Genomic DNA, 72,089 nt, shown 5'->3' with positions numbered 1-72,089 from the left:
GGAACTTTGGTGTGGCCAGGCTGTGGATCCTTGATTTGGCCAGGCTGAGGAACTTTGGTGTGGCCAGGCTGTGGATCCTTGGTTTCGCATGGATCTTTGGTAATGGGAACAAATGATTCTTGAGGTGGAGGCTGTTGGGGCTGTTTCACCTGCTGCTGCTGAAGCTGGGGAGGTGGGATGTTGTGTTGCTTCTGCTGGTAGGAACTCATGCTTCAAAGGAGGCTGGACCTAGAGACAGAAAAGTTTACTGTCTTGTTTCCTTGGTGAAACAAGGGATAAGACAAACTTAACGATAAATATATCTCATTTCATGTCCCTACAGATGTGACCAACTGTCTTCTTTTCCTCTCTGTTTCCCTGAATTTGAGGTTAATGGAAACTTCTTTGATTCCTGTGCACATTCAAGAAAAGAAACTTAAGGGTGCTTTATTCTGCTCCACATAGAGTGGAGTGCTGATCTATCCTTCTTTTCTTTTTGGAGGTTCTGAAAACCTACATCAGCAACACAACACAATGCCCATCCCAGGATTCATTGAATCTCAAGGTTTTTAATAACTTGGAAAGATGATAAAGTCCGAAGTCTCAAGTCTGTCCTCTCCAGTCCACCACATAGCTGTCATAGGAAAGCTGCTTGGGAGCTTGCCCTGAGCCCACATGAGTCCACCTCTGATGCTCTGTTCACATCATCCTCTGTGTGCATGCTTTCTGGAAGGCTTTCCATCCTTTTGCTGCTTCCATCCAGGCTGACCCATCATGGCTCTCCTCCCAGACACTCTCTGCCAGATTCAAGTCACCTTCCCCTTTGCCACAGCACAGTACCTGCCTTGTCCTCTCTCTTAATCATTTTCCATGAATTATGCTTGCAAATTACTCCCACACTTAAAGATCTCTGATGGACGGTATCACGAAGCAAAGAAAAACCTATGTTTTGAACACACAAATTGCCAGTGCAGTGCCTCAATATTTCAAATTCTGAGTAATGACTAGAGAAAGTAATGAAAGTCGCTAAATGTACTCTGGACTTTGTAGTCCCTATGCTGTAGCTGAGCAAATCATCATTACAGAAACCATTCTCCATAGTTACAATCTGAGAGGGAAGTCAAAAAGATCCATAATGTCACCTTAACCACAAATTACCATTGCATTTAATGTAAATATATTTTTAGCATGACAAAGAGACTCCAGCAAGTAAAATAGAATGAGACAAATATTAAGAAATCACAAGTACAGAGACTCACCTGGTGCAGAGAGAAGTTCGAGCTGTCTGGCCGTCAGGTCTTGTGCAGAGTCTCTGGCAAGCTAGCTTTTTATACAGAATATGAGCCTTGCCTTAAGGAAGTGCAATTGTTTGGGGGGCCACTCTATCTTTATTCTAGCTTTTGTAATGAAAAATCTCTGGCTTAACATTTTTGGGCACTTACTCTTTGACAAAAAATGTCACTCGGGCTTGGCCCCACTGTCCATCCTTTGTGGGGCCAAGCCCAGGTGATCCTTAGTTTGCTATGGACTACAGGATTCCTGGGTGGTGATGAGTAAATCAGGAGGAAGTTCTGGGCTCTGAAACCAGAAACAGTATGTTTCCTGGACAGAACCCTAATCTTTAGCTCGGATTAATTCCTTTGAGCATTTTAATTTTCTAAGTGGTTGTGGAGATGAATAATAGGCACTACTGGTTCTTCTGGGATACCCTGAAGAACAGTAAGTGAATCACCTACCTTCACTTAAGTGACTATTCAGTAAGTGACAATAAGTGAATCATGTGATATTCCAGTTCTTACATATCCAGGCCTGGGAGAGGAAAGGAGAGGCTTAAGTGCCTGCTTTGGAAATGAATTGTTTTCAGTCTGGTGAGAGCCTTAAGTTGTCATGGAGACCACGGATAGTATATAGATGTCACTATGTCACTGGCGAATAAGAGCCAGGATTCACTGGATCTTTTCAACATGGTGCAGAGTCCTGAAGTCTTTGCCTCTCATGGATTCTCTTTTTTTTTTTCCCTACACCAGCCATATCTTCTGATCATGTTAAGAGAAACAGAAGTTGTTAACGAAGAGTTGACTTTTACACACAATCTCTTACTAAGCATTACCCTTGGGAAATTAAAACATCCTTAAAACTCAAATATGTGGATTATTCCTCCCCATCCACTACTTTACCCCTGTGTTAACTTCCAGGAACCTGAGCCCTCAGGCACAGCTACTGCTGTGAGCTGGTTCCACCAGTTTCCAAAACCCGAGTTGTACTTTATCTCCCCAACTGTCTGGTAGGTGCTCAGTTAATGGGCAATTGAAAAAAAAGGAGGGGATTCAGATTGTATCTCACAATGCCTATATCAACACCTATGTCCCCTAAAGCAAAGTTCCCCAAACTCCATGCCATGGACCAGTACCAGTCTGCATCTGTTAGGAATGGGGTCGCAAAGCAGGAGGTGAGATTGAATATAATATTCTTGAATCATCCCAAAGCCATCCTCCGCATTCTGGTCTGTTGAAAAATTGTCTGAAATAGAACTGGTCCCTGGTGCCTAAAAGGTTGAAGACCACTAACTTAAAGCCTGTCTCTGTCTTGTGGGCAAACATTGTCCATTATTATTGCCATTGGGTATTAACAACCTGAGTGAAGTTAGGATACATGTTTTGTACCCCCAAATGTTGGGGTCTTTATACTAGGATTAGATGAGTGGTAATCACACCTACTTGTAATTTAGTCTGAGTATACCATACAGACTTCCGTAGCCTCTTCCATTTCAAGGTGGGGTAATTCTCTAGGTTAGTTTGAATCCACCATAATATGTCTACTTCTTTAAATCCCATTAAAAACCCAAGGTCTTTTTCTGTTCTGCTTAATAGCTTTCCATTCATGAAAAGGAGGTGATATTTTTACTACTGTATTTTGTCCATTATAACCAGGGACTTTTCTAAGCCTTAGACCATCCAGGTTTATAGTCCCACAATGATCATTCTGCGGGGAGTTGTATACCACATTTTTAGACAGCCCTGCAGACAGTAGTTCCCAGAAATTCCATCTGAAACAATATCTTTTGTAGTAGATGTATCCTGAAAAAGACATAGTCAAATATTCTGACGTATTTCTAGAGTTCCATTTACTCATTAACAATTGGTGCAGTTCATCATTGTGTTGTATGAATAAATGTCTTTTCAGAATAATGCTACTTAGGTTTTAAAAATTATACTTAACTTTAAAAGTTTACAAAAGCAGATGTGGTTTCAACAAACAAATAGCTTCACTCTTTTGGACAGCTGGTGTAATTGTGCTAAGAGACAGTATCATTCTTTTTTTCTGATTATCTTTCAAGGAACTAATGCAATGTTGGATTTCCTTCTTTGCATATACCATTTGTTAATTTTTGCCCCCAGCCACTATTTCTTCTTTTCTCCATTTGTCAGTGATTTAACCCCAAAATTTAAACCTTTGGAAGGGTTAAGTTCACCTACTGTGGTAATCTAGATTGCCAAGAACGTTACTGGTCTGTCAAGTTCCTTCTCCTCAATTCATTCCCATTCATCCAGAGTAGGGTTATATAGGTAGAGAATTAGTGGATTAGTTCAATCACTAGGTAATATAAACCAACCCTGATTTTAACAGGTGGGGCAAAAGCACAGTCCATCCAAGAGAGTGAATCAAATGTCTGTCTTAGGACAAATGACCCAAAATGGAGTTTTATATAAGGCTGGTGAAATGACCCAGCAAATAAGGAGGGATACCACAGTCAGCACCCAAACCGATGGTTTGGAAATGTCACAAAGGAGAAAGACACACAAAGGAGAGAGTTTGGACAACCTTGTATCCTTTGGAATGTATATGTGTATGGAGAGTATGGGGCAAAAGCCTTGACTCAGTGCATGAGACTAGAAGAATCACTTCAAGAAACCAAAGCTCCTCTAATGAGTATTATTTATAGTTAGAAGTGGGCAGATTAGGAATGACTAGAGTAGAAATGTTAATTATATGAGGCCTATGTGTCAAATCATCCAGGCGGTCCCCGAATTGATCAGTCTGCTTCAGGTTTTATTTCTTTCTTTGTGAACAGGGGGTTGGGAAGGTGGAAGGTGATCTCTGAAAAAGAAAAGGATGTCTTTCAAGTGCCATTTCTGTAAATGTTACAGGCTCAGAACAAAGGTCCTATCCAGGCTCAGGGGCGAGAGGGCAGTAAACAGTTCCCTATGTCTGCTATGGGTTCAAGAAGGAGGAGTGGTCAGGGTTAATGATTTGTAAACAGTGTGTGGTTCTCCCTTTCCTCTGTAACCCCTCTGTAAAGTCAGATTTTTGTATAAAAACTCACATGTAGACTTCCAGCCAAGATGGAGGCATAGGTAGATACACTGTGCCTCCTCGCACAACCAAAATATGGACAGCAATAGTTTAGAAACAAAAAACAACCAGTACTGACAAAAAATTGAACTGTATGGAAGTCTGACAACCAAGAAGTTAAAGTAGACACACTTATCCAGACCAGTAGGAGGGGCAAAGTCAGGTGGCTGGGCAGAGAGGGGTTGCGGCAAAAAGAGTGGTGGCTGGTGGACCCCAGGCATGAGGGGTGGCAGTGGGCAGACCCAGTGGGGTAATGGATTGTGGAGCAGCATGGCTCACAAGGCGACTGGCAGATTGGGCGGTCCCACATTCACGTGCAGATAAACCAGGCAACACTGGGGAGCAAGACAGACCACACAACCCAGGGTCGCAGCATGGGGAAATAAAGCCTCAAAACACCAATTGAAAACACCTGTGGGGGTTGAGGTTCTAGGAGGAACTCCCAGCCTCACAGGAGAGTTCACTGGAGAGACCCACAGGGTCCTAGAATGTACACAAACTCACCCACATGGGAATCAGCACCAGAAGGGCCCAATGTGCTTGGGGGAAGTGGGGAAAGTGACTAAAATCTGGCAGAGAGTGGAGCAAGTGCCATTGTTTCCTCTCGGACCCCTGCCCCACATATCGAGTCACAACACAGTGATGTGGGTTGCCCCGCCAGGGTGAACTCCTAAGGCTCCAGTCCTTACTACGTAACAGATGCATCAAGACAAAAAATGGCTCAAATGAAAGAACAGATCAAAGCTCCTGAAAAAATATAACTAAGCAAAGAAGAGATAGCCAGCATATCAGATGCACATTTCAAAACACTGGTAATCAGGATGCTCACAGAATTGCTTGAATTTGGTCACAAATTAGATGAAAAAATGAAGGTTATGCTAAGTGAAATAAAGGGAAATGTACAAGGAACCAGCAGTGATGGGAAGGAAACCAAGACTCAAATCAATGTAGTAGACCAGAAGGAAGAAAGAAACATCTAAACCATAAAAGAATGAAGGAACAAGAATTCAAAAAAAATGAGGAGAGGCTTAGGAACCTCCAGGACATCTTTAAGTGTCCCAACATCTGAATTATAAGGGTACCAGAAGGGGAAGACGAAGAGCAACAAGTGGAAAAGTTATTTGAACAAATAATAAAGGAGAACTTCTCCAATCTGGCAAAGGAAATAGACTTCCAGGAACTCCAGGAAGCTCAGAGAGTCCCAAAGAAGTTGGACCCAGGGAGGAACACACCAAGGCACATCATAATTACATTACCTAAGACTAAAAGTAAGGAGAGAATCCTAGAAACAGCAAGAGAAAAGGAGGCAGTTACCTACAAAGGAGTTCCCATAAGACTGCCAGCTGATTTCTCAAAAGAGATCTTACAGGCAAGAAGGGGCTAGAAAGAAGAATTCCAAGTCATGAAAGGCAAGGACCTACATCCAAGATTACTCTATCCAGCAAAGCTTTCATTTAGAATGGAAGGGCAGATCAAGTGCTTCTCAGATAAGGTCAAGTTAAAGGAGTTCATCATCACCAAGCCCTTATTATATGAAATGTTAAAGGGACTTATCTAAGAAAAAGAAGACAAAAAACATATACAGTAAAATGACAGCAGACTCACAATTATTAACAACCACACCTAAAACAAAAACAAAAACAAACTAAGCAAACAACTAGAACAGGAACAGAACCACAGAAGCAGAGATCACATGGAGGGTTAGCAATAGGGGAGTGGAGCAAGAGAGAGGAGGAAAAGGTACAGAGAATAAGTAGCATAGATGGTAGGCAGAAAATAGACAGGGGATGGGTAAGAATAGTATGGAAAATGTAGAAGCTAAAGAACTTATAAGTATGACACATGGACATGAACTAAAGGGAGGAATGTGGGTGGGAGGAGGTGTGCAGGGTGGAGAGGAATGAAGGGGGAAATGGGACAAGTGTAATAGCATAATCAATAAAATATATTTAAAAAACTTACATGTAAGCAGACAAGTAATAAATTATGTGATCCTTATACATAAAAGTGTGTGCTAACTTAGATTTTCTCTTATTATATACTAATATTGGTCTTATTCTACAAAATCTCAGTATACCTCTTAGACCTCCTTCCAAATAGTTTCTGTAGAGAAGCAGAGATGGATGGAGGGACAAGCAGAGAGGAGGCAGGAGCAGAATTCTGTCCTCTACTTGTCCTCTAGTGCCTGAGAGTTCCTTGGTATTAACCTTCCACAAGGTCCGTTGAACCATTTATCCCCATGGACACTATTTGGGCGTCTCACTCTGCAAGAGCAATTTCCTCAGAGTAAACTGTATTAAGGGATGCCTCTTTGAGTGCCCAGAAATTACCACTGTAGTCCTCAGGTCTTCCTGCTTTTGAGATATTCTATCCTATGGGGAAAGATGACCACTTAAGTGAGTATTAAAGTCATGTGTGTAAGCATTCTTTGTAGACATTAAAACAATTTACTCAGGATATACTTTAATAGCAGACATCATTTCTAATATGGTAAGAGTTTTATTAATGGATAAATATTGACATAACTTTATTATACACTTATTTTAATCAATATTTATTACAATAACTTAAAATTATGTCAAAGATATCATTTCATAGAATTTTTTACCTGAGACTGATCAAAATTTTTTAGTAAGTTGTTATAAAACAACTCAGGAAAACTTCAATAAAAATTTCCAAGCTTTTGTGGAAGGACTTCTTATTCATAGCTTGTCTTAAGACATCCTAAGCATTCACAAATGCAGCCATGGAGGTTAATGAGCAAAGAAGAGCCATAGGCATAGGACACAGAGACCAACCAGTAGGCAAGGGGTTGCTTTCCAGAGAGCAGAATCATGGGAAGGTTAGGCCTTATAATGCCTTGAGGTGGAATTCCAGATTTGCTGTGAACCAGTGACTTCCATTTTGCCCACATAGAAGTTTTTATTGAAGTTTTTCTGCCCTGTTCCATGTTGACACATTGCGTTGGTGATGGGGGTGGATGCAACTGATTTTTTTTATGTCATTATTTTGTGGTCTCAGAAGACCTGATCTATGAGTACCTGATGCATAAGAGTAAACATCACTCCAAACAGATTCCAAAGACTGAGGAGTAGGATGATAAGAAGAATTTAGTCCCTTGTGCTGATTTCTTCCGGAGGAGGTGCGTTATAGGCATGAGAAAAAGAGAAGCAATCCCTGGCTGGTGTGGCTCAGTGGTTGAATGCCATCCTGAGAATCAGAGGGCTGCTGGTTTGATTCCCAGTCTAGGGCACATGCCTGGGTTGCTGGCCAGGTCCCCAGTAGGGACTTGGGAGAGGCAACCACACACTGATGTTTCTTGTTCTCTCTTTCTCCCTCCCTTCTCCTCTTTAATAAATAAATAAATAAAATCTTTAAAAAAAATCTCAAGAGAATTTAAAAAAAGAAGAAAGAAGCAAGTATATACCAAATATACACTTGATGATCAAAAGTGTGTGTTATGGAAGGATTTGAAGTATCAGCGATATCTGTGTTCTCACTTTCCTGGGTGTAAGCATGACATAGTTTTCAAAGCTCAGTGCATTTATTTCTATTTTTGTTTTTTAATGGCAGCATTATTTATTTATTTTCCTCCAGTGTATTGAGGTACAATTGATGAATAAAAATTGTATATATTTAATGTATACAATATAATGGGTTCATATACATACACATTGTGAAATGATTATCACATACACTTTCACAACCTCACATAGTTAGCTTTGTGTGTGTGTGTGTGTGTGTGTGTGTGTGTGTACTGAGAACACTTATGATTTATTCTCTTAGAAAATTTCAAGTATACATTGCAGTGTTATTAACTAAATGGGGTCAATGTAATTTGTACTTGCCTAGTAGAATATGGGAAGAAGCAATAAAGATCACCTCTGGGCCTAATTGATTAGAAACAAGATTTTCTTCTCTTTACCCAGACTGTCCAGGTCCACATGGCATTGCTGTACAGAGACTCTGGAAGACTGATGCAGACACCAGCCACAGTGTCTGTATCATTATGGATGAAATGAAACCTTCACATGGACTACCGAGTCCGGTGGAAGAAAAGGGACAGCATGGCTTCTTTCTCAAGGGGAGCAAAAGCCTCAGCTCTTGCTCCAAAGAGCTTTTATTGTCTTACTGGGCACATTACAAGAAGGTCCTCATTAACTATGCACAGACTTGCTCTAGGTGGTTACCTTTTACAGAAAACAAAGGAGCCAATGCTGCTAATCACATCACAGAAGAGGGATATTTGCAAATGAAAAGGCAAACATAGTTGAACCAGTTCCACTCATCCTTGGAAGGTATAGCATGGGTTTTAGGAAGTTGCTTTGCAGTAAATGTCCTCAATTCAGGGTGAGGGAGTTTTAGCAAAAAGCAAGACTCATAGTGGCCTAGGTACATTGCAGGCCTGATTCCCCACAGGAGAACCTATCCGTGGGCATGGGTCCTGTGCATCTCTGAGTGGGAGCTGGACCCATGCTATGCAGAATGGTCTACTACAGAAGACAATGGAAATACAGAAGGCAGAGATCCTGAGTCCCCAAGTGACTGGGTGGAAAAGAAAGCCTTCACAATTTAAATTCAATATGATAGATGCATAAATTAAACTTCTGTTGTCCAAACCACTGAAATCTTGGACTTTTTATTGAATCATCTATCTTACTATAAGTAATGTATAAAACATTATTACATACTATTTTTATTATTTTATCTTTTTTTTAGATTTTATTTATTTATTTTTAGAGAGGGAAGGGGGAGGGGAGAGAGAGAGAGAGAGAGAGAGAGAGAGAGAGAGAGAGAGAGAGAGGGAGAGAGAGAGAGAAACATCAATGTGCGGTTTCTGGGGGTTCTGGCCTGCAACCCAGGAATGTACCCTGGCTGGGAATCGAACCTGGGACACTTTGGTTCCCAGCTCACGCTCAATCCACTGAGCTATGCCAGCCAGGGCTATTTTATCTTTTTTAACAGGCAATGATTACTTATAATTGGGACAAGGACTTAAATAAGAGGGCCTAATAAGACCCAAAGGTCAGGCAGGCCACTGGGCTCCAGGAAAGTGGGGGTAGCAGGTATAGATAGGATGGGATGTAGAATATAGAACATGATAAACAACAGACAGAAGAGAGGGGAGAGAGTTGAGAAAATGATATTAGCAATTGGCAAAGAATATTGGATGGAAGTGGTTGATTTAAACATCCAATAATGACAATTTTCTAAGTCAGAAATATGAAGGTACAGGGATGTCCCTGAATCAATTTCCATCTGAACTAAAAATTTTTTTCAGGAATTATGGAAGTCATATTTCTGGTAGGTCTTAGGAAAATGAAGGTGAGGAAAACAAGAAAGAACCATACAGAGAAGCCAACTTATCAGCGCAAGTTGACATGAACATTCAGGCTGTGGATTGAAGTTTGCCAAACTATGCATAAAAGTTCTTCACACAGAAATAGTACCAACTTTCTAAATGGCTATCCCAGTGTGGGGAGCATTTTGCTAAGTCACAGAAGAGGAGAGAAACTGAGGCAAGAGAAAGAACCAAGACAAGAATGGGACACAACTCCTCATTTACCCCTTACTTAATTGGCTTCAACTAGTCAGTAGACAGAATTTGAGGCCCTTGGGCTATGAATGTGTGTGGTCAGTTGGAATATCCGATGTCCCTACCAGAATTTTGAAAATTAGAATTGGGATATGTGGAGAGAAGAGAAACATGGGACAGAGCTATTAAAAAGTGAACACTGGCATATAAGCAGCAAGAAATAGTCATAGTTACAGTTTGCTTTCTTTAGTGTGAGGATATTTTTTCTATAAACCCCTCACATACATACACTATTAAAAAGATGATTTTGCTTGTATTCTTTAGTGTCTCCTTTTGTAATAATACAATTGTCAGGATGGGCAGGGTAGGACAAGTGGGAATCTAGTTACAATTAGCATTTTGGACCACAAATATGGCCACTGTTTGGACTACAAGTAATATGGCAACTGAACTCTGACCCAGAAGAGGTGACTGACATCAGACCAGGAGCCACCAATGCTAAGTTGCTTCTTTGTTCACCAAGAACCAATCCTTGGCTCCCGAGCAAAGTCCAGCAATATAAAAGTCCCAGCCTTTCCCTTCTCCCACGTGGTCTTTTCTTAGCCCCTTCTGGGGCGTGGGGGGGGGGGGCGGGGGGGGACGTCGCCCAGGAGCACAAACTTCCAAAATAAAGCTCATCTGCCTGTTTCCGTGGCTAATTGGCTGTTTACTTCCTCAGCGGGGTCTAAGGAAACCTTACAATAATCTCAACATTTCCCAATAAGACATCATTCTCCTAAAACAATCTTTTAAATGGCTGCAGTATTATCCTAACACATAGATATCTGATCAGTTATTGAACCCATTATCTATTGATATGCACTTAAGTGTTATCAACTTTTTGATATTGGATACAATGCTAAACAAATATCCTTGTGTATAAAATATTTGTATGCATACAACTTAGGTGCCCATCAGTAAATGGGTGGATCAAAAAACTATGGTATATTTACACAATGGAATACTACACAGAAGAAAGAAAGAAGGAGCTCCTACCCTTCACAACAGTCTAGATGGAACTGGAGAGCATTATGCTATGTGAAGTAAGCCAGGCAGTGAAAGACACATACCATATGATCTCACCTATAAATGGAAACTGATCAACAAAACAACAAGCAAGAAAAATATAACCATAGACATTGAAATAAAGAACAAATTGACAGTAACCAAAAGGGAAGGGGGAGGGGGAAAATGGGGAAAAGAAGCGAAAGAGTCGTCAAGGAACTTACATAAAGGACCCATGGAGAAAGTGAAAGCGGGGAAGGATTGAGGGTGGGAGGTGGGGGTGGGTGGGGTGGGGGAAGTGGTGATGGAAAAATGGAGACAATGGTACTTGAACAATAATAAAAAAATAAAAATAAATTAAAAAGTAAAAAAATAAAAAATCTTTAAACATGTATGAATATTTCCTAAAAATAAATTTATACAATAAAATGATGGTTCAAGAGTAAGACAGAACTTTTTACCTTTTGATTCTTTCCTGCCAAACTCTTCTTTAAGATGTTTAAAGTATATCCATAAAGTCTGTGCCTTAAAGGGCCCATTTCCTCATTAAAGGTAAGTCTATTTAATTGTGAATGGCTTGGAGTTAACCTTTAGACACTTTTACAATGGAAACATGCAGTAATATGAAGCCACTTCAACTGTGCATACCGCACAGACCCAAGGCAAGTCATTCCTTTCTACCTGTTTGACAACTACTCATCACCTTGTAATGACCTGTTGGACAGTTCCTGTCTTATAGTGTCCAAATATTTCTGAGTTTTTGCCAACTCTATTCGGAGTGCTTGTGCATCTCTCAGATACTACCTGTCTCTTGCCTCACACCTGCCTGGTGTTATGGACCATGAACCTTTCCAAGAAAGGGGGTTCACTTCACAGTAATCACTGTAGCCGTTCTGAAATTTTATATTGTCTTCACTGATTTTGAAAACAGCTCCCTAATATCCAAGGCCCACTCAAGCAAAGATGTGCAAACCTGCTGGTCATTCTTGAAATCAAAAGTGAGTTGTGGTCTGGCCTGTGTGACTCAGTAAGTTGGACATTATCTCACAAACCAAAAGGTCATGGGTTTGATTCCTACTTAGGGCACATGCCTTAGTTGAGGGTTTGGTCCCTAATTGGAGCATGTAGGAGAGGAAAACAATTGATGTTTGTATCTCACATCAATGCGTCTTTTAACCATCCTCTCTAAGCACTCTCTCCCTTTGTCTCTCTCCAAAAGCAATGAAAAAATGTCCTTGGGTGAGGATTAAAAAATTCAAGCTTCAGGAGAAAATGATGATCTAGAAATCTGGAGACTTGGGCTCTGGGTGTCATTCAAAAACAATTTCTGATTGATCTCAATTCATGTTCTTCTCCTTTCTGAATATCAGTTTTTTATCTGGAAATACGGGGACTATGCTAGGTGCTATTTCACTCTCATAACACCTCATAACACTCTCATAAAATGTCTCTGACATTTTATAGCTCAACAACTGGCTCGCTGCCAGTTACTGGCTGGTTACCCACCTCACTTGGATCACACACTCCTCCTTATAATCTTTTCTTCAAACTCACCTCATTTTTCTAATCACTGGATAAGCAGACTTCTGCATTTGATTTTGGGAGAGACATTATTTGGAGTGTTTGTATGTGGCTGTATGTGTGCATGTTTGTGTGAGGATGTGAATACTGTATCTCCCAGAGAAGACTACTGATTCTTCAAGGAAAGGCACTGTGTATCCTCCTCATCCTCTTCCTGGTAGAGATAGTTTCTGACCTCCTTGTACATGATAGGTGGAGGCAAAAACAACATTGTCTGAGCTATTGAGAGCAAAGCTCATGTGGATAATTAGGAGAATGTGTGTCTATTTAAATGAATGTGCTTTTGTGAGTGCGTGTCTGTATGTATTCATTTTCTGGAAGGTGAAATGAGTGAAGAAAACCAGAATAATTAGGTTCAAGTGTGTAGCAGTGATGTTTTAATGGGAATAAGCAGGAGCCTTGGGGGACAGGCCTTAGGATCAGAGGCAGCTTGGAGCAGGCACCATGGAACTGAGGCATGACTCAGCTCAGTGTCAGAGGAGCACCCTGCTCCAGGTGTGGCTGCCCAGAGTGACAGGCTCTGGGTTCCATTACACTATAGCCATGGCCATTTTCAGGATGCCCTTGCATGCAATCACACACTCACACATTCATGGAAGCACGCAGTACCAGGACAGATTGATGATGTCTACACCAACTGCTTTCTGATTACAGGCCCTACTCATGATGGAGCAGGAAGGGACAGATTTAGCAAATGACACAAGTAGTCAAAAGTGGTGTTAAATTCATTTAATGGTGGCAGAGCAGGAACAGAAATTCTTCTCGATCAGATCAACTCTTCAGATGAGACCTGAGCAACTTAGGACCAGCAAAGCCACTTAAGCCCTCAGCATAATTCAAAGGCTCAGAGAGCCTTCAGAGTGTTCGAGAAAAGCCTCATAGAATATATTTTTTAGGATGCAGATAAGAGAGAGATTCTAACTGATTGTGAGAACATCCTGATTACAAGATAATTAAGACACAGAAGCAGAAGGGAAGAAGGTGTTCAGCATTTGGTGGCTCTTCAAGGCATGGCTGTTATCACATTACTTCTGCTTGGTCTTCTGCTGGGATGGGCCTGGAATAACCATTGGAATAAATGGCGCAGGGATCTCAGGCTGGTCAGGCTGAGGGACCTGAGGGTGAACTGGCTCTGGAAGCGTTGTGTGGCCAGGTTGTGGATCCTTGGTGTAGCCAGGTTGTGGATCCTTGATTTGGCCAGGCTGAGGGACTTTGGTGTGGCCAGGCTGTGGATCCTTGGTTTCGCATGGATCTTTGGTAATGGGAACAAATGATTCTTGAGGTGGAGGCTGTTGGGGGCTGTTTCACCTGCTGCTGCTGAAGCTGGGGAGGTGGGATGTTGTGTTGCTTCTGCTGGTAGGAACTCATGCTTCAAAGGAGGCTGGACCTAGAGACAGAAAAGTTTACTGTCTTGTTTCCTTGGTGAAACAAGGGATAAGACAAACTTAATGATAAATATATCTCATTTCATGTCCCTACAGATGTGACCAACTGTCTTCTTTTCCTCTCTGTTTCCCTGAATTTGAGGTTAATGGAAACTTCTTTGATTCCTGTGCACATTCAAGAAAAGAAACTTAAGGGTGCTTTATTCTGCTCCACATAGAGTGGAGTGCTGATCTATCCTTCTTTTTCTTTTTTGGAGGTTCTGAAAACCTACATCAGCAACACAACACAATGCCCATCCCAGGATTCATTGAATCTCAAGGTTTTTAATAACTTGGAAAGACGATAAAGTCCGAAGTCTCAAGTCTGTCCTCTCCAGTCCACCACATAGCTGTCATAGGAAAGCTGCTTGGGAACTTGCCCTGAGCCCACATGAGTCCACCTCTGATGCTCTGTTCACATCATCCTCTGTGTGCATGCTTTCTGGAAGGCTTTCCATCCTTTTGCTGCTTCCATCCAGGCTGACCCATCATGGCTCTCCTCCCAGACACTCTCTGCCAGATTCAAGTCACCTTCCCCTTTGCCACAGCACAGTACCTGCCTTGTCCTCTCTCTTAATCATTTTCCATGAATTATGCTTGCAAATTACTCCCACACTTAAAGATCTCTGATGGACGGTATCACGAAAGCAAAGAAAAACCTATGTTTTGAACACACAAATTGCCAGTGCAGTGCCTCAATATTTCAAATTCTGAGTAATGACTAGAGAAAGTAATGAAAGTCGCTAAATGTACTCTGGACTTTGTAGTCCCTATGCTGTAGCTGAGCAAATCATCATTACAGAAACCATTCTCCATAGTTACAATCTGAGAGGGAAGTCAAAAAGATCCATAATGTCACCTTAACCACAAATTACCATTGCATTTAATGTAAATATATTTTTTAGCATGACAAAGAGACTCCAGCAAGTAAAATAGAATGAGACAAATATTAAGAAATCACAAGTACAGAGACTCACCTGGTGCAGAGAGAAGTTCGAGCTGTCTGGCCTTCAGGTCTTGTGCAGAGTCTCTGGCAAGCTAGCTTTTTATACAGAATATGAGCCTTGCCTTAAGGAAGTGCAATTGTTTGGGGGCCACTCTATCTTTATTCTAGCTTTTGTAATGAAAATCTCTGGCTTAACATTTTTGGGCACTTACTCTTTGACAAAAATGTCACCCGGGCTTGGCCCCACTGTCCATCCTTTGTGGGGCCAAGCCCAGGTGATCCTTAGTTTGCTATGGACTACAGGATTCCTGGGTGGTGATGAGTAAATCAGGAGGAAGTTCTGGGCTCTGAAACCAGAAACAGTATGTTTCCTGGACAGAACCCTAATCTTTAGCTCGGGATTAATTCCTTTGAGCATTTTAATTTTCTAAGTGGTTGTGGAGATGAATAATAGGCACTACTGGTTCTTCTGGGATACCCTGAAGAACAGTAAGTGAATCACCTACCTTCACTTAAGTGACTATTCAGTAAGTGACAATAAGTGAATCATGTGATACTCCAGTTCTTACATATCCAGGCCTGGGAGAGGAAAGGAGAGGCTTAAGTGCCTGCTGTGGAAATGAATTGCTTTCAGTCTGGTGAGAGCCTTAAGTTGTCATGGAGACCACGGATAGTATATAGATGTCACTATGTCACTGGTGAATAAGAGTCAGGATTCACTGGATCTGTTCAATATGATGCAGAATCCTGAAGATTTTACATATTGTATGCTCTCTCTCTCTTTTCATACACTAACCATGTCCTCCCATCAAAAGAACAGAAATCACTAACACAGAGTTGACTTCAACACATAACTTCTTACATGGTGTGGTCCTGGGAACATACAAACATCCTTAAAACTCAAGTATGTGGATTATTCCTCTCCATCCAGTACTTTACCCCTATGGTCCCATCCATCAACATAAGTCTCAGGCACAGCTACTGCTATGAGCTCATTCCATCATTTCCCAAAATTCTAGTTGCACCTTATCCCTCCACCTGTCTAGCAGGTGCTCAGTCAATGGGCAATTGTTATCCCTGGTGGATTTAGTTTCATGAAAGGAAGGAAGGATGGGAGGGAGGAAGGTATCCAGGGAGGGAAGAAGAAAGGAAGGGAAGAAGGAGAGAGATAGAGAAAAGCATTATTTTAGAGAGATGTCTATAAAATGCTTTGGTAATCATAAAGCAACTACTTGAAAATGATTCACTTTCTTATGACAGTTCTCATGATGTAATCTGAGAAGAGGGTGAGGGTTTGTCATCTTTTTCCTTTCCCACCCATCTTCTTCCTTCTCTGCTGGTGTTTGACTAGTCACCTCCCTCTCAAATGGTGCCAGTGCTACTATCATGCCTAAGCTCTATTTCCTGGTATCACAGTATTCTCCTCTCGGGTTGGGTCCGTGTCCCTCTCCTTTTGAAAATCTCCTCTCCTGACTGCCTGACCCAGGGAGTTTTGACCAGACTCTGTTATTCCACTTGGGATTCTTATCTTCAGAGGTACAGGCTCTTCTACACAAATCTGGGTGTTTCTTGTGTTCTAACTTGATTCTGGACTTTGGTTCTAGAAAAAATTCTTTCCTCATTTTACATCTTACTTTTGAGTGGCTTTCTCCTGCCCTGTTTTGATATCTTGTGCACTGCTATAGAAGCCTCTCCAGCACCAGCCTCTAGGACTTCTAATTTCACCCAACTCTGTTGTTCCTTTTTATTTGGACAAGCATACTCAGTGTCTGGGTATTAAGGCTCTTTCTGCCCTTCAGAGAAGCTTGGTTTGTTCACCAGTGTGCATGCACTAAGGAAACTAACCCCCAGTACAGAACATGAATCACATTGCTTCTGATAGAGAGTATCCCTTGCAGACGTTCCTTGATCTCTCCTGACCCATTTCCTGGTGTCAAGAGGCTGCTATTTTCCATCTCAATGGCCTGGGCCTTGCTTGATTCCTGAATGTGGATGATGCTGGCTACCTTGAAACATTCTCCAGATTTTCTGGGTCTTACTCTTTTGTCATGACTGTATGGACAATTCTCACATTTTTCCTTGCACTCTATTTTCTTGGCCCTAGGTTCCAGGATGATATATCTGGGTGAATTTTTAAGGCATTTGTGGAAGTGCAGGCTTGAATTGTTAATGCTGGGCAGCCACACTCCACCAATGGAGTACATGAGCTGATAGATAATGATTCCCTCTTTCATTCCCAGTGAAACCTTTCTGAGATGAAATTTTTTTCATATTTAATATGTATAATTAGATGAGTTTGGACATAAACAAACACCTATGATACCACTACCACAATCAAAGAAATAGACATATCAAAATCTCCCAGAATTTCCATGTATGTGTCTGTGGTGAGAACTTGTCATGAAATCCACTCCCTTAAATTTAAGTACACCCCGCCATATTTTTAAACTATGAACATTGTGCTGTAGAGCTGATCTCTAGAACTTGCTTATCTAATAAAACTGAAACTTTATGTCCACTGAATAACAACTTCCTACCTCTCCTCGCCCATTAAAACCACTACTGTATTCTCTGCTTTCATGAATTTGATTATTTTACATACCTTTAAAATTGAAATCATACAATATTTGTCCTTCTGTGATTAGCTTATTTTGCTCAGAATAATATTCTCTAGGTTCACCCACGTTGTTGCAAATGGCAGGATTTCTTTCTTTCTAAAGACTAAATAGTATTCTATTGTGTAATATCACATATTCTTTACTCATTCATCTGTTGATGGAAACTTGTGTTGTGTCCACATCATGGCCATTGTGAATAGTGCTACAATAAACATAGGTGTGCTGGTGTTTCTTAGAGATGCTAACCTCAGTTCTTTTGAATATATACCCAGAAGCTAGATATTTTCATAGTTCTATTTTAATTTTGAGGAATCTTCATACTTTTTTAATAGCTACTATACCATTTTATATTCTCATTGACAGTGTACAAGGGTTCAAATATCTCTATAACCTTATCAATACCTTTGTTACCTATCCTTTGTTTTTCTTTAAATAATTGCCATATAGAACCACAAAAGATTCAGATTAGTCAAAGTAATCTTGAGAAAGAAAAACAAACTAGAGGCATTATATCCTGACTTCAAATCGTATTACAAAGCTATAATGATTAAAACAGTGTGGTACTGCCCTGGCTGGCGTAGCTCAGTGGATTGAACGTGGGCTGCGAACCAGGCATCACAGGTTCGATTCCCAGTCAGGGCACATGCCTAGGTTGTAAGCCATGACCCCCAGCAACCACACATTCATGTCTCTGTCTCTCTCTCTCTTTCTCCCTCCCTTCCCTCTCTAAAAATAAATAAATAAAATCTTAAAAAAAAAAACCCAACAGTGTGGTACTGACATAAAGACAGACATATAGGCCTATGGAATGGAAGAAAAAGCCCATAAATAAACCCATACATATACAGTCAACTAATCTTTGACAAGGGTGATAAGAACACATAATGGGAAAAGAATAGTCTCTTCAGCAGATGGTGTTGATAAAACTGGATATCCACATGCAAAAAGAAAGAAAGAAAGAAAGAAAGAAAGAAAGAAAGAAAGAAAGAAAGAAAGAAAGAAAGAAATTGAAACTCTACCATCCATCATGTAAAAATAAGATAAAAATGGATTAAAGATGTAATACCTGAAAATGTAAAAATGCTTTAAAAATATAGAGGAAAATCTTTGTAGTATTGGTCTTGACAATGATTTCATATATATGAAACCAAAAGCACAGGCAACAAAAGCAAAAGTAGTCAAGTGAGACTACACCAAACTAAAATGCTTCTGCACAACAAAAGAAACAATCAGCAGATTGAAAAGGCAGCCTACAGAATGGTAGAAAATATTTGCACTTTTATGAAGGGTTAATTTTCAAAATAAGTAAGAAATCTTATAAAGGGTTAATTTCTAAAATATATAAGAAAGCCCTATAATTCACTGGGAATAAAAAGAAGGAAGTAAAAGGAATAACCTGATTGGAAAAAAGACCAAAGGGCTTTGATAGGCATTTCTCCAAGTAAGAATTACTAATGGCCACCAGGTATATAAAAAGATGCTTAACATGATTATCAGGAAAATGCAAAACAAAAAATTGCCTGGGAAATGCCCTTGGTAGTTGACTACTTCATAACATATTCTTTGTAACATACAGGGGTTTCCTTTTGCCTAGTTTCACTTCTCCTTTATCTCATATTTTCCTCTCTAAGATTATATTTCCAAAGAAATAAGTTGCACATAAGGCTCTGTTTTGGGAAAATCGAGGATAGCACATGCCATGAAACACATGCTCTGTATGAGGTACAGAGAGAGAAACACAATTGTCCACTGATGAAAATCTGCACAGGCCAAGGTCAGAAAAATCATAGGATGGAACAGCATAGGAATCTTGGAATTGACTAAAGACCCCCTTCGGAAGCTCTGGAACTAGGCTGTCCAATATAGTAGCCACTAGCCACATGTGCCTATTTAAATTTAAATGTAGGAGCCTCAGAATCCTAAACCCATGCAAACTATGAAATAATAAATAGATGTTGTTTTAAGACATTAAGTTTGTTTTGATTTATTACATAACAATAGAAAACTAAACAGTATTTATTTCTAATGATAAATTGTAAACTTTTAAGCAAAAGTTATAATTTTGTGTTCAAAGGGCAAGGTTTAGAATATTCCCCTCAAATCCAAGGCATTCTCTAATGAAGGTATAAACTACTCAACATCTCAGCAAATATCAAATAAGCTCTCATCACTTGGCAGGCATTTGGTTCTGCAGAGGTGTGGGGGTGGCAGGGGTGTGTGGGGGGTTGCTGAACACACAGCAGAAAAGGGACAGATGGCAAAGAGGGACAGGGGGAGCAACATAGTGGAGAAGTGAGTACATTACGTAGGGAGGTATGGGAAGTTGGCTGGGAAAGTGGTTGGCATAGAGCCCCCGCCCAAAGACTGTTCTGAGTCAGAAATAGGAGGAAACACCTACAGCCCAGTGGGAACTCCCTTATCAAACAGTTCTCATCTAAACTGGTTACTATCTTATTCTGTTCTCTTCAGAACACATGGAAACTCATGGCAGTGCAGGGACAGAGAAACCAGGTCTGTCTGCCCATAAAGAGACCCAAATATGCATTTCTTTATTGGCACAGTGAAATCTGTATCCAAGTTGGAAACATGCAGTTTACCAGCTGTGTGTAGTTTGTACCTCAAATTCCTCATACAAAGCAGTATCCTACCCTCTACTATTGGCTGGGTGAATGGCAATCTATGAATATTTATGGGAGAGGAAAGGAGCTGAGGGAAGAGGAGGACCTCAGACAGGACGCAGAACTCCACCTCTGCCAGGTAACCTTGTGGTCACATGTTCAAAGGCAGTGGGCAAGACTGGAGTCCTTTGTTGTGAGTGAGCTGGAGGGATTGGTATTCTGGGGGACTTTTGACAAAAAGTTTTAGAATTGAATTGAGGTTTATATGGGATATCATTCTTTTTTAAAAGACTATTGTGCCCATTTTTTCCCTTCGGGCTGCTGGCCCGGAAACTGCTGTAGGACCTTAGGAAGTTTCTGGAAAAAATGTTTTCTCTAGCTCTTCAACATCTTGGACTGCTTTAATTTTTTAAACATATAAAAGAAGTGTTATAAATAAAAGTATTTCCAATTTATGGTATAGAAAATGTTTAAAACATAAGGACGTTCAAAGAATAAAATAAATAATAGCTTTTACTCTACAGCCAAATATAGCCACTCTTCATGTTTTGCTGTATTTACTGTCAGATTTTAATAGATTTATGCATATATACATACATTTTAACAAAGAAATAATTATGTGACTATGTATTACATGGCATAATATTTTGCAAGATCTTGACATTGTCTGAACAGTTTCCCCATGACTAAACATTATTATTTTGTGATTTCAGTATATTCCATGACATAGCTACACAATAACTTGTTCAATCAATTTTCTCTTTGGGGGAATTTATTTTGTTTCCCTCTCATCATTTTTCTCCATATTATGTTGAAGTAATTCTCCTTAAAAATATTTGTATACATGAATGTATATTTCTCAGTGGAATAGAGAGTGCATGCAAATGTTTAAGGATTTCAATTCATTTTGCTTAACTCCCCCTAAGATAGTTCCTTGACTTTACACCCTTCCAGCTGTGTGTCACCAGTCAGTGTCCCCAATTATGGTCAGCCCCTTTAAAGGTGAATGCTCCTGTAGATACTGGTGACATTTTCCATCATGTCATTGTGTAGTAATTTGAAATCACCTGAATGTGTGCAAACCTCACAGGCTCAGGTGACATCATTCTCTCTTGACAGTCTGATAATGACTCATCAAATTGCAAAGCTTTGTTGAGCAATTTTTGTCTTATATTCTCCAAACATCTTGGAATTCTTTCCAAACCTATCTGAGCACTTGTGCATCATGCAGGTACCAACTGTTGACCTCTGGATATCAGTTTGTTGATTTGGAACATGAATGAGCTGTTTAAGCCTTTCATTCTAACATTTTATATCTTAATGACATGCTCTCTCTCAACTTTATGCTGGCCTTTTATCTTACCTGCATTTAACCTCTCTTCTTCTGAAACCTGTCTAAACTTTTTTTTCTATGATGCATTTGATTTTATGTTGTACTGTGAGAGGTACCTTGTGTGTGTGTGTGTGTGTGTGTGTGTGTGTGTGTGAGAGAGAGAGAGAGAGAGAGAGAGATGAAGGGGGAGAGATAGAGTGAGCATGTTATGTCCATGCTTTTTTTTTTTGTTAGTGTAAGTTTATATGAGAAAGGGGGTGATGATCACCCTTCTTAGGCTTCTACTGGGGCAGGCACTGTTGAGTCTGCTCCCCTGCAGCACTGAGGTCTTCTTCTTGGGCATTTGGTGAGAGAGAAATACTGATTAAAGTAATTAAATGTACATGTGTGTGTTGTGTGATTTTGGGGATGTGTCGGAGTCTACCTGTGTGCGTCTCTGTGGTGAGTGTGTGGGTGGGAATGTCTGTGGATTTGTCTGTGTGTGTCTGTGTGTGAGTGATTAAGTGCTTGGCTTCCATGTGTTGGGGCATTAGGATGGGAGGATAAGTGAAGAACAGATGATCATGTTGGAATATGTACAAGGACCATTTCTTTGAAAAAAGTAAATAAATAAACAAACTGAACAGAATAAATGTGATTTGGGGACAAGGACTCAGAGTCAGAGATAGCTTGAAGCAGGGACTATCTATATTTAGATATGACTTACTCAGGGGCAAGAAGAAAGTCCAGCTCTGGCTGAGGCTGCCCAAAGTAACAGGCTCTGGGTGATCTTGACTGCCTTCCCACTGGCAGCCCAGGAACACCCTGTGAGTACAACAGTCACACATACACATCTGCACATCTTTAGTGCCTAGGTCAGGCACTTTCTGTCAATAGCCCTCATCACCAGTCTTGCTGTGTGCAGTACCTACTTTGCATTGAGAGAACAGTGAAGAAAGATGAGTTGGACAATGACACACATAGCCAGCTATGGAGTTAAAAATGATTTAATGGGGGCAGAGCAGGGAAGAGTCACTTGATCCCCACCCCAATCACTCTTTAGATGCGCCCCGAGCAGCTAGAAAACTAGCTCAGCCAGTGAGACTTTCAGCCTTATTCAGGGGCTCAGAAGCCCTTCAGACTGAGAGTGAGGGACATCTTTTTAGAGGGTGCAAAGAGGAAGGGGTTATGACTCAGAGGGTTATCACAGCATGCTATTTATAAGTGGAACAGATAAGCAGAGTAGGGGAGGGGATTCAGCATTCAGTGGTTGGTTCCTCAAGGGCATGGCTGTGGGCCACATTACTTCTGCTTGGTTTGCTGAATTTGTGCTGGAATTACTGTTGAAGGACATGGCTCGGCAACCTTGGGATGGCAGGGCTCCAGAACCTTGGTCTGACATGGCTCAGGAACCACAGGATGGCAGGGATCTGGAACCTTGGTCTGACATGGCTCTGGCACCTTGGTGTGGCATGGCTCAGGAACCTTGGTGTGGCATGGCTCTGGCACCTTGGTGTGGCATGGCTCAGGAACCTTGGTGTGGCATGGCTCTGGCACCTTGGTGTGGCATGGCTCAGGAACCTTGGTGTGGCATGGCTCAGGAACCTTGGTGTGGCATGGCTCTGGCACCTTGGTGTGGCATGGCTCAGGAACCTTGGTGTGGCATGGCTCTGGCACCTTGGTGTGGCATGGCTCTGGCACCTTGGTGTGGCATGGCTCAGGAACCTTGGTGTGGCATGGCTCTGGCACCTTGGTGTGGCATGGCTCAGGAACCTTGGTGTGGCATGGCTCTGGCACCTTGGTGTGGCATGGCTCAGGAACCTTGGTGTGGCATGGCTCTGGCACCTTGGTGTGGCACGGCTCCTTGGTTTGGGGGACACATGGTTCCTGGGGTGGAGGTTGGCAGGGCTGTTTCACTTGCTGCTGCTGGAGCTGGGGGGGTGCGGTGCAAGGCTGCTTCTGCTGGTGGGAACTCATGCTTCAAAGGAGGCTGGACCTAGAGATCAGAACAGATGGTTTAAACAGGGATTAACTAGGAAAGAAGCCATGCTCAGTGCTAAATAAAATTAATTTCATGATCCTTTACAAGAGTGAGCCTCATCTCTACACAGGAGTGAGCTATGGCTGTCCTCCTACAGTTGAGAGTAAAACATGCTTTGACAATTTGTGGGCCCTTTTCAGAGGAGAAACTTAAAAGCAATTTGTTCATTCTATTTCAGTGGGATTTATTGCTCAGCTTCCTTTCTCTCTAAGAATGTCACAGTCCTCATTGACAAGTACCCATATTAGGTCTTTTGGAAGGCAATGTCTTAGAAATGACTGCAGTGTACTCACTCCTAGTACTACACAGTACACCTGTGACTTATGGGATGACTCTATGTGAATCCAAGCTCCTACAACCACACTCTAGCCTTTGCTTACACAGTCCCCTCTGAAATGCTTTCCTTCCCATCTCTGCTGTCCAAGTACTCCTCCATCGTAGCTCACATCATTGCCACAACTGAGAGCTCTTCGTGAGTGTGGCTCTCCAAAACTGCCACAGCCCTTCCCTGCCCCTTCTCCTCACACTAGTCACTATCCACTTTGTGCTTCATCTATGTATGTACATGCATTATCTTCCCTGCTAGGTTGTGAATTTCCTGAGTAAGTTCCTATGAATATGGGTATGATTTACCCAAAGTGCTTAGCATAGTGCCTTAAATATAATAAAAGGCTCAGTAGATCTATCATATGAGTTACAATTTTTATAATAAGTATCATAAACAGAGAGGACAGCAGTGTTTCTGAGAGTGCTCTGGGCCTGAGCTGTAGTTGTAAGCCTGTTTTTAACTTACTGTGGGGTCTTTCACAGGTCTGTGCCCTTCCCTGTCTCCCAGTTCCACAGCTGTCCACTGAGGTGGCTGACTTAACCACCTACCAAGTTCTCTTCAAACCTAAACTGTGCTTTAATTTAAGATAAAGATATCCCAATAGTCTCACTCTCTAATACCCCTCATCAGCCCTCTTACACATTTGCCTCTGTCTAGTTTCTAATAACAAAACAATAAACAAGAATTTCACATTGGTTCTAATCAGAGACTCACCTGGTTCACAGAGAAGATCAGGCTTTGTGGTCGCTCTGGTATGGTGTCAAGTCAATGGCCAGCTGGCTTTTTATAATGTGACTGAGCCCTGCCTTAAGAAAATAAAATCGCTCCAGGCCCCTCTGTTTTCTTTCCTCACCTGTTAACATGATTCACCCCACTCCCCTCAATTACTAGTTGGCTCAGCTTTTGTGATGAAAACCACCCACTTGGTATTCTTTGGCACTGGCTATCTGATGGTGATGTCACCTAGGCCTAATTCCCACTGCCACCCTCCCCCTTAGACCCAAATGTAGGGCTTATGTTGGGGGAGGGGTGAGTCACAGGCCTCCTGGAAGGTTTTATGAGTTAACCCTAGAGGGAAATCTGAGACCTTTTGTGATCTTGCCACCTTTCTGCTCTCTTCTTTCTTGTGATGTTTGTTCCTCATATTCTGTGGGATAGAATGCATTTGGGCATATGAACAAGTGGGAAAGGGAAGGGGAGCATTGGAGCTGTGGTGGGTACAAGTTGCTTGCAATGTAAAGGCAGATGCTAGAGATCATGAAATTGACTGAATGTAGACTCCTTGTCTGGGGGATTTAAAACCATTATATCCATTTCCCCCATCTTTCTCCTGACTCCATTGAACTACACACATTCAGAATTACGTAATTATCATCCCCCCAACCCCACCCCTTCATGACTGGTTGCTAATCTGGGTAAACCTGCTTTGCTTTCACCAACCACACCTTCACCCCTCTCCTACTTAAGAGATTTTCAAGGGCTAATTCATCTTCTGGGACAACCTTTCCCTCCACTCCACCCAGCCTTCTGGCCATGGCCCTTTCCTCCTTCCTAACCCAACTATATACCATCTCACCTAAAAACCTGGAACCCTTTTCTTACTACCTGCCCAAGCCCATCCATTGGAGCCCTCAGTGATGAATCCCCCTACCTTTGCCCACTCTCAACTCCAGGCCCAACACCTGGAGCTCTTACTGGCTGCTTTGTGCCCCCGCCCCTGTCTCTGTAGCTCCTGGGAGCTTTCTGAGTGTCAGAACTATGCCTGCTCAAAACAATGATGTTCTGAGGATAATATTTCTGTTCTCATCCATTCAACAAATATTAATGGAGTCCTTAGTATACACCAGTCATGGCTCATTTTAGGAGCTCTTTGTACAAAGACCACTTTCCCTCATGAGACTGGGAACTCCCTGGGACAAAAGATAGCCTTATTCAGAGCTACTAGTGTAATGGATCTCGGAGAGCCTCAGTCCACATTCCTCATGTGATAATTGGGGTGTTTGAGGCCACGAGAAGTGAAATAATTCACCTAAGATCAAACAACAAACCCCATAAGAAAAGGAATTCTATATAGATATCCTATGTCCTCCTTTGTCTTAACCCCTCCTAATGCCTACAGAAGAAATTAAGCAGGAACATGATTAAAAGTGGAAAGGGGGAGCCCAGACTTCCTGGCTTGGAGCTGGGTCCACTCAGTCTTGGGAAAACTTTGTGTGTATGGCAATGTGGAAAGACACAAAGAGGGTTCCTTTTGGGTAAGCCCTTAATCTTTGTTAGGATGAATCCTCTTAAGTAGTCATCAATCTGCTTAATGTTTGAAGTGGCTCTGGGGATTAATAGAAAGTATTTCTAGCTCTGTTAAAACTAGGAGGGGACATGAATTAGCATAGGTGGAAGTAAGGCACTAGTTTAGTTTATCATTACTCAGTGGACCAGGATCTGAGAGGAAGGAAAAGGCTAAAATTCCAGTTTTGAACAAGTTGCTTTCACTCTGGAATAGGTACCATAGTGATAGAGTCTGGGAACCTGGACAGTAATGACACTGAGGATGGCATAAGGTGAGCAGCCTCTGAGCACCTGCCCAGGTATACATTTCCTCCACTATGATCAGGTCCTGGCCTTTTCTGGGAACATAAGAACAGGGATTCCTTGGGTCCTCACACCAGCAATTTCCTCTAATCAACATAACATAAAATGAAGTCACTGGTTCAGAGCTGCCTTCAAAACACAATCTGTTATTAGGTGTGGCCTTAGGAAAATCCAAACCACCCTTAAAACCCAGGTGTGTGGATAGTTTCTCCTTCTCATTTGCCTCCACTGCCACCAAACACACATTTAAGTATTTGTGGAGAACCTGCTGGCTCCACAGCTGAGTCACCTCTCATGACCTTGAGTCCTGGACCAGCCTCCCACTGAGTCCCCGTAGTCAATAGTCCACATCCATCCTCACATGGTACCTGGTGTGCGGTAAGTAGCTGCTTGGTGAGCTGGTGATTGTAGAATGACTAACTGACTGACTGAATGATTGGATGAATAAATTAATGAATGGCATTATTTGTAAACAGAGGCATAGAGACTGCTGGAAAGCCCCTGATCTTTGGGGATGAGCTGATAAAATAAGGGCTCAGCAAAAGATAGATGGCGCTTCCACTGCCTTCCCCACACATCTGCCTTACTATCTGTCAGTTAAACAACCCACCTCTCTCTGGGCTGCTGCCAGCATGTGGCCACAGCTGGGCTCCAAGCCTCTCACCTCAGTTTAGCTTCCCTCTGGGCTTGATTCAGGTCCCTTTCTTCACCCTAACTCCCTCTTAGGAGCCCCTGACAGAGGGAGAACAGGAAGAAATTGCTGCTGTCCCTGGTAGAATTTTCAGCCCCAAGGAAAGTCCTTTCTTTCTTTTTTGTGTGTGACTTAAAACAACAGAAATTTATCATCTCACAGCTGTCAAGCATGAAGCATGAAATCTAGGTATCAACAGGGTAGGTTCCTTCTGGGAGCTCTGAGGGAGAATCTCTTCCATGCCTCTCTCCTAGCTTTAGGTGTTTGCTGGTGATCTTTGAATTCCTTGGCTTATAGATGTACCACCCCAATCTATGCCCTCATCTTGACATGGCTTTCTCCTTTGTGTGTCTCTTCTCTTCTTAAAAAGACACTAGTGGGTCACATTAGATCAAGGGCATATCTCCAGTAAGATCACATCTTAACTAATTACCGTTTCCAAATAAAGTCACATTCTGAACTTCCAGGAAAGAACTCCTAGATTGTTTATTTAACCCACTATAGTCCACCAGCCTGGCTTCCTGAAAACTCATGTCTGTCCCACATGCAAAATAATATTCACCTGTCCCAACATCCTCAAACACTTTAACTCATTCCTGCTCCAACTCTAAGACCAAAATATCATTTAAATATAAACTCAAAGCACCCAAATAGCAATGACTAAATCAGGCATAGGCTCTGGGTATGGTCCGTTATAGAACAAACTTCCTCTTTATCTGTAAACTTGGGAAACATCTAACCACCAAAGCCTGGTTCCTGATCCCATTTGACAGAGAGAGAGGTAAGGGATGGGACCTTTCCTATTAACAATCCTGATGCCAATACTTAGGATAGTGTCTAATACTCTGCTCACGTTCAATTACTATTTCTTTTATTCCTTGCTATGAAATTCATTTGGTTAACAAAATTATACAGTTTCAGGTGCATGTTTATACAACACATCTTCTGAACACTGTATTATGTGTTCGCCACCCCAAGGAAGACTCCTTTCATCACCATCTATCCCTCCATACCCCATTCCACTCCACCACCTCAGCAGTCACCACACTGCTGTTCGTGTCCATGAGTTTTCCTCTTTCTTTTCCTTTTGCTCAATCCTTCCACCCCTAGCTCCACAACTCCCCCCACAACAGCTGTCAGCCTGCTCTCTTATCTGTGACTCTGTTTCTATTTTGCTTGTTAGTTCATTTTGTTCCTTATATCCCACATGTAAGTGAAATCATAAGGTACTTGTCTTTCTCTGACTGGCTTATTTCACTCAGCATAATGTTCTTCAGGTCCATCCATGCTGTTGCAAAGAGTACAATTTTCTTTTTTATTTTTTATGGTCAAATAATATTCCATTGTATAACTGTACCGTGGCTTTTTAAACCTACTCATTTACTGATAGACACTTGGGCTATTTTCCAGATATTAGCTATTGTAAATAACACTGCAATGAACATAGGAGTGTTTATGTTCTTTCAAATTGGTATTTTGGATTTCTTTGGGTAAATTCCCAGAAGTGGAATCACTGTGGTAATGTCATACTGCTTTCCACAGTGGCTGTATCAATCTACATTCCCACAAACAGTGCACAAGAGTTCCCTTTTCTCCACATCCTTGCCAACACTTATTGTTTATTAATTTATTGATAACCATTCTGACAGGTATAAGGTGATACCTCATTATAGTTTTAATTTGCATTTCTCTGATGATTAGTGATGTTGAGCATCTTTTCATATGTCTATTGGTCATCTGTATGTCATCTTTGGAGAAGTGTCTATTCAGGCCCTCTGCCTGTTTTTCAGTTGGGTTGTTTGTATTTTTCTGTGTTAAGTTTCATAAGTTCTTTATAAATTTTGGATAATAAGCCCTCATCAGATATATCATGGAAGAATATGTTATCCCATTCAGTGGGTTGTCTTTTCATTTTATTGATGGTTTCCTTTGCTGTGCAAAACCTTTTAGTTTTATGTAGTCCTATTTGTTTATTTTTTTCTTTTGTTTCCCTTGTCTGAGGAAGTATATCAGAAAAAATATTACTATGAGAAATGTCCAAGATTTTACTGCTTATGTTTTCTTCTAGGATTTTTATGGTTTTGAGTCTAACATTTAAATCCATTTTGTCCTTATTCTTGTATATGGTATAAGAAGGTAGTCTGGTTTCATTTTTTTTTGCATTTATCTGTCCAATTTTTCCAACACTATTTATTGAATATTTATTTATCTTTATCCCATTGTATGTTTTTGCCTCCTTTGTCAATATTAATTGACTAAAAAGGCATGGGTTTATTTTTGGGCTCTCTGTTCTGTTCCATTGATCTATATGTCTGTTTTTATGCCAGTACCATGCTGTTTTGATTACTATGGGCTTGTAGTATAGTTTAGTATATTATAGATATCAGGTAACATGATTCCTCCAACTTTAGTCTTCTTTCTCAAGATTGCTGTGGCTATTTGAGGTATTTTGTGATTCCATATACATTTTTGGAATATTTGTTCTAGTTTTGTGAAATACACCATTGGTATTTTGATAGGAATTGCATTGAATCTATAGATTGCTTTGGGTAGTATGAACGCTTTAATGATGTTAGTTCTTTGTACCCACAAACATGATATGCTTCCACTTATTTGTATCTTCTTCTATTTCTTTTTCTAATGTTTTATAATTTTCCAAGTACAGGTTTTTTACATCCTTAGCTAAATTTATTCTGAGGTATTTTATTCTTTTTGAAGCAATTATGAATGGGATTGTTTTCTTAGTTTTCCTTTCTGACAGTTCATTATTGGTGTATAAAAATCCAAGGAATCTGATTTCTGCTCCTCTGTTTACCCCACATAGTTTGTCCCAGACTCTGGAGGATTTGAACCCAGCTCTGAAGCTGGGTACTCTGGTTCCTCCTTTGGCCCTGACTCTGGATGCAAAGGAATTTCCCTGTCACCTGGTACCCTGCACTGCTCAGGCTCTCCTGCCTGCCTCAACCTGTGCTTCCTTCTCTCTAGCAAACACTGCTCTGGCTCTGAACTCTGGAACTTTCCATTGACCCCCAATATCATTCTTCCTGTTTGTTGACCTGAAGCTTATTTAGTGGTTGGTATTAAGTCTGTTTTCCCTGTCAAATAAACTTTGTTTCATTGTCAAGGTAAGGCCCCGCTAATAAATCTGGACCTACAAACTCCCCACATAGAAAAGTGGGGGGAAGCAGGTGGCTTCCAATGGTAAGTCCATCTTCCAGGGTTCCTCAGGCTTTTACAGGAGCCTCTCCTTAGTTCACAGGAGGCTGCTGTTCTTCCTAAGCAGGAACCTGTCTGAACCTGAACCTCCATTAGCTCTGAGCTGCCTCTGGTTCACCACCCATTCACACAGCAGGGCAGACTGGCCCTGAGCCTAACCAGTTATCAGGCCCTTCCTGACTTTAGTCACTCCCTCCTCCTTTACTTCCCCGAGGCTCAGAGCAGGCAGAGAATATTCTGCGGAATTTTAATTCTAGTCATTTTTAGCATAGGAACCCATATTTGAAATATGGCAACATCTAGAAACAGGGAGCATTAAGAGAGTTTTACTTTTACTTCTTCCTCCTCCCTCCCCCCCATCACTGTTAGGAGCAGGTTATTGGCTGCTTGTTACAGGTCATGATGGTTAAAGAGAAAAGTCTCTATAACACACAGGATCCCCATCTGAAAAAGAGGAGGAAAAGGGAGAAGCAACACCAGGCCCCAGGGGTTTAGAAGCCTCCTGAGCACTTTGGCCCAGCAGGCAAGGAAAGCAAAGGTTGCTAGTATGGATGCAGAGGTGGGAGAGTCGGGGGCATCCTGGCACTGACAGCCTCTACCCAGCTCTGTGTCCCATACTGAGGAAGGGACAAAGAGGATGAGAAAGGGACTGGCCCAGGCTTCAGAGCTTGCCTAGCAGCAGAATTAGACCAACACCTGGGATACAGGGTTTCCTCTCCAAGCCACTATCTCCCTAAGAATAGATGATGCCTCTCTCCCTCTTTTCTCTTTTAAATCCCTGAAGGGATAGATAAACATTTAAATTATCTTCTGTGTTCAAGGTGGGTAGAAATTGTTTCAAAGCCTTGTTCTGCCCTTGTTTGTTGGATGACCTTGAGCAAGTTACCTAAACTTTTCTTCACTTTAATGTTCTTATCTTCAAATTGGGAACTTTAGATTGTACTTTACAAAATTATTGTGAAGATTAAATGAAATGATGCTTCAGACAGTTTTAGGATGAATAGGTTAAAAATATTGTTCATAATGATTCTTGCTAATTTGTCTTATTCTTTCCTTTCCTCCCACTTGAACTCAGATGAGACTTCTTCTATCATCTGTATAATTTTCTTTTTCTGTTGTGTGTGTGTGTGTGTGAGAGAGAGAGCGAGAGAGAGCGAGAGAGAGCGAGAGAGAGAGAGAGAGAGAGAGAGAGAGAGAGAAGGGCCCTTTATCTATAGCCTTTCCACTAAACTTTCAGATGTACATATTGACTGGATTATATCATGAGTTATTAGATAGTGGTGATGACTATACAGTCCATGGTTTATATGAGTTGGGGTATAGGGGGTGGTTAAAGTTGTTGGTGATTATGCAGTGACATAGGCATGCCCCAGATACAAAAACTGAGGCAGAAAAATGTTAAGTGACTCTTCTAAGAAATTACAAAGATAGAGTGTGCCAGGACATGATTGCTTAATCCTGCCACATTGCTTCTCAATACTAGTAAAGCATGGGGCATTGCTGGAAGACTACTCTTAGAAGAGACACCAACTAGGTCCTGACATTCTTGCACAACTGAACTGATCAATTGCCCATCTATTATCCATTTGACATGAAGTTTCCCTGGGCATGGTTGATCATAAGATACAGATAGATAACTATTGAATTTTGAAATAGAATCGGGGATGGTGCAGACTATGTGCTAGGTGTGTTCCCCCTCTGATCATGCATTGCCCCATGGACTGTTGAAGGGGCACAGTGACAAGCACATGGCTAAACATTTTCCACAGACACTCCAGAACCCCACTAGAGGGGATTACTGTTTGCAGTTGTTGGACTTGCCCTTTGTTCGGGTGTGCCTGCTTCATCCTGATCCACCTCTGAGACCCAGCACCTCTAGAGTGCAGAGTGGCCTCCAAAGATCACAGGTATAAAAACATAAAGTTCTGGGTTCAGATTGTGACTCTGGTCCTTACCAGCAGTGTATGAGTTTGGGAAAGTTTCCTAACAATAGCGTCCATTTGATTGGCACCCCCAAAGTGTTAGATTTTGTTCTGGACAACTGACGCTAATTGTCACAACAGCAGTGCTAGGAACAGATAATTAAAACCATTGTACAGATGTGGAAGTTGAGGAACAAAAGAATTAAGTCACCTACTCAAGTTTACATGGCAAATAGGTGGCAGGTCCAAGATGCAAATCCAGTACTGTGACTCTGAGGCCTTTATGAATCTTGGTTTATCTTATGCATACATTAGGAATGATAATATTGGCTTCTAGAACTGTTATTAAATGGAATTACATATGCAAAGCTACTAGTATAGTGACTAGAGCAGAGTTGATGGATACTAGATACCAGTGCATTTCTTCTCCTTAGGATCTGAAGCACATCAATTATTAGAAACTCATCTCCAGTGACTCAGAACATTTCATAAAATTCTTGGTCTATGAAGTAGTCAGTCAGTCAGTCATTTGTTTAACACATGTTTGCCAAATGACAACCAAATGTCAAGCATGAAGTCTGGTGAAGAAATAGGCAGCTTTTGACGAGCTTCTGGGACCCAATACCCATCAGTGAAGAGTGTTTCCTCAACTGACTTAAGCATAAGACTTACTTGAGATTCTTTTTAAAATACAGCTGCAACCTCTCCATCTTGATAAAATAGAAATAGCTAAAGGAGACCTGGGGATTTGTATTTCTGAAGTGTTCTTCAGGTGGTGGGGAAACACTAGACTCTAAACCCAATGTCTTTTCTACCTTCACTGCAATTAACATCGTCTACTTTCTTTTAAAAAAAAAATCCCTATCTGGCCTCCACTTCAGTTTTATTCAATCAGTCCATTTTTAGAAAGTCTTCAGATACTATCAGGGTTGAAAATCACTCCTCTCACAGACTATCTTCACTCCTAATGCCTGAATCTAGGCAGAGAGTCCCAGTCTCATGACCTAATCCAGGTGGAAGTAGTTGCAGGTGGGTGAGAGGAGGTGCAGGTGGGTGCTAAGGTGTCATAGTAATGTTGATGCAACTAGATGCTGATAAATGTGGGTGTTTGGCCTGAGGATATTGAGAGCCCTGAGAAGAAGTTAAGTCCCATCCAAGGAAGGTGAAATATTTATACTTCTACACACCCTGAACCCCACCTTTCCTCCAAGGAATCGTCAAAGGACAGGCTCAGGCTGAGCAGGTCTTGGAGCCAGTGGTCTGGAGTCAGGAAATGACACTGTGTCACCTGCCTAGATTTCATCATGTGAATGGTATGGAGAGTTTTTGGTGATATAGGGAAGGAAAACTTTACCTCTAGCTATCTTAGGTTTTTAGCTGGACTCTTTAAAAAAGACAGATTAACAATAACAATAGAAAAATGAACATTTTTTTATGTGTGCACATCTTGAGGGAGGAATCTGAAACAAAGAGAAACTCAAAGCAGTACCCAGGACTGCATCTTGTATAATGTATTCAACAAAGAGCAATACATTTGTAGAGAAATGACAGGACAAGGGAAAGCAGCTTTAGGCTTCTAAGGGCAGCAAATTGTGGGAAGATAAATATATGAGTGGGAACTAATGGAGGACAATTTGTTTGCAGATTTGTCTGATGTCATTTCTGGACTGATAAGGGTCTGTATCCAGTAAAAGAAGAATTTATATCCTGCTTCTAGCAGAAGAGGGGAAAGGTTCTGTTGTGTTTGCTTTCTTAACTGCTTTCTGCTCCAAGTAACTTTTATATCAAAGAGGCATATTATGGGTGACATATTTTGATTTCCTGTAGTGGATCAAAGTCTCATACTTCCTACTTTGGAGGAGCTTCTGGCAGGGACAAATTATGACCTTTGGAGTCCCAAAGTACTGAAACTTACAGTTTTCTTCCCTCCTGCCTTTCCTGACCATGCAAAAAAAATCTTTATTTTTTCCAAATCACCTAAAACACACTACTGTTGCTTCTTTTTACATTTTCTGGTTACTTCAGTCTAAAATTATTCACGAAATCTGACATTCTTTCATTTGTTCATTCATTCATTTATTCATTCCCCAATTTTCTGGGTTTTGCCTATGTCCCAAACACATTTCCTCTGCTTATTAGGAGATCAGCAGATCTAGTTTAATGTGAGTAGTGTGGTTGGGCTAGAAAACAGGACCCACTAAAATGCAAAAGACCAAAAGAATCCATAAATCTACCTAATTTTAGGGCAGGAAGAAAGCATCCAAATCAACTTCTCATATGTGGACAAAGCACCATGGTGTAGGGACTCACTCGAGGTTACGTATCTATTTAGTACAGAGCCAGAACTACAGCCCTCTTCTCTTCTTTCCCAGTCTATAATGCCCCCCAAGCTGAAAAAGAGATAACAGTTGCATATTAGCATAATTCCTGAGTAGTTAAAAGCCACACTCTAGGTACAGGTGTGGACACTTACAGCAGTTACCATCGCCAGCTGTCAGTAATAATAAGATCAATCATTTATTGAGCATATACCATATCCAGCTAATTTACAGAGATTATCTCTAATCCTCACAAAAGTTCTGCAAATAATTGTTATTAAACCATAAAGCTTTTCAATATGAGAAAACTAAGGCTTGGACTCTAAGTGAATAGATGTAATCACACAGCTAAGAAACAGAAATGCTGAGATTCATCTCTGTTCATTCTGACTATGGAAACTTGCTCCTTTCTTGAAAGGAATTGACTGTCACAATAGCTCCCATACAGAAGCCAAGGTCTGGGCACTTTGTCTTTAAGGAGCTACTGACCAGAGGAGGTGGCAAGGAATGTACCGGTGGGCTTGTGATGGGGCAGCTGGATCAGGTGTTCTGTCTCTGGGGTGGAAAGAATTTTCTGGACAAGCGGAAGGATAGAGCAAGGAGTTGGTTGTAAGCTCTCCCTCCCCTACCACTAAGAGGTTTTCTAAATATACTTTCTTTTCCAGAAAGAACAAAAATATTATTTTCATCACACTAATGTGTGAGGTTTGAAGACAGGATGGGTAGGAAATCAGTGAAGTTTGCACAGAAACAGGAAAAAAATCACTGTTTGTCAAGTCAATCAGAATGAAAATATTGTCCAAGTACTTTTTAAATCCATACAGCCTTTTATAAAAATTTGGAAGCACAATGTTATACAGAAAAATGCAAAGAGCTCAATGATTTCCACAGAGTGACTACACCTATCTACCTAGCACCCAGATAAAGTCACAAAACTTGACTGGTTTCCTGGAGCTCCCTTACTCACCTTCAAGTTATTTTGACCCTAAGTAGATGGGGTCATTTAATACAGAGGTGTCCAACCCATGGCCCATGGGTCACATGTGGCCCAGGATGCTTATGAATGTGGCCCAACAAAAAATCGTAAATTTACTTAAAACATTATGAGATTTTTTTTGTTTTCATTGGTGTTTGTGTATTTAATGTGAGGCCCAAGAAAACTCTCTTTCCTCTGGTGTGGCCCAGAGATGCCAAAAGTTTAGACACTAATATGTAGTTTTAATGTTTCTGTCTTTCTCTCAAAATTGTGTTTGTGAGATGTATGCATGTGATGTACTGTGGTATATCCAATCTCATTGTTGTGTGGTATCTCACTGTATGAATATACCACCAGTGTTTAGCATCTTTTTAATGTTTATTTGTCACCTGGACATTCTCTTTCATGAAGTACCTGTTCAAGTCTTTGCCCATTTTCCAGTAGGTTTCTGTAGTTTTTATTAATTTTAGGATTTCTTGATATATTCTGAACATAATGCTTTGTCTATAATATGTTCATATATATATGTGTTTATATATATGAGTCTGCGTATGTATGTAAAATTCTCCCAGGCTGTGTCTTTGTGTCTTTTAATAGTATCTTTTGTTGAACAGAGTTCTTAGTTTTAATGCACTCAAATTAATTAATGGAATTAATTAATACAATTAACTAATTTCTAAAGGACACATTTTGTGCCCTTTAGAAAATCTTTGCCTACTCCAAGGCCAGTAAAACATTCTTCTGTCTTTTCTTCAAAATCACATATTGTTTTAACATTCAAATTCATATCTATAATTTATCAGGGAATTAAGGTGTATCTGTTCCATTTGAATACCCATTTTACTCATTGTCATTTATTGAAAAAATATTATTTTCTCACTTGTTTGCAATTCTATTTTTTTGCAATAAGTCAGATGCTTGTGTGTGTATGACTCTACTAGACTATAATAGTCTTTTAATAATAGTTTTTAATATATAAACATGGTACATGTCTTCATTTGTTAGTTCTCTAGTTTTTTTCAATATTGCTTTACATTTTTAGTATAAATTTCTCATAAATCTTTCATTAAATTTGGCTGAGGTGATTGATGCTATTTTTTGGTTTCTTTTTTCCCCTATTGTTACTAAGATATGATTGACATATAACATTGTGTAAGTTAAGGTGTAGAGTGTGATGATTTGATACACTTATATAATGTGGGATGTTTGTCTCTATTTTTATTGAGATTAAATAAACAAAAAGCACAAATCTTCAGTACAGTGCATTGAATTTTTATATACATATGTACCCAAGGAGCCACCACCCACAGACTGAGAATATCCCCAAACCCCAGAAAACTCCATCATGTCCCCTCTAGTCAGCACTCTCCTCAAGAACAACTATTATTCTGACTGTAATAAAGGAGCAGATTTTCTCCTGGCCTTACAATTTTAAACTCTCAATCTGGTATGCTCCCAAGGTCCCTCTTCCTGTCAGGTTGCAAAATCCAATCATTGTTCCAGTCTGCCTTTCAGAAACTTTCTGCTTAGGTTTCTAGTACCTTGATGTGAACATTTCCTAAATTAACTATATTGTCATTTACTTGAGGTGCTCCAGAACAACCACCAACTCTTTCAATTTCTCGCCCTGTAGCAAGAATCTTTTATGGTGAAAAGCCTAGGTCTTCCTTCTTCTGTTCATGCCCAGGATCCAGAAATGATCCTGGGGTATACAAAAATTCCAGCTTACCCCTGAAGTATGCCTCTCTCTGGAGTTTTGGAGTCCCCAGGTAATTTATAAATTTATTCTAGATTGTACTAGACTGTGGGTTTACCACAAGCTATCCCATTTCACTCAAGCAGAAGTTTTTCCTTCAGTATTTGGAAAAGCCAGCTCTGCAGTTGGGAAATATTAAAAACAGTAAGACCCTCAGGTCTTAAGGGTTCATACTTTAGTAGGGGAAATAAACACATAAAGGTGAACTATTATGCAAAAATATATACATAATTCATAAAAACTATAATAATAATCTTAATAAAAATTTGTACAAAGTGTCATGAGAGCTTATCATAGGTTTTAGTTCTTTATAATATGTTGAGTGAGGTACCATGGAAATATTTGGGCCCTGAACCAGACCTTTAAAACTAAGAAGATCTCTGAGAGAGCAAAGTAGAGAAATGGTATTCTATGCCCAAGGAGGAGCATTAACAAAAAACAGAGGTATCAAAATTGAATGATATATCTGGGGAAAAGTGAATTATCTGGTGCTGCAGGACCATGGTATGATCTGGGTCTTGTAGGTAACTGACAAAACCAACTGTAAAACTGCACACATTCTGTAGATGCCATCACTGGAACAACCTTTCCCTGCATAGGAAAATGACTGTGACTTCCAAAGGCAGACTGAAACTCAGGATAGACTGTCTCAGGAGCCAGCTCTGGAACCAGCACGGCAGAGTGGGCAACTAAACTTATACAGAGCTTGCTAGTAATATGGATGAGTGACTAAGTAAGGGAATGAGTGTGAGTTAATGAGTAAATGAATGGGTGATAAATAAACAAAAATATAAAAATTCATTTTCAAAACAGGCTCATCACACAAACACAAAAGAAAGAAGACCCAAATAAATAAAATAAAAAATGAAAAGGAAGTAACAATAGACATCATATAAATACAAAGAATTTAAAAAATTGTGAAAAACTATATGACAACAAATTGGATAATCTAGACAAAATGGCTAAATCCTAGAAACATACAATCTTCCAAAACTGAATCAAACAGAATAAAAAATATGAATAGACTGATTAGAACTCATTAAATTGAAGCAAAAAGCAAACAAACAAAAACCCCAACAAACAAAAGCCCTGGACTGGATGGGTCACAGGTGAATTTTGCCAAACATTCTGAGAAAGACTAACACTTCTCCTTCTCAAACTATTTCAAAAAATTCAAGAGGAGTGAAAACTGCCAAGTTTGTTTTATAAGGCCAGCATTATCCTAATTCCAAAACTAGATAAAGGCACTACAAAAAGTAAAATTATAGGCCAACATCCATGATGCACATATATGTTAAAATCCTCAACAAAATATTAGCACATCAAATACATCAAAAGATTGTACAAATGATCAAGTGGGATTTATTCCAGGAATGCAAGGTTGGTACAACAATCACAAATCAGTAAATGTGATGTGCTGCACAAATAAAATGAAGGAAAAAAAATACCATATAATCTTATCAATAGATGCAGGAAAAACATTTGATAAACTCCAGCACCCTTTTATGATAAAAACTGTTAGCAAAGTGGGAACAGAGGGCACATACCTTAGTTGGGCAAAACTAAGAGCATTTCTCTTAAGAGTGAGAACAAGACAGGGATGTTCACTTTTACCACTCTTATTCAACATAGTACTGGAAGTCCTAGCCACAACAAGTAGACCAGGAAAAGAAATAAAAGGCATATAAATTGGAAAGAAAGAAGTGAAGTGTCATTATTTGCAGAAGGCATGATACTGTATGTAGAGAACCCTAAAGATTCTACCAAAAACTATCAGAACTGATAAATGAATTCAGTAAAATAGCAGAATACAAAATAAATATCCAGCTATCAGCTGAATTTTTATACACCAATAATGAACTATGAGAAAATGAAACTAAGAAAACAATCCATTTACAATTGCATCAAAATATAGAATACTTAGGAATAAACATAACCAAGGATGTAAAAGACCTGTACTCAGAAAATTATAAAACAGTGAAGAAAAAAATTGAAGATACAAATACCATATTTTTCCATGTATAATGTGCTCCCATGTATAGTGTGCACCCACATTTTTGGTCCCAACTTTCAGGGGAAAAAATCCTTTCATTTTAATTTTTTAATTCAATTATTTATTCTTTTATATTTAGAAACAAAACTGATTACCATATTCTGGGGCATTATTTTACACATGGATATCATTATTGCTTTCTAGAGTTACACTTTTAATGCGTAAGCATAAATAAAATAATTAAAGACATTTACATAGATATGGAATTAGTACTACCCATGTATAATGTTCATCCTTATATTTCCCTAAAAAAAGTGTACATAATATATAGCAAAATATGGTAAATGGAAGCATATACCATGTTCACAAATAGGAAAAATTAACATCATCAAAAGGTCCATACTACCCAAAGCAATTTATAAATTCAACATGATTCCCATAAGATATGGAACAATTCCAAAAACTTATATGGAACCACAAAAGACTGCATAGCCACAGCAATCTTGAGAAAGAAAAACAAAGTTAGAGGAATCATGCTACTTAATATCAAACTATACTACAAGGCCATAGTAATCAAAACAGACAAATAAATTGATGAAACAGAAACAAACCCACACCTTTATGGTTAATTAATATGTCACAAAGGAGACAAAAACATACAATAGAGTAAAGACAGTCTATTCAATAAAAGGTGTTGGGAGATATGGACAGATACATGCAAAAAAAATGAAACTAGACCACCTTCTTATACCCTACAGAAGAATAAATTCAAAGTGTCTTAAAGACTTAAATGTTAGACTTGAACCCATAAAAATTCTAGAATTTAGGCAGTAAAATCTCAAATAATTCTCATAGTGATATTTTTTTCTGTTATATTTTCTTGGCAAAGGAAACAAAAGAAAAACAAATATGACTACATCAAATTAAAAAGTTTTTGCACAGCAAAGGAAACCATCAAAACAACGAAAAGATAACCCACTGAATGGGAGAACATATTCTCCTATGATACATCTGGTAAGGGCTTAATATTCAAAATGTATAAAGAATTTATGTAACTAAAAACAAACAAACAATCCAATTAAAAGATGGGAAAAGGGCCTGAATAGACACTTCTCCAAAGAAGTCAAATGCTTGGCCAATAGACATATGAAAAGATGCTCAATATCACTAGTCATGAGAGAAATGTAAATTAAAACTACAGTGAGATATACCTCACACTTGTCAGAATGACTATCATCAATAGTCAACGAACAGCAAGTATTGGGGAGGATGTGGAAAAAAGTGAACAGTTGTGCACTGTTGCTGGGAATGAGGATTGGTGCAGCCACTGTGGAAGTTTCTTCAAAAAAATTAAAAATGAAAACTTCCTTATGACCCAGTGATTCCACTTCTGGAAATGTATTTGAAGGAATCTGAAACATTAATTCAAAAGAATATATATACTCCTATGTTCACTGCAGCATTATTTACAGTAGCTAAGATTTGGAAGCAGCCCAAATGTCCATCAGCAGATAAAGGGATAAAAAAGCTGTGGTACATTTGCATGGTGGAATACTATTCGACTGTAAAAAAGAAGGAAATCTTACTTTTCATAAAAGCATTGATGAATCTGGAGAGTATTATGCTAAATGAAATAAGTCAATCAGAGAAAGACAAATACCATATGATTTCACTGATATGTGGATTATAATGAAAAAATATACAAACAAACAACATAAAAACAGACTCATAGATACAGAGAACAGACTGACAGGTGTCAGAGAGGAGAGGGGTTGAGGGGCTGGGTGAAAAGGTGAAGGGATTAAGCAAAGAGCCCCTCACAGACAGAAAACATATGGGGATTACTAGAGGGAAAGGGGGGTTGGGGCAGGTAGAAGAAGGTAAAGAGATAAATGGTTATGGAAGGAGACTTGACTTTGGGTGGTGATGATTGTTTAGAATTGTACATTTGAAACCTGTATAAATTTATTAATCAATATCACCCCAATAAATTCAATAAAAAATTTTAAAGCACAAAAACTCCAAATTAAAAAAAATTCATATTTGCAGAAGTGCTTTGTAGTACTCTTACATCATTTAACTTCTGTCTAATTTTTCAGAAAGACAACTTCTGAGAGGGAAAACCCACATTCATCAGGTAGGCCAGGTGCTTTTAATGGTAAGAGCTAACTTTTCCTTCCTTTATCCTTCCCTAGATATGATTACTTACACGAGTCTCCCAGACCTTTGTCAGCTAGTCCCTGGGCTTTTTCTCCCCCTTCTTTACTTGAGATGCACCAGTATTTGACCTTCTTTTTAGTTATTGGAGAATAACTGTACATGAGGATGCTTTCCTGGGCACATGTGTGTTCACACGCTCACTTCCCCCAAATACCCACTCTGAACCATATAATGGATCACAGACTGGAGCCAGGAAACAGACAATGACATGAAGCACAGATTTATTAGGGGAGGAAATAAGACAGAAACTGAGGGAGGGGGAGCTGGGGAAGGAAATGAGGCAGGAGCTGTGCATCAGCCTCTGGTGTCCCTACTAACCGGGGTGGAATCCTAGAAGAAACCCAGATACATTTCTTGCTTTGGGACATGGATACAGCATAGCTGTGGTCAAGCTGAAGGTTGGAAAGAATGAGGCCTCTTCATGTCCACTTAGGAGAGAGTCAGGGTAGGGTATAAAAGACTTGGAGGCAAAGGTGATGTGTGTGAGTAGGGTCTCAGTGGGAAGAACTTCTGATAGTGCTTCACTGGACCCTGAGTAGGAGGAGGTGGAAGAAGGAAGGATCCATCTGGTAGTCTGGGTGGCAAGCAGGTTGTATTCCAGTTGATCTTTACTTCTGTTTACTCTTGGGGGTTTGCTGGGCCAAGGGGCATGTCTGCTGGGCAGGGACAGAGGTGCCCTTGGGTGGATACTGCTTCTTGGTCTGGGGAGCACATGGATCCTTGGTTTGGGATGCACACGTCTCTTGACATTTGACAGGTGGTGGCTGACAGGGCTGTTTCATCTGCTGCTGCTGGATCTTCTGGGATAGCTGTTGCTGCTGCTGCTGCTGCTGCTGCTGCTGCTGAGAAGACATTGCTGCAGGTGATTCTGAAAGAAACCCAGGCAGGGGACACCATGAGAAAGGCTCCCTCCCTGTCTTCTCTCTTCTGACACCTAGAAGAGTGTTTTCTCCACCAGCCAAGAATGTGATAAGTGATTAATAGCCTCAAATTGGTTAATGGATTGATTCACATGTACCCATTGTGATCCTCCCTTCTCTTTTTCTTTTTTCTTCTATGCTGTTTCATTTCCTATTTTCCTGAATCTTCCCATGGACTCCTCACTTAACTAAATACATACTTTATTTCTAAGAAAATAGAAAATATGATGGGTGTGCTGAGCTGATAATTAAAAGGTAGCTCAAATGTTTTACAAGATCAAGGCATGAGCTGATAGGTCTGGAGTGTCTACTGGTTGCCTTGGGTAGTGCAATGAGTGTGGGCAAGATGGATGGGCACAAAGAAGAGGCAGTCTGTGTCTTAGGGGAACAAGTGTGTAAGTGATGGGTTGGAGAAACCCTGTTCCAGATACTCAGAGGACTGAGTTCTAATCCTAGCTCCACCCCTGACTCACTATGGAATGCTAAGGCGAATCATTTATCTTGGTTGTGGGATAGTGGTTTTAGCCCCCCATGGAGAGTATATAAGGCCAAATAGACCACTGGAGTTAAGAGACTTATTAGGAAGATGTTTTGCCAAGAGGCAGCCTGGTTCAGGGGAAAGAGCACTGGCCACTCACTGGCCAGGCATACTTCTGGGCAATTTGGACCCCATGCCCTTACTTGGAGGATGCTGACCGAGTAGATCTCTGAGGCCTTCCAAGCTCTGATGTGTGTGTCTGATTTTCTGTGTAGGCAGCATTCCTCACCTTCTAAATTTGTGACTAGAAATGGGAAGTATTGTTCCCAGATGGCAATCATGAGAATGAGACAGGTAGCACATAGCATAAAATATAATATATAAAATATGATTTCTGTAAATCCAAAAGCAAAGTTTTAAAAGCTTATTGGTAGTGCCAATGAGAGCATGAGAAAGCTTCAAAGAAGGATCAGCATTGCCACCAAATGCTACAGCTGTAAATATATCCTCTTAATGAGAAAGATCCTCTTGCCAGGGAGCTAAACCCCAGAATCAGGAAACTAGTCACACCTAGCAATGGCACAGAATGGAGACTGAATTTCCTAAGTAGAGATTAGTGTGACATTTACTTAATTGTCATGAAGCTCATGTCACTTCTCTGATTAACTAAGAAAGATGAGGAGCTTAGCCTAGAGCTCAAGACAGTTCAGGAAGGAGGAAAGGGCTCTGCAGATCACTGGAAGACAAATGAGTTCCTACTTACCAGATCCGCAAGCTGGACCCTAGGAGAGGAGGTTGAGCAAGGTTCATAGTCAGTCACTGCTGGCAACCTTATAAAGGCCCCCAACCTGCCCCCCGGCACTTGGCGTGGCCCTGCTCATCACCTCCCAGGGAATTCTTCACCCACTTGTCCCACCTGTACTTCCTCCAGGGACTTGCTTTACTAGACTAGACTGTTTTGATGGAAAACACCCACCAGATATTCTAGCATTCTGTGTCTCATCTCTGTCTACCAGAGCTGACTTCACCCACTTAAGGCCTTTGCTTAAACTCAGGGACTGAAGATCTTTTGACAATAGAACAAATCTGAGGATCCATAAAAAATGCTAAGGAAGGAGGAAAAACAGCAGGGAGTATGACCTTGGGGCACTTCATGTTGCTGCCATTCACTGCTAACTCACTGATGCCTAGCACTGAAATTGCCCCTTACTGTCATTGTTTCATTTTATCTTTAGAGCCCCTTTAAGGCAAATGCCATTGTTACAGTTTTGCTGATGAGAAAAGTGAGGCTGGGAAGGATCCCATAGGTAGTAAGCAGCAGAGATGGGGCTGAACTTAGATGGGAAGTGTTCAAAGAACCCAGAGTTTTAAACATTATAGAGGGAGAAGTCAAAAGTCTAGCCACAGGAACTCTTGCACCTAGCCCTGTCCCACTGCACAGTGCTTTTGGGTTTCCCAATTCAGCAGGGATCTTTTGCATAGGATTTTATGTGACTTCTTGAGCACAAGCAGAAGGATGTGAATGGTGCCCCTAAGCTTAATCAACATGGTGCTGTGTCCCCAACCTGCCCACCAGGAGTCAGAACTGGTGAGTGACCACCACTAGGTGGCCAAAGAGGGTGGTATAGAATTTGGCCTCTGGATTAGGGCTGCCAGATAAAACAGAGTCCCAGTTCAATTTGATTTCAGATAAACAGCAGAATTTGTTTAGTGTAAGTGCATCCCAAATACTACATGAAATATACTACAAAATTTCTTGTTTGTTTTTTTTTTGAAATTCAGCCATAACTGGGAGGATTGAATTTTTATCTGCTAAATCTGGCAACTATATTCAGATGGGAGGAAAGAACTCTGGTCCTCCAGTTGGTTCCCTAATGCCTGGGGTTGGGAAAGGCAGGACTGCTCTGGGATACCAATCCCCTTGGGACCACTGCCAGGAACTGCAGGCCGACATGTTCACTTCTGCATTTGTTGAGCAAAGTCTAAGGCTGCCTAAGAAATGATAGAAATGTCTAGAAGTAATTTTCAAATCCCTGATTTAATCCTCATGGCAGTTATGTTGGGTAGTGTAAATAAAATTTTACAGTTTACAAAAGTAGACCCAGAAAAGTTAACTGACTGCTTGACAACATGTAACATGTAATGGAGTTGGGTGGGGACCCTGCCCCAAAACTCATTTCCACTCTATCACAGTGACTAGCATCTCCTTGGTGGACAAGTGACTGTGTCTGGGGGAACCATGACTAAGAATCTTGCCTGAGTTTTCCGTCATAGATAGACCTGATATTGCTCACTTTTCAGGGTTGGCTACTCTTAAAAGTTAACCCTTAATTTCCTCTCAAGGCCATGTCTCCTCCACTTCCTCTTCCCAAGTCTATCACCTTCAAGAATGGTTCTAGATTCTGGGCTCTGCATTCCATCTTGGAGATGAACACCCTCTCCACCTGCACCCTCACTTCCACACCCCACACCACTGTGTTCCTTCTGGTGCACTCTCCAAAAGGGAAATATGCAGCAACACAGAACTAGAAAGGATGCAAATCAAGACATTCTCATGTGCTTGACCTCTAGAAGGTGTGAGTGTAGGTATGCTGTGCATGAGGGGATAGAAAGTGACATCCCCTTATGTCTCAGTTACCACATAGCTTCTCTGGAATACACTTGTGCCCTTATTTTTCCCATTGTGCTCACTCACTGGCTTCTTACTTGATCAGTAAACAACTTCTGCTTAGTTTTCAGAATTCTAGCTAATGATAAAACTTGGCTTATAATATAACTATCATCTCAGAGGATACTGTTGGGATAAAGACCTAAAAACATGGCTGATCTTGAAGGGACCATGACTTCTAGGTCATAAATATCTAAGTCACCAACAAATTTGTATGCATCTAACACATTCAACTTTTCAAAACCCTGACTCAACTTTCCTGTTGGCCGCATTATTCCCATTTTATAGACAGGAAAACTGAGGGCTGGAATGGGGGCATGCTTTGCTCAAGGTCACAGGTTAATGTCAAAGCTGGGGTTGGATCACACGTCTCCTGACTTCACAGCTGTTTTCAGTGAGCTGAAGTGCTATTGGGCCACTGGGCTTCTTCTCAGCAGAGGCTATGTTAACGACAAACTAGGGAGTTGGTTCTGGTGGTTTCCATCTCTTGCACCAGTCTTCCTTCCTCTTTCCTCCCTAGCACTCAGGTGCTCTCTTTCCCACCAAGCCTATCTTCCCTACCTTCTCTAAGAGACCTGAACTGATCCCTGGTCCGTGCATTGACAGGCACAGGTGCATCTTTATTAGTCATTAAAGCTCATAAAGCACCTCCACATACAGTTTTCACAACACTCTATTAAGAAAGCTAATTGTATTATAACTTTTATGGATGAAAAAACTGGCTCTGATGGTAGCTGGATCCAGAATTCAGAAGAGAAGGCTGATCCAAGTCTCTTAAACCTGTAATGACTGATTTCCAGAGAGAGAGGACTACTCTTTCGAAAGAGAAAGGAGGAGGGAAGCCTTCCTGGCACCCCTGGACTTGATCACCACATATAAAAACTCCTGCAGGTATGGCACCCTGGGAAGCCAAGTGGAATGGTGACTCTGTAGCCCCTGCTCCCTTCCCCCCTGCCTAGCCTGGCCTCGGGACTATCACCTGGCCAGCTTGAGTCTTGCATCTGCTCTCTTATCCTCTAAGGACCGTGTTGTATTGAAACCAGAAGGCTAGGCTCTGCATCTTTCTTCTCTAGGGAGCAGACACTGGATAGCAGGTGTGTCCCTGTGACTCCATCAGGGAGGGGAGGCAAGACTCATTGCTGTGGGTGAATCAAAGCTTGAGAAACCCCAGCCCCACCCTGCAAACAAACAACAGGGTGACTGAGCAACAGAGACCAGACTCTGGGATGGGACCCTGCCAGAGACAATGTGAAGAAATCATCTATCTCTCTATCTAGACACAGCACCACCATGGCATTTTGTCTCTGGGCTTTGGGGGAAAAAGTGTTGTTGATAACCCCATCTGGAAACACACAGAACATATTTATTATGTTGTTTCTGAGATTGAAAGAAGAATAGACAAAAGAAGAGCTCTAGGTTACTCCTGAGAGACTTTTAGGATAGAGGACTGTATATGACAGAGAGAGCAAGGGAGCTTTGGGGCTGCCAACATTCCTGTATTTTAGCTGCTTATCCAGTAAAATAAAAAAATTAAATTTGGGCAAATTACATCTCATTTTAAAAGTCATAATCATGTCAGATTTACTTTATCTTAATTTTTGATTGATGCTTAACCAGCAGTCATGGCTTAGAACGTTTTAGTTTTGAGTTTCTCCCTGCACCAGTTACTTAATCTATCAACAAACCCTTCAGAGGATGCTTCATTAAAGAGACCCTGTGACCTTTTCTTAATGTGGGAAATCCATCTGCAACATGAATCACTTCACCCTCTAATTTGTTTGCAAGTAAGATGCTCAGATACTAACGTTAGATATTCTGTATAATGGTATTAAAAGCAGATCCTTGGAGAGAAGAATGAGATGATGAGTGTCCAGAAATATGTGATTAATTTATATCCTCCCTCCACCCCTGGTCCCTCTGTGATATGCTTTTCTACCAGACCTTCAACAGTACTGGGAGTTTTAGTGTGTGTGTGTGTGTGTGTGTGTGTGTGTTCTAGCATATTTTTTTGTTAGTTGGCTTACTACTTTATTTTTTAATTTTTTAAAATTTTATTTTAATTGTTGTTCAAGTAAAATTTTCTATCTTTTACTCCCATCCCAGCCCACCCACCCAGCCCTCCCTACCTTCCTCATATTTCTACCCACCCCTATTTTTTGTCCATGTGTCCTTTATACTTGTTCCTGTAAGCCCTTCCCCTTTTCCCCTGAAATTCTCTCCCCTCTCCCCTCTGAACACTGTCAGCCTGTTCTGTATTTCAGTGTCTGGTTATAGTTTGCTTGTTTCTTTGTTTAGGTTCCTGTTAAAGGTGAGATCATATGGTATTTGTCTTTTACCGCCTGGCTTATTTTGCTTAGCATAATGCTTTCCAGTTCTATCCATGCTGTTGCAAAGGGTAGGAGCTCCTTCTTTTTTTCTGCTGCATAGAATTCCATTGTGTAAATGTACTGGGAGTTTTATAAAGCAGGAAATGAAGTGCTGAACCTGGTGGGAAGCTAGTTCCAACAGAACACCCATAGATTGTCTGTCACTGGTGGAAGTTGAAAACTGGCTATGGAAGAAGAGTGGTGAGTGGGCAAAGTGTCTTTTTCTGGGAAGATGGCCAAAGTCAGCCTCTTGGAAGTCAAGTGGCACTGACACATAATCACCCTATCCTTAACATGACAAGTATAGTTAGAGACATAGGAAAGGAGCCAGGGGAGTAAAGAAATAGTTCGTCTAATCCTTGGCCCTCACTGGCTGTCAGATCTTGAGCACATCCTTTAACTTTTCTGAGCCTCGACTTTTCTATTTTCCAACATGAGGAGATTGGCTAACATTTTCCCTAAGGATCCATTAAATGCTAACATTCTATAAACATATGATTAGGTCTGGGAAGGCAGCCATGTTTCATCCAAGTGGGATTAATAGTGAGTTGAGAGAACTGAGGTTGAGTTCAGGCTCAACTGGAAAGAGCACTGTAATTGATTAGAGACATCTGCTATGAGAGGGCTGAGTGGCTACAGGTGAGCAGATAGTTGCCCCCGCTCATTTAGCCTAACATATGGAGTGATGTGCTAGTATTTATAAATGAGAATAATCATGAAGCCCTTGAAGAAGGAGAGGGATTATGAACTGTTTAAAAATCCTGCACAAGCTAACATCACCTATATACCCATTTTAGCTCCCACCTTTTCTTAACACAGATGTTAAGGGTATTTATTGTTCTTCCCAAAACTTGCCTCATGCTTTTTTGCCTCAGGTCACTCCATCTGTGATGGCCTGCTACTCCCAGATTTCCTAGGGAAATTCAAGGTAATTTTTAGGAACCATTTAAAATATTATTTTTTCCATAATCTCTTTCTTTAGTCTTTCCCAACAGATATTACTCTTCTGCAGACCTCCCACCGTATTTTATTTATACCTATCTGAAGTAATTTTCATATAATTTTTTGACTTGATATACATATAAATGATAAAACATCTATTTATTTATTTATCTTAGCATTAAATATAAGTTCCTTGATGGTAGGAGCTTTTCACCTTCATCACCTTCAAGCAGATCATGTCATCATCTGCTTATCATCTATCCCTTCATACTAGCCAAACATGTATTGTATCCACTCAATAAATATGAACAAATGAATGAGAAAATGAATAAGTGAATGAATTATAAATGAATGAGTTGAATTGAATGCTAAAACCACTGTTAGACATTTTGGTCTTACAACAAGAGCCAATGAAGTGCCAAGACTCTTTCTCGGCTAATGCATCTTTTCAAGTTCAGGTTGATGCTCACCCTCTCTAAGTAGCCCTTCCTGTTTTCACCATCACATACATTGTGTTTCTCTCAAACTTGAAGTTCTATGTTGAAACCAACCATTACCAGTAGGAGGCCCTTGTGCCTGTGTGTGTGTGTGTGTGTGTGTGTGTGTGTATATGTGTGTGTGTGTCTTTGTGCCCAGCTAAACTTAAGGGAAGGAAGGACATTTGGGACAGAAGTTACACCCTGGTAAAAATTGGTTTGGCCAGCTGATAGACTAGTTAGTCAATGAGTGGGTGGTCCAATTACTAAAGGATGTTATTGAGTGAGTGAGTCAGAAAGTAAGTGAAAGAAGGAAGGAGTGAGTGTATAAATAAGAAATGAACTCACAAACCAGCTGACTGACTGGCTAGTTTTTTGAACTGACTGACTGGTTGAATGATTGACCAGCTGACTTAATGACTGTTTGCATGACTGGTTAGCTGGCTGATGGGTAATTTTGGAAAGCAGGGCCTGGTTTAGTATAGCAAAGAAGGCCCATTTGGGGACATGGGACTAATGGCATAAAACCAAAGAGACTGCTCTGTATGGGAGTCCTTAAGAAGAGTATGCTATGAGCTGGACAACTCTTTGTTAATTTTCTTTCTTTCTTCTAGGAGTCCTCTGTGATTTCCATTCCTGGTAAATTGAGCTCAGTGGATGTAACCTCAAGAAAGACCAGCTGGCGGCAGCCATGGGGGAACAGTAGTTCTCTTCCTGGAAGAAGATGGTTGGGAAGAGAGGACATTTCCCTTTCTGGCATTGCTCACAAGGGAGACTGGTGTTTCCCTGTGCCTTGGGCCCTGGAAGTGCTGAGCTGGGGCTTAGATCTGTCCTTCAGGTCAGAGAAAGGGGCCTTTGTGATGGTGGCTGAGATAGGGAACTGAACTAAACAGACAAATTAACAGAAACCACAAGCTGGAACAGTTTGTCCAGTCAATGCCCTGCTCTCTGACCACAGAGACCTTCCTTGGGGAAGTGGCTACAAAAGGCAGCAGACAAGGGCTGCCAGACCCAGCCTGATATAGTGCCAGGTGATAACTGAGACCCCCGGGGCTCACAGAGCTCTGAGCTGCCACTCTGTGCTGTGATTGGCCTTTTATCTATTCAACAGGTTGATATACAAACAAACTACCCTGCCACAGCCATCCACCAGAACTGAATGAGAAGGGAAGGGGCTGGACAATACCTTGTATCAATAGTAACCAAGACATTCCATGCCCAAACCCTTCAGTGATTCTCTGGATCAAGTCCATGGTTGTTGACAGGGTTTAAAAGGTCCTCCACATTCTGGGCCTTTCTGAGAAGGTTTCTGATCTCTCTGCCCACCTGCCTTTACTGCTCCAGCCATAAGCCATGATACCCTATTCACAGGTTTGTTTGTTTTTTGATAATGTGCTGTTTCTCTTACTTTTCTCCTGCCAACAAGCTACTGCTTCCAACTGGAGTGACCTGCCTCTCATCCATGCCTGACTAATCTTAGAACTTCAGAAACTAGTTCATTTTTTCCCTTGAGCATCCCCCATTGTGTCACCCAGGCAACATTCATTGTCTGTGTTTGCTCAGAAAACCCCTGTACTAGAACTGATTCTGCTGATTTGGGATACAGTATCCACTGTCTGTCCCTCTGTTAAATGTGAGCTCGTTGAGGGCAGGACATTCCTGGCTTTCCTCTGAGTCTTATATGCAGTAGTATCATGCCTTGTCCATCATAGATGTGCAGTGAATGTGAGCTCAGACAAACTGAGCAGGTGGAGTGCAGGGCATCTGCACGTGTGGCTCACCTGATGTGCGGCTGGGAGGAACACACACATCCTCTGCTCAAGCAGAGCCCAGGTTCCTCCACATCACTGGCTCCCTCTTCCTGGTGCACTTCCTCCCTTCATTCTGGCCCCAGTCAAACAGGCCTTCTGTGTGCTTTGTTTGCAGCCTGTGTTTCTTCCTTGCTGGATTGTGGTTCTTCCTCCTCCTCAGGGTATCGGCAGTCTTTTGCATACAGAAGAACTTGATAAACATTTGTTGATTTTTCTAGACTCATAGTTCAAAAGAAGACCAAGCCGGGATCGATAATTCCAAGGGCTAGATATCCAAGAATCTCTTCTGGGAGTGAGGCAGATTATGCTACGTTCATAAATGCTTGGTTGCCTGTGCCCCACTCCCCCAGGAAGTACCCTTCACTGCCCCATTGATGGCAGCAGTCTGGCCAGTGACTTGCTTTGCCCATAAAATCTAAACTGGAACAGCCTAGAATTTAGCATGCACTCTTTCCTCCCTGCCAGGGGAAGTGCTGTGTTCCAGATCTGGGCTACACTGCCAGCCAGCATGCTGAAATTAAATTACTGTGTGGTAAGACTGCAGCTGACCCTCCTTGGAATAGGAAAAGTGAGCAGGAAAAAAGCCTTTGTTGTTTTAAGCCACTGAGATTTGGGGCTCACTGGTTCCTGAAACATGACTTAGCCCCTTCTGACTGCTATAGTGGGATGCACTAGAATTGAATTCTTTCTCCCGAGGTAGTTGCACTCCTAGTTCTTCTTGACTCTGGCCAAATGGAAAAGAAATGTTTAAATCCAGTGCATACTAACAGGTAACTGTGTGTGTGTGTGTGTGTGTGTGTGTGTATACACTTGTGGGTGCGCATGAGCAGATGTGCCTGTGCCTGCCCCCAGGGGTGGGATGTAGGAGGAGGGAAAGAGACGTGAAGGTGGTGTGGGCCTGTAAAGAATAGTTTCTTCTGCTTGAAGGTAATTGATATTTTCCTACAAATGACTTTTTGTCTGAGGTTAGCAAACTAAATAAACCATCTCTTTCCTCACTATGCCCACCAGACCTTAAACCGAACCACAAGGCATGTCAGTCCCTAGGTAGTTAGGGCAGAGTGCCACCTGCTGGGCCTGTGCAGCATTGTTAAATAGCATCAGCGTTCTCACTGGTACAGACTCAGAGGCCCCAGGAGACCCTAGTGATCCCTCACCTCACTTTACAGGCAGAGGGACTAAGGACCTCAGCCAATACTCTTCTGATTCCAATGGCTTCTCAAGCTGGACCACAGGAGCCCCTGAGGGAGGGACTGGCTGCTTCTCCATGGGAGCCAACACCTTTCGAAGGTGCCATTGCTGGTTGTAGATGGCTGTGGGGTTTCCATGTAGACAGACTGGTTTGAGTCAGTGCATAGGGTGGGAAGAGGGGAAGGACACAAGGGAGTTCAGGAGAGCCAACCTGGATGGAGAGCAATAGAAGCTCTCACTGCAGTGGCTTCCATTTACTAAACAGCTACTACATAAAATGCAGGTCTCTACATTGTTGACCCCATCCCTGCAAATGAGGAAACTGAAACCCAGAGAGGTTAAGTGCCTCACGCAAAGTCATGTAGTTGGTAAGTCATTGGGCCAGAATTCAAGCCCATGTCAGTTTGGTTCTAAGACTGAGCTCTATGCTGCTATCATGCTGCTTCTTCCCAGACTACATACTCATTGTGCCTCTTTGCTGCATCCTTCTAGAACAAGGCATGTGAGACAGTCAGGACTCAGACACACAGGCCACAAGATGTGGTTCTTGCAGGGAGTTGGTAGACTGCAGGATGAGGGGTTGCTGAGCAGAAAAACAGTGCCTGTTGGGAGCAGGCCTCTGCTAAAGACTGCCCCAACCAAGTGTGGAACCACTTCCTCAGAGCCCCATAGTAGTCTGAACATGTAGGACCTTCAGCAACACAGCTTATGCCGATGAGGGACTACCTGTGCCAAGCCCTGTGCTCGTTGAACAAACAGGCAGTGAGTGGAGCAGAAAGACAAGTGACCAGGTGAAAATCTCCAGGCCAGCTGAATGTAGCACTCTAGGGAAGACACTGGACATTTAAATCTGCCCTGGGGGTTCACAAAAGGCTTCTGGACCTTTGCTGTTAGACCCCTGCCATCTTTTCCGTTTAATAATCACTACTTTAACAAAGCACAGTTATTGAAAGAGTAGAGGAAGAATTATGAAGCACAGGTCTAGCTTGTGGAAAGCCTGCAGATGCTGGAGTGTGCCTCTAGAATGTGAAGATATGGAGACCTCTGTGCAGGAAGGCAGGACAGGAGTGTCCAGGAAGGCACCCTTGTAGTGGAGCTTGTGCTGAGAGTGAGTGGACCAACTTTACCAACCTGATGATCTGGTTACATGTCCTGCTCTGGGTTCATTCCTCTCTGGTCATAAGCCTTTAGCACAATCCTGTTTAAAGGCTGCTCTGGCTTCATTTTAGTTCTGACACAGGTCTTAAATAGAGGAAGTCATCATTATCAAAAGATCTCCAAATACAAGCTGCATCTCCAAGATTGAGAACTGAAGATCCATGTGTCTTGTTTTGGGATTTGTTTCCACTAGTCACCTCAAAGGACCATGTCTAATTTCAGCTGGTGGAGATTTCTCACAGAGACAGCATTAATTACCACTCAGTTCTTAGTCTTTCTCCCACAAAAATCATTTAGCTCCAGCCCTGGGGCAGATAGTCCATCTTGGTCCAATCTTGCGATAGAAGGAATTGGTAATCAACCCCAATGGAACTTGTGGGTGTCTTGAGCACATGTCTGGCCTTGGTTACCTCTTCACAAGGTCACTGGTCCCTGCTGTCCAATCCTGTCTCTCCTACTTTCCTTCCTTTCATGCCACCCATCCTGCATCTAATGATCACCAGCCCCCTTGGATAGGAAAGTGGACATTCTTCTATTCATTACCCCAGTCTGTTGTAAAAACTGTCAAAAAGAGCCTCTATAGACCAAGATTCTGATTTTATATCTCTCTTCCCAGGGGGCCCAGTTATAATATAAGACATGATGGGAGAACAGCAGGAAACTATTAAGATTAAGGTAGCTGGTAGAACTTCCCAGACTACCCACAAAGAGAAGAGCATATATGCATGCATGTACACACATGCACACACACACATTGTATGCAGGGAGCTAAGACACAGGCCACCATCCTGACCCATCTCAAGCCGAGGATGGAATAAAGACATTCCATGAAGACTTGAATGAAATGTAGCTGACTGCTGTCAGTTGGTCTTAAAAACTACAGGCTAATCTCTTACCCTCTCCCCAATGCTCTAGCTGCGTACACATTTGTCTTGGCATTTAGTCTTTGTTTTTTTTTCAAGGCCATGATGAGCAAGAAAAGGGCTCCTGGCCAGTTCCACAGAGGCCAGAAGTAGCATCCAAGCATTCCGTTAGACACCACCCAGAGTTCTCTCTGAACCAAGCACCACAAATGCAAATGAGAACAGCTCATTCCCTGCTTGCCCAGGAAAAGTTTTCAGGTTAACCATGGGGGAAGAGTAGAATTAGTCAAAAAGATGGGCTTAAATAAAAGACAGACCTGGATTTGAATTCCAGCTTGTCAGCTACTAGCTGTGTGGTCTTGGGGCAAAGTTTGTTACCTCCTTGGGTCTTATTATTCTCATTTGCAAAATAAGATTTTTTATCTCTTTTTGTACTAACAAATATTGTATAGGATAACAGCATTAAAATACTGCATTGCTTATAGTAGTAATTAACTACCTTTGGATACATATGTATGTGTATAGACATATATACATATATGTGTGTAAATAGTTAATATGTACATTTGTACAGATTATATATATACATATATATTTTCAATATATATCTCCCCATAGACTATGTGTGTTTTTTGGATCTGTATTGGGAAGTAAGTTAGTCCTAGGATTAAAGAATATTCGATATGGATGTGGATTTTAGCTAAACTTGCTCTGTGCCTCTTCAAGGAAGCCATACAAAATGTCTGGTACCTGGGTGGCTCTATTCCATCCTTACCTCTTTAAGGTTTTTTCGTGACTGCGACTAATTAGGGGAAGAAGAGATCAAATAAAGATTACAGTGAGTCACCTCATGCTGAGTCAGAGTGGGAAGGAAGCTGAGAAAGAACCCAGCAAGCTCCATAATGTCACGTGCAGATGAGGAAACCGAGGCCTAGGGAAAGGAAATGACTTGCTCAGGATCACAAGGAGGCCAGGGACAGAACCAAGACAAGAATTTGGGTTTCAAGCCTCTTTGTTTAGTGTTCTTAATTTAGAACTATAGTGCCTCCTAAAACCCACTGAAGGTATTGAAGGTGACGTCTTTGTTCCCTCAGCCCTTGGGGACCCAGAAGACTCACATTGAAGAGTGAGACAGAAGTAGCCATAGTCTAATACCTAATAGCTGGGGTGAAAATTCTGAAGACAGGGGACTAAAATAAATTCCAGAAGCCAGGAGTCATTGTCAACAATGATTGTTCTCTGCCCTGGACAGACCAGACAACAACAGCACTGACACACACATGGACGCAGGTGGCACCAGTGACTTGGGAGGTGCTCCAGCAGACCTGGGCACAGGCCAAGCCTGCTGCATCTCAGTGCCAGACATCTGTCTGTGATTCCCCCAGGAGCGCCAGGCATCCATGCCATGTGTACAAACATGCAGGGGAAGGCAGAGCAACCAAACTGGACCACACCCACAGGCAGGGCTGCTGCCACAGGATTTGTGGTAGCTAGAACTGGAGTCTTTCTTCTGAATGTCATTAACAGCCAGGGATCCCCCTGAGGCAGAGCAGGGTGTGTGCCCGGTCCCCCTGTGGCTGAGGTGCCTTCATTTTCTCAAGTGGCTTGTGGGGAAGGGGATGAAGGATGGGCAGACCACCACTGCCTATCTGCTTGAGTCTCTAATTCAGACCTTGAAATTTGAGTTATCCTCATTTTCAGCTTAGAGAAGTTGGCCAAGGTTACTCAATGAATAAAGTAAGGAATAGGGGATTGAACTCAGGCCTGTCAGGTTCCAAGATGGGTGGGTGTTTTTTCTCCTGCACATACCTCCTTCCAGGGACTTTCTTCATTAAGAATATGTGGCACCACACCCTTCATCCTGGAATCTCTGTTCTGTGAAAATGCACTCAAGACTGATGGTCAAACATTCCTTCTGGCAGAGGCCTGGAGAAAGAGAGAGCAAGCCACTGAACATGAGAACAGAGACTGTACTTGAATGACAATGACAATGCCAGTGTTTGTGTCTAGGTGTCTGAATGTGTGCAAACATGTATTTGAGTGTGATTGACAGCATGCAGTTATGTGAGCTGTGACCTTGTGTGAGAGCATGTGAATGTGTATGTGTGGGAATATGAATGTGAAGGTGGAAGCATGCATGAGTGTGCAAGAGTGAGTGTGCACAGGGGTGATATTCAGTAGGTACATGCAGGTATATATAAGTACTGATGTACCCATAGTTAAAATATTAAACTACTTCAGATGACAAATAGCCACTATACCAACTCCCCTGTCTACCAGTGGCCCTGCCACCACCTTAGATGCCCAGCTGAGTCCTCCATGCCATCAGGAAATAGGTGACCAATGCCATAGCAGGGGCCTCTGGGCTGCTGCTCCAGAGGCTCCTATTGTGGGATACTATTCTCCCTTTCTGGCCAAATCCCATTCTAATTCTACTCTGAATCTCCCCTTCTCTAGGCATTCATCACTGGGCAGCTTCTGGTCTCATGTTCAGTGCCAGTTTCCAAAGCTATAGAATTTACTTTGAATAACAACTCTGTGTGTGTGATCTATGTGAGTGTGTGAACATGTATGAGTGTATATCCCTGGGCAAACAAGTATGAGTATGAGACTGGGTGTGAACATGCCGGCCTTGCCTTCCCAGTGGATTGGTGGGTTGCAAGTTCTGGAAAGAGAGGATTCCAGTCATTAGCATGCTCAGTGCCATGTTGCAAAGAATACAGACCAGAAAGCCAGAGGGTTCCAACTTTGAATCTTGGGTCTGCCATTTATAAACTGTATTACTGTGAGCAAGTAAGGAACTTCTCAGAACTTCAGTTCTCCACTCTAATGGGAATAGCAACACCTAATTCAGCAGGGCAGCATCAGCATGTGTAAATACTTGGCACACATCGGGTCAGTCAGGTCCCTGCCCTGTGAACGTGTTCTCAGCTTGACAGCCTCAGTTCTTGCCTCCAGGGAGCAAAGCCTGACTCAGAAAGACATGGCTGACTGTGTGAACTGACAGGTGGGAATCCTGTGGACCAGAGCTGCTCAGGACTGCCTTGAGAGCAGGAAGCTTTGTAGGAAGGTATTAAAGAAAGGGAAGTTTCTGGAAGAAAAGGGTAACCACCAAATGGGTTTAGACTAAGTCTTATTTCTCTCTGTGAGCACCCACTCAGACCCATTCAACTCTACTTACTTGGTCCTTGCCTTTGCCCCCTGCTCCAAATGTGCCCTGTCCCTCACAGCTTTGTATCATTAAAAGTCTAGAGCTCATGTCCTCAAGCTGGTGGGAATAAGAGGCCTGTGGGTTTGTTACTCTGTCAGAACTTGGAGAATAATAATAAAGATAATAGATAACATTGATCAAACACTTCTTAAGGGTCATGCTATGCTTGCTATTTATTTACTTGTCTCATTGAAATGCACCCCCCTTTAACCGCAAGAGATATTCTCCCCTTAATGCATTTGAGAAAAGTGAGACCTAGAAAAGTTATGTAATTCATTTCAGGTCACGAGAGGATCATACTGGGATCCAAACCGAGCATAATGGGCACAAAAGAAAAGTCAGAAGAAGGCCCACACACAAGTACCTGTGCACATATGCTAATTATGGTCATTGGCAGAGGAGAGAACTAAATGAAGCCAAGAGAGGCAAAATTAAACCTTATGTTAAGCTGCTGAGTGAGGAAGGGTAAGGAAAGGGGGAGTGGGATTCTACATGAGAGAGGAAAGACAATGTATGGGGGAGGGGATAAGAGTGAAGACATTTGGAGACTATATTGAATGAGATATTCGAATGTGGGGAAAGTTTAAAACTTCTAATTATATTTCAGGGAGTTAAGGTTTATATCATTTTCCAAAGCTTTTCATATGTCATACTTGAGTTATATGTCATACTTGAATGTAACACTCTAAGGGAAATGTTTATGAGACATAGGTCACAAGGCTGGAACCATCCTTTGTGGTGTCCAGCTGGTGTAGGTGGCTGTGGAGGTCACGCTCTATAACCACCATAGATGAGGCTTATATGCTGGAGGGCTGACCCTCCTGGGCACGCTTGGCACTCATGGCATTGGCTCATGCTGTGCCCAGTTGTGGAATGTACTCCTCCCTTTCTGGTCAAGTCCCACTCTCATTCTATTCTGAATCTCCCCTTCTCCAGGTGTTCGTCACTGGGCAGACATTTCTGGGAGCCCCATGGTTCATTGGTGCTGTGATGACAGAGATGGCCAAGTTCTCCTTCCTCCCCTCCACAGCTCTCATTGTTCTCTGTCTCATCTGAACTCTGAGGGCAGGAATGAGGTACCTGTCCTGCCCAGTCATCCCTTAATTAGACCCCACCTTGTCTAATTGTTATCTCAGGGGTTTCAGCTAAGTCTTCTTATGGGCATGGTTAAGCCCAGAGGCCCACGACCCTGTGCTGTGTTTCTGTTTTGCAGAACTCATCATATTCTGAGAAAATGGGAGGGGTGGTGCTTACTAAGGGTGCACAGATCGGATAGAGGATTGGTGATGGATATGTAGATGGATGGATGGGACATAGTTTAAAGGCATTGAAGAAGGTCTGATGGAAGAAGAGCCCAACCATCCAGGGAAGCAATGCTAAAAGCTTTGGTCTTTAGCTAACTGTGCATTCTCCAGGGTCTGTAATATATGTTGGGGATAATCCAGACCTTCAATTTATGCCATTTTTCCTGCTGGCTCCTTTTTGGTACTTCTGCTGATTCCTAGTGATTCCTCTGGAGTCCGGAGGCATAAAAGGGGAGACAGGTGTAGGAAAGAAGATTCAAATACCCTAATTTGTAGATTTTTTTTTTTGCAAGAGAAAGGTTTGGTGGAAAGGGATGGAATGGGTTGGGTGGGTAGCAGAAGTAATAGAAACAAGAAGTTTGGATTACTTGGTCATAATTATCTGGTTACCTCAATCCCCTGTGAATGTAGAAAGTTGAAAATAGGAGGTTGGTGGGGGAAAATAGCTCAGGAGAATCCCCAACTAAAGGAAAATGGGAACTGCGGTTTTGATCAAATATTGACAGTGCATATGTGTGTGTTGGTTATATCATGTTTGCACAGACTGCTTTCTAACTACCTATGGTTAATGTGAAGAAACTTTGGTCTTTTCCTTTACTGATGGGTGAATTTTTAAGCCTATATCCTCAATTCCTTTTGACCCATAAGCCCCTGGAGTGTGTTCTCTGAATTACAATTGATTTACCTCAGTCTTTCTCATCTAACATGTAGCTCTTGGCTGGGAGCTCCCTTATCTTTCCTGGCCTACAAGGAGGCTGTCTTTTCCTTGCAGACATTCTCCAGGTGGTCATCACCCCGACCTCTGGTTTCATGTGGTGTTCTCACTTTCTGTGGATATAGGGTGTGACTCTGTGCCCCGCCTTTCCTTCTCTGGGCAGGACCATTGCATCACCAGCTTAGAAGTGTAACCCCTCTGCCTTCTCCTCTCCATGCACCAAACACCCCACTCTCCTGGGGCTCTGGGGTAAGGAGTGAAATACAAAATCTGCAGGATTGTAAAATTGTCCAACAGCAAATGATCAGACATTAGTACCAGAGGATTTACATTTAATTATTTGGAAAACAGGAGCAGAAGTGGAGGGTGATCGGAAAGGGTGCCAGGGCATGATGCCTAGGTTTTCAAGAAGCTGAGAGGGCGATGTAGATACATGTCAGCAAAGATGATTAGACTGTTTAGAGCCAGATTCTTGTCTGAGATGGAAATTGCTGCTGTTAATTAATAAGTGGTAGAGATCGAGGAAGCCGTCATCCTGGCTCTGCCTTTTCCCGAGTGTGGCTGAATCTAGAAGCCGGGTGAGTGTGGCTGACAGCTGGCTGTTGGAGGGAGGGGGATGACTTCTTGCTCTCCGTTTTCCCTGGGGGCTTGGTCTCTGGTCACATGTCCAGGCTTACTTGTACTTGGACTTCTGGCACTTGGGGACACAGGGCTCCTTGCATTTGGGTGGAGGCTGGCAAGTCTGCTTGGTCTGCTGAGGTGGAGGGCAGCACTGCTGAGGTGGGGGGCAGCACTGCTGAGGTGGAGGGCAGCACTGCTGAGGTGGGGGGCAGCACTGCTGAGGTGGAGGGCAGCACTGCTTGGGTGGGGGGCAGCACTGCTGAGGTGGAGGGCAGCACTGCTGAGGTGGAGGGCAGCACTGCTGAGGTGGAGGGCAGCACTGCTTGGGTGGGGGGCAGCACTGCTTGGGTGGGGGGCAGCACTGCTGAGGTGGAGGGCAGCACTGCTTGGGTGGGGGGCAGCACTGCTGAGGTGGAGGGCAGCACTGCTGAGGTGGGGGGCAGCACTGCTTCTGTTTCTGCTGAGACATTGTATGCTGGATGTGCAACTGGAAGCAGAAAGACACAGAAGTGAGGAACACTTAAGATTCTGGGGCCAGGTGAACTACCTGCCACATTCACCTCCTGCTCTGCTTTTACCTTGCCCCTGATCCCTTTATTAATTTAAGGGGTGTGTGTGTGTGTGTGTGTGTGTGTGTGTGTGTTTGAGTATAAATTGTAGCTAAATGTTTGTGAACCATTTCAACTCTTTTTAAGACAAAGGAGGAAGGAAGGAAGAAAGGAAGGAAGGAAGGAAGGAAGGAAGGAAGGGATGAAGGGAGGGAGGAAGGAAGGAGGGAAGGAAGGGAAAGAGGGAAGGAAGGGAAGGAGGGAAGGAAGGGCAAGAGGGAAGATAGGAAGGAAGGGGAAGCACAGAAAGAAAACTATGAGAGAGAAAGGAAAGACAGGGAGAAAGAGAACAGTAACAGGCTGTTATGGCAAAGACTATGGGATCTGGAACAGGGTTTCCTGGACTCTGAGTCCTGGCTAAACCATTAACCAGCCATCACTCTCAGAAGGTTACCTGACTTTCTGCACTCACTTCTCTTAGGGTTATTGTAAGGATAAAAGGAGTGTGTAAAAATATATAATACAGATGTAAGTACATACATATATAAATATATGCATGTTTATATGCATATGTTCACACACACATACAGCACCTAGTCCATGATTAGTACTGTTTTAATTTATTAAATAACTTTCTAAAAATTTAAAAAGGATGACAAGAAATATCTTAACTGCTCTCTAAGAGAATTTATAGAAAAGAGGCATCTAGAGATGCAATGGATCCTTTCAATTCTTAATTATAGTGATGAAAGCAAAACTCAGAGAAGGAAATAATTGTTTTCTAGCCACTCAGCACAGGCAGGTGGAAACAATGGTCCCTGATTCCCGGAGCAGGATGTTGTCTCTGTGCCACATCCTCTTGTCCCTGATGTTCTGTCTTTCTTGGGCCTCTGCACTTCACTCCCAGAGGTGGCCAGCCACCCTCCCTCCCTAAATCCACCTTTCCCCTAAACAACAGCTCTGCAGGCTGATTTGTCCCATAACTGGTGCCCTCTTTTCCTTCTACTGAGTCCCTCTCAGTACCTGGCAAGATTCAGCACCCATAGCACACCAGCAGGAGCCTCAGGACACTGGCCTTTTAGCAAACTGACTCCCTGTCTCAGCCCACCTTCCCACACCCTTCACCAGACTTGCAGACTAAGACAGATTGGTCCCAAATGATATAGAAGAGAGAGGTGCCCAAACCACCCAGAGCTCTAGCCTCAGCTCCCAGTCACAGTTTGGGACCATGTGCAGCAAGGCTTCGAGGAGAAGTGCTGTCGTCAGACTTACCCAAGTTCACCAGAGCGACTGCAGTGTTGGTGGTGCCAAAGGGTTTGGGATGCTCTGAGCCTGCCCACCTTTTATACATCACATCCCTGCCCAAGGCCATGAGGTGGCCTAGGACTAGGGACTAATTAGTCCCTAGTTAAAATTGGATCCACCTTTCCTTCCTCAAATTTCAGGTTTTACTCACCCCCCAGGACTGGTAGCCATCCTCTTGGAATGGCGGGTCTTGGGGATGACGATGCCTTCACTTTAGCTTTGGCCCCTCCTCCCCATCACGTTACGAGGTTTGGCTGCTTTGGATTTCCAAACCCACTCATGACTTTTGACTTAGAACCTTGGCATCTGGGATGGTCCCAAAGGAGCATTCAGGACAGTGTGGAGTGCGTGGAGGGGTGAGGGCAGTGCTCCGGGATGCTCTGGTTGACAGAGAGGAGGGGGTGGGCTGGGAGGGGTATGAAGAGAGCATTGTTTGAAGGGAGACGTAACAACTCAGGGTGAATTGGTTTCTGGGAAGTCCATTAAACTCAGCAAAGTTATGACTTCGACTTAACCAAGGCTGAGAGCCATATTGGGCCTGAACTGGTTGGAAGTGGCTTTGGGTTGTTGTTGTTGTTTTTATTCCCCTATTGTTATATAAGCAATAAACTGGGCTGCGGCCCTCAGTCTTGCTGCTATTGAGAAAATTGCTAGGCCTCATTAAAAGGAACTGGGTGGTTACAGTAGACAGTATTTGCCTCTCTATCTCCTTACATATGTATAAGTCACCTGGACTCTGGGTTTCTGAGGAAATGATTATCATAGGGTGGAGGGGAAGAGGAACTAAGAAGCACTGAATTAGAATGAGCTTGTGAAGGAGTCACCTAGGCTGGGCCTGTACTCTGAGCTCTGAGCTACCCACTGTTTATCCTTCCCTCCACTCCTGTTAGAGATTCCAGGACTAAGAAGGATGGCACAGATGTGGATGCTCTCCTTGTGTGACAAAGGATAAAATGTATCTCTAAAAAATCTCCAAGTGGTGTTCAGGTTGGGGCTCTGACCTTTCTCAGTTGGGTGGCCTTGAGCACTTAATGTGTTTGAGCCTCAGTTTCCTCACCTGCTAGAGAAGATAATAACATCATTCCTCATGTCAGCAATAAAGGTAAAATGGACAACATATATAAAGTGTGTGCATAGTGTTTGGCACAAAATAAATGCTCAACCATTGTTGGGTGCTCCCTAGAGCTGAGCTCTAAATACTAGGGCAAGGCACACCCTTAGAAGTATGGAACAGGTAGCTGCAAAATTTGAAGGCAAGTAGAGGAACTTGCCACCCAGTGTCATAAGACCTTGACTGAGAGAAATGGAAATAGGCAAGCTCATCCTGAGGATGGCTTTCATTAGCATCCACTCTGTATTTCTCTCTCTTCAACACTCTGTCTCTCCTCTTACACACACACTCACATTCACATTTACAAGTATAGCCACAAGTGATTATGGTGGCATAAGGCCAGTTCTCAGCAATGCTGATGGGGTAGAATGTGAAACTCACTGTCCTAGGTCCTTATTCTCCCAGGCATAAGGACCCCACTTTCTTTTGCATGTCTCTGATTGCCAAGGCTCTATTTTCTCCCCTTCAGGTTTTCCTTGGTGTTCATCTTTTCCTCACTTTACTTGTAGGAACATGAACATGACAGTGTAGTAGTGAGGATGAGAGGTATATATTGAAGGAAGGATATCTATGGGCTCAATTTCTAGTCCTAGACACTTGTTGGCACATTCAGGCTGAGAAGGACCAGGACCTCCCTAGCTGGGTAGAAGGGCAAGGGGCTGAGCCTTGCAGGGACTTAGTAAGTCATCAAGTGCACAGGAAGCAGACACTATGCTGAGTACTCTGTAGACTCAGGAACTGAGTGACAATAGACCAGCCCTCAAGCAGCATGTGATTTTCTTGGGGAGATGAAGCTAGCCCAATGTGACAGAGGAACTGGAGCTGGGAGGCAGACACCATGAGTCAGGACCTGAGGAATGGGATGGAGCAGGGTGCTGTGGGGGCTCTGAGGAGTGGTCACCTCTCTGGGCCAGGCTGGTGTTCACAGCTGCGCATCAGGAGGACAGGGAAATCCCTGAGACTGTGGGCTCATCAGGGCAGAAACACTGCCTTCCTTTGTGTCCTGGCACTGAGCATAGCTCTATCTCATATTCAGAGCTAAATAAATGTCTGTGAATGAATGAGGACTTTCCAGGTAAGAGAATATGGACTGAGAAAATGTTTGAAGTGAGAAAGTTTGATGTGTGTTTGGGGGAAATAAAGAGACCAACCTGACTATAGTGGGCGATCAGGGCTAGTAGGCAGTGGGCAGTGGAAGTGGGGCCAGAACCCGTGTATGGCAGACTACCCAGGAGAGTCGAAATTGCAGGGCAAAAGGCTCAATAAGGAAACATGGGCTCTGGCTTTAAACAGTGCAGAGGTAACCTTTATGGTACACTGTATATATTTTTTAAAATTCTATTGATTAGCATACAGACATAGGTAGGCATTGGCTTATATGTAGAAGGCCTGGGTATACTTCTGGATCTGATGACAATTATATGTGTGCTTTTGGACTGGCTTCTCCTCTCTGGAACTCGGATTTCCTACTTTGGTAAACATGATAATCCCCAAGGCCCTTTCCAGGTATAAATGCAGTATAATTCTCCCATAGGGAATGGGAGCTGAGGGAGAAACTAGTTGGCAGCAGTGGGTACAGTGAGCTGAGACTAGGGGTGAGAGTGGGTAGGATGGAGGCAGGGTGATCGGTTGGGAGAGGACAAATGGTAAGGACATGGCCTCACATGGCAGCGATAGAAGTGCGAAGGGGAACACAAGGTCAAGAATGACTTTGGTTCACTGCAGCCTTGTTTACAGCAGCCAAGATATGGAAGCAACTCAGGTGCTTATCAACAGATGAGTGGACAAAGATGTGGTACACATATGTGATAGAATATTACTCTATCAGCCATGACAAAGAATGAAATTTTGCCAACTGTGATAACATGGGTGGACCCAGGGGGCATTATGCTAAGTGAAATAAGTCAGACAGGGAAAACCAAATACCATGTGATTTTACTTATATGTGGAGTCTAAAGAACAAAACAAATAAACAAAACAACAGAAACAGATTCCTAGTTACAGAGAACAAACTGATGGTTGCCACAGGGGTGGTGTGTTGGAAGAATGGGTGAAAAAGGAAAGAGGGGTTGAGAAGTACAAATTTCTAGTTATAAAAAAGTCATGGGGATGTACTGTGCAGTACAGGGAATAGAGTGAACGATATCATAATAACTATGGTGATAGATGCTGATAGATGGTTATTAAACTTACTGTGGTGATTACTTTGTAAGGTTTATAAATGTCGAATCACTATGTTGTTGTATATCTGAAACTAATATAATATTGTATATCACCTGTAATTAAAAATAAATTTTATAAAATAAAATAAAAATATAAAAGTCACATGACAAAGCCCATCATATGTAACTGAATATCCACTTCTGATATAGCCTTACATATTTAAAAAAATTATTTTGAACTAAGAATTCACAGGACTGCAGGATTGAAAAGATGGAAGGGGAGGGAGAAAAACAGAAGGCCCTGATGATTCTAAGTGACAAGAGAGGTGATGCAGAGATGAGGGTGGGGAGGCGGTTGTACAGGGAGGAGTGATGAGGCCATGGAACGAGGGAAATTTCCCTGCTGGGTGCCAGGTTTTGTGCTGAGCACTAGAAAAGAATTGCAATAAGCCAAAGCTCCAGGCCTCCCAGTTCTTATTCCTGGTAGCAGGACTCAGGGGACAGAAAGCATCTAGACTAACAAGTGCCAGAGACGGGAGGAGCCCAGCAATTAGAGAAAACATTCTCAATTCCTGGTCCAAGGACTGTCAACACTTGATGACATTCCCAACAAGCCACCAAGAAATGGAAAATCCTGCTACATTTTATAGAAGTTGGTATAGGTTGCTGAGTTTTATTTCTTTGGAAGTTCTTATTTTTTGTTTGCTCTTTGAGACTATACTCTTTCTAGAGCCATTGTTTTTAAAGTGATCTGTATTTATAGAAGTTTTAGCAATTGTAAAGGGTCTTTCCCTTACTTGGCAAAATAAAATGTTGTCCCTCTTTACTGACTGCACTGTTTAAAAAACTAATTTTTATTTTAGTGAAATCCCCAAATCCCAGGTACCACTAACATGGTGCATCCAGTCTCACCAGCAACAGATACGGAAAAGGTGAGTTGGAAAGGGTGATTTTTCCAAGTGACTTACATGAAGTCACATTTTATAAAATGCCAGAGTGTAGACTTGAACTCTGGGCACCTGATCAAAAACCAGACTGAATTTAAACAAACAAATAAAGCTGGAGTTTGGCTGATGTGCAAATCTCAGCAGGAGAGACTTCTTCACTCTTGCCTGCACCCGCTACTCCACACAAAGCCAGGCCTTGGCAATGGTGGCAGGACCAGGCTCATTGACACCGCACTCCACCCCGTCTTCTCTTAGACTCTCTAGAACACAGGGAGACATGCTGTGGCCTGTACTGTGACTTCAGTGAGACATTCTCTCTTGCCTTTATCCAGCCTCTCAGATCAGAAAAGATAAGCCCCTTCAAACCACCTGTCCCCTTCTTGACTCAGGAAGTTCCAGGTGTGGGATTGAGTAATTCACCTCCAAAGCCCCCACAGCTGGTTCCTCAGCCACCTAGCTTTTCCATGTGCATAACCAGTGGTTTCACTGTCACAATAGGGATGTCCAGAGATACTTGCTATCCCAGGAGACTATGGCTTTACTTTGTCCAGCATGGCCCCAAGATGTGGAATGAGGTCTCTGAAGGGTTGAGGTTCCACAGGGATCTGCCTCCAGGCCTCTGGTCTCCTTCAGGGATCTCACTCCTATGCTTCTAATGGCCACCTTTACATGAATGACTTGTACATCTCTGTTTCCAGCCCAGTCCTCTACCTTGTGCATCAGATTTGGTGCATACATTTGCCTCTTAAATATCTCCATCTTGGTGTCTCAAAGGCACATTGGTCTTAACACACCCAGAACCGAACATGCCATCCCTCCTGCTACTCATGCCCATTTCAGTGAACAGCTCTACCAGCTACCCCCTGCCCAGCAGATCTGACCAGAAACCTGGCACCACCTCTAACTACACCTTACTATTTACCGGGTCCCACCAATGTATCATCTAGATGTGTAATGTATACCACATGTAATGTATGAGAGTTTAGGAAGCTGCCTTCATCAGCTCTTGCCTTGACTGCCAAATGATCTCACCCATTTCCCAGTCCACAGTCTCTCTAGCTGAAAACCATCTTCTAACTTTAAAAGGCAAATGTAAGAAAATTTCTTGTTTTTAGGAAATATACATAGAAATATTTAGGGGAAAAGGGAATCACATCTGCAATTTACTCTCAAAGTGTTCAGGAATAAGAAAAAAACAGATGAATAGAGATCTATAGATCTATATGTGTATATACAGCAGCCAAGATATAGAAATAATGTATATACATATGTACATATGTATGCACATACAAATATATATAAATATAATATATATATAGACATATCCCAGTTTTATATCTATATATTATATATATAGATCATATATATATTTGTATCTACTTATCTATGTTTTATTTTCTTTTACCTGACCACACATATATTTCTATGTCTCTATATATTTAAATACAGAGAGAGGGGAGAGATAGATAGATAGATAGATTGGTCAATCTGGGTGAATCCACATTAAGCTTATCCAGAAATTCTTTGTACTTTTGTGTAAATCTGAAATTATGTCAAACAATTTTAAATAAACATATTTTACTTATTTTTCATTGAGTTTATTTGGGTGACATTGGTTAACAAAACCATACTGGTTTCAAGTGTACAACTCAACAAAACATCATCTGCATGCTGCATTGTACACCCATCGCTCAAAGTGAATTTCTTTTAGTTTCCATTTATCCCTTCTTTTTCCTCTTCCACTCCCCCCCACCCCCTCTTTCCTTCTGGCTATCCCCATACTTTTCTCTGTGTTTATGTGTTATATATGTGTATTTTTTCTTAATCCTTTCACCTTTTTTTTCACCTAGCCCCTAGACACCCTTCTCCTCTGACAGCTATTGATATGTTCTGTGTGTCTATGCTTCTGCTTCTATTTTGTTTGTCAAATTGTTTTGTTCATTAGAATCCACATATAAGCGAGATCATATGGCATTTGTCTTCTCTGGCTGGCTTATTTCACTTAGCATAATGCTCTTTAGGTCTGTCTATACTATCAAAAAGGGTAAGATTTCCTTTTTTTTATGGTTGAGTAGTATTCCATAGTATAAATGTAATAAACACATTTTAAATGTGAATAAGTTCATGCCATCCTCCTACATAGAATTCCTTAAGGCCCCTCATTCCTACTACCTACAGGACAGAGACAGAATTCTGATATGATGGCCCTCCTACCTCCCAACTTGCTCTCACCACTCCCTGATTCATGTTTCTGCCCCACCAAAAAGGACCTGCTTGTAGTTCCTGGAACAACCTGCTGTTTGTCATTGTGAAGTCTTTGCTCACATGGTCTTTCTGACAGGAATTCATGACACCCACCTGCCCCTTTCTGACTAGGGGACAAGTCAGAGGAACGAGCAAACTCAGTGGTAAGTGGAGATAGATGAGCTTCCTGTTTCTCCATAAGCTTTTTCCTCTAGACAGTTATGGTTTGTTCCTCTCTCCCTGTGTTATAGACACAATGGTTAGAGACAGGTGCAGAGAACTTGAGGATTACATTTTTTCAGACCAAACTCTCTCAATGGGACCCCAGGACCTTTGGTTTTATCTCCTGTCACTGAGGGAGAGGACAGTTGTCATCTAGTCTGGCCCTATTCTTGATTCTCTTCAAGAAGTCAACTAATCCTCCAGTGAGTTCCCTCTAAAGTACATCAGAAAGTTCAGGATGGAGGTCAGAGGCATCAGTGTGTTCACACCTGTGTGTGCAAGGGTGAGGGCAGAAATAAGAGACAGGCAAGATGTACTTTCCTCCTCCAAGAAGTATTTTTAAAGGTACTTGTGAGATGTCCCATTTCCCAACAAAGAAGACATTCTGCCATCCTCCAGTGACTGAGGAGGAAGGACACCCACTGTCCTGGAAAGTTCAGGTCTATAAGCCACAACACCTGCTTGTACCTTCTTCGGCCTGGGAGGGGTGACTGAGCTGGAAATGTCCATTTCCAAAGTAGCATTGAGAGGACCACAGGCACTCAAAGATTTAGATTTTTGTGAAGATTAAAGGGATTTGATAAGTGGCTATAAACCATTTGGCTTCTCCAAATGGAGAGTTCCTCCTTGTCAAGAGAGAAAAACTAAAACTAAACCAAAGAAAACAAATGCTAAGTGGGTCTCCATAGTGAAGAACTGAGCCACAGAAGAGAGAGGAAGAGAAATGAGAGTGTAGACACACACTGAGTGTGTGGGTGCTGGCAGAATTTTTATGCAGTTTGAAGGAGGAAGGAGAGGTATTTTGTTTTTCTTTTTGTTATTGTTGTTTTTGGAGTGGCACAGTTTCTGTCTCTGATATGTAATCCATCTAAGTATATGTAGACATGGTGGTTATAAACGTAATTCTGAGAAATTTTGCTCTGAATGTTAATGGAAACTCCCCTTGATGTTCTTCCAGTGACTTTATATAAAATATTTAATTGCTTTTCAAGATACTTCTTTGAATGTAATTGCACTCTTAAACCAGGCCTCAAAGGTGTCCAATTATATGCAGGTTTCAAAAAGATTATGTTCCAAATGCAGTGGAAAGTATTCCAAAGTTGGCCTTACCTATTTTGCCTCCAGATATTTGGAAATCTATAAACATATGACTGTTTGTCTACACCAAATGCATCCTTGCAATGTGAAAATATAGGATCACTCCTTGGTTCTTAACAATCTAAAGAGAAATGAATTAAATAGGCAGTTTTTAAAAATTTATTTATTTTTAGAGAGAGGGGAAGGGAGGGGGAAAGAGAGGGAGAGAAACATTAATGTGTGGTTGCCTGTTGTGTGCCCTTAACTGGGGACCTGCCCTGCAACCCAGGCATGTGCCCTGACTGGGAATCAAACCAGAGACACTTTGTTTCGCAGGCCTACACTCAATCCACTGAGCTGCACCATCCAGGGCCTAAATAGGCAGTTTTAAATATAGTTTCATTTTCAGTGCAAAGTATTAGCCAGAGGGGTTGAGTCCTGGTCTGTCACCACTTATGGGCATGAGACAAGGCGATGCCCCATAGCATGGAGGACAGCATCCCAAATGTGGGTCCCAGAACCCTCACGTCCATGACCCCTAGCTTCTGGTTAACTTCCCTCTGCTCTCAGTAGTGAGATTGGGCCTGAGTAGATGGAGACAGTGGAGAACCCCATCCCTGCCTCCTCCTCCTTTTCCATACACACCCTTCAACTTGGATAATACCAGCAAGTGGGTGTGGAACCCAGACAAGCAAGTATCTTGTTTGCTTCAGGGCAGAGAGACTAGACTTTGTGCCTGGAATTCTAAGTGATGCCAAGGTTCCACGAGGGTGGATATATATCCTACGCTACACACACACACAGAGCACACTCCCATACACCCCCTGAGTAAGAGGCTCTCTCTGAAGGAAGTATAGATAAAGAAAATAACCCCCCCCCCCTCCAGGTGTCTTCTGAGCACCTACCATGCAGCTAAGCGCAGGGTTGGGTACCATCCTGAATGGAAACACTGTAAAATGACTCTGTCCTCAAGTTGCTCAGGGTCTAGCTGGAGAAAATGAAAGGGAATAAAAGGGGAGCCTAATTTTTATGTAAACAGAGAATCCTAGTTTCCACTGAGAGTCAGGCTATGGAAAGAGAAATAAGACTTTGAGGAGAGGACAAAATCTCAAGAATCTGCTCAGAAGAGAAGACTGGAACTGTGGAGACTTGAGCTGAATGGACTGGGGGGTCACCAGGCCCATGCCTCTGCATTTCCTTGCCACCACTGTGGGTCCAGAAAGCAGGTCAGCAGGGTTGCACTTTAGGGCTGACTTAGGGCTCAGGGTCTCATGAGGGCAATAAGAAGGCCCTCTGGTGATGGAAAACTTGGTGGTGGGGTTGTTCAGATAGTGGTCCAGTTGGGAAGGAGGCAGACGGTGGACTTGGAGGCCACACAGACACATGACAGAAGATTCTTAGAAACAGTGGAGGCCAGAGCTGGAGTGGAAAGAGAGAATGAAAGTGCTGTCTGGCATGGAGGTTAAAGCCAGCTTCAGAAACAAGTTTGTTCTCTTGGAAGAAGCTTAGACAACTGCAGAGGGAGGGCTGAACACCAGAACAGGTAACAAGAAGTCAGCTATCTCCATTTTAAATAAGTAGCTTCTGATATTTTGATTGGCCCATATGGAGTGGGAAAGAAAAGAAATATCCTTAAAATATAAAATTTAAATGTATTTTCTTTATGAACTCTTCTCACTCCTAGAACGATGCTCTCTCTGTCCAAACAAAGACACTCTTCTCACTTCCATAGCCTTTCCTCCATCCACTAGGATATGTAGAATGTTCCTCTTTATTCCTGAGATATTTGGGTATAAGATTTAATTCCAGTAGTGTGAAACTCTGGAGGGCAGAGCCACGAATGTCCTCCTTCACAGTTGGCACTGAGCGAGGCACATAACAAGATCCCAGTAAATGTTCCAGGAACTGAAATCAAGCTATGCCATTGATGAGACCAGTGGCTAAGAGAATTTTAGCTTTGGGGATGATTAAATAGCAGTCTTTAGGAACAAAGCAACCAAATACCAATTTTCCAAGTTTGCCAACTAGCAAGTTCAAATGAATGTGGAGCTAAATCCAATAAATATTTCTTGAATGAATGGTCCCATCAGGTTATGGGAGGTTAAGTTAAGAGAGATACTCATGTAGGTGACAACTTCCTCACCCTCTATCCAAAAAGAGGTGTGCGTGCATGTGCACACACACACTCAAACACAAACAACCCCCCACACATTCACATACCTGTAGACTTAGGTGTGTGAAGATCTTTTGTGTTTATAGATATGTCCATTTCTCCTCAGGGAAGGGTA

The 72,089-nt window shown here is 42.0% G+C and overlaps 3 protein-coding genes and 1 pseudogene across 5 annotated transcripts in view; all 4 read right to left on the bottom strand.

Annotated features, from left to right (window-relative positions):
* Positions 1–272, bottom strand: part of LOC123804444 (small proline-rich protein 3-like) — a 763-nt gene extending 491 nt beyond the window's left edge. The window contains exon 1 of the mRNA XM_045816741.1: positions 1–272. This exon is cut by the window's left edge and continues 491 nt beyond it. Within this exon, the coding sequence (XP_045672697.1) occupies positions 1–209 (209 nt within the window). The 5' untranslated portion in view covers positions 210–272.
* Positions 273–13,207: 12,935 nt separating this feature from the next.
* On the bottom strand, positions 13,208–13,876 carry LOC123804643 (annotated as a pseudogene).
* An 8,532-nt stretch (positions 13,877–22,408) lies between these two features.
* LOC123804518 (cornifin alpha-like) lies at positions 22,409–24,614 on the bottom strand. Of its 2 annotated transcripts, XM_045816872.1 has the most exons (3): positions 24,495–24,614; positions 23,257–23,407; positions 22,409–23,208 (listed from the first exon to the last, which is right to left on the bottom strand). In XM_045816872.1, exons 2-3 carry the CDS (start codon positions 23,386–23,388, stop codon positions 22,714–22,716), a joined length of 627 nt encoding a protein of 208 aa, XP_045672828.1. In that variant the 5' UTR covers positions 23,389–23,407; positions 24,495–24,614; the 3' UTR covers positions 22,409–22,713. The 2 variants fall into 2 exon arrangements, with proteins under 2 accessions (XP_045672828.1, XP_045672827.1); XM_045816871.1 differs by having other exon boundaries at positions 22,409–23,407.
* A 17,051-nt stretch (positions 24,615–41,665) lies between these two features.
* On the bottom strand, positions 41,666–56,338 carry SPRR4 (small proline rich protein 4). Of its 2 annotated transcripts, XM_045817147.1 has the most exons (3): positions 56,144–56,338; positions 43,623–43,641; positions 41,666–42,329 (listed from the first exon to the last, which is right to left on the bottom strand). In XM_045817147.1, exons 1-3 carry the CDS (start codon positions 56,192–56,194, stop codon positions 42,070–42,072), a joined length of 330 nt encoding a protein of 109 aa, XP_045673103.1. In that variant the 5' UTR covers positions 56,195–56,338; the 3' UTR covers positions 41,666–42,069. The 2 variants fall into 2 exon arrangements, with proteins under 2 accessions (XP_045673103.1, XP_045673104.1); XM_045817148.1 differs by lacking the exons at positions 43,623–43,641; positions 56,144–56,338 and adding an exon at positions 51,093–51,173.
* Between the last annotated feature and the right edge of the window lie 15,751 nt (positions 56,339–72,089).

The sequence above is a fragment of the Phyllostomus hastatus genome, unplaced genomic scaffold (assembly GCF_019186645.2).
Source record: "Phyllostomus hastatus isolate PE091 unplaced genomic scaffold, TTU_PhHast_1.1 phas_scaffold_216, whole genome shotgun sequence".
Lineage (NCBI taxonomy): Eukaryota > Metazoa > Chordata > Mammalia > Chiroptera > Phyllostomidae > Phyllostomus > Phyllostomus hastatus.
This window is presented reverse-complemented; position numbering and strand designations above follow the sequence as displayed.

What these genes read in the sequence shown, in the direction of transcription:
- LOC123804518 (XM_045816871.1), bottom strand. Translation starts at nt 23,388, where the DNA reads ATGAGTTCCCACCAGCAGAAGCAGCCTTGCACCGCACCCCCCCAGCTC.
- SPRR4 (XM_045817147.1), bottom strand. Translation starts at nt 56,194, where the DNA reads ATGAAGGGTGTGGTGCCACATATTCTTAATGAAGAAAGTCCCTGGAAG.